This window comes from Oreochromis aureus, linkage group 3, assembly GCF_013358895.1.
Source record: "Oreochromis aureus strain Israel breed Guangdong linkage group 3, ZZ_aureus, whole genome shotgun sequence".
Taxonomy (NCBI): domain Eukaryota; kingdom Metazoa; phylum Chordata; class Actinopteri; order Cichliformes; family Cichlidae; genus Oreochromis; species Oreochromis aureus.
Genome location: NC_052944.1, coordinates 62,101,439 through 62,173,527, shown reverse-complemented (window position 1 = coordinate 62,173,527; position 72,089 = coordinate 62,101,439). Strand labels below are relative to the sequence as shown.

The 72,089-nt window shown below is 41.6% G+C and overlaps 1 protein-coding gene across 1 annotated transcript; it reads left to right on the top strand.

The window, feature by feature from the left end:
• Positions 1-32,016: 32,016 nt before the first annotated feature.
• LOC116325650 (phospholipid transfer protein-like) lies at positions 32,017-46,939 on the top strand. The gene is made up of 15 exons (XM_031746608.2): positions 32,017-32,042; positions 32,184-32,297; positions 35,771-35,852; positions 35,988-36,131; positions 36,447-36,608; positions 37,141-37,192; positions 37,766-37,915; positions 38,235-38,408; positions 44,936-44,983; positions 45,109-45,225; positions 45,790-45,857; positions 45,960-45,999; positions 46,119-46,155; positions 46,258-46,334; positions 46,689-46,939. Exons 2-15 carry the CDS (start codon positions 32,198-32,200, stop codon positions 46,755-46,757), a joined length of 1,320 nt encoding a protein of 439 aa, XP_031602468.2. The 5' UTR covers positions 32,017-32,042; positions 32,184-32,197; the 3' UTR covers positions 46,758-46,939.
• The last annotated feature ends 25,150 nt before the right edge of the window (positions 46,940-72,089 follow it).

Below are 72,089 nucleotides of genomic sequence, written 5' to 3'. Positions count from 1 at the left end.
GCGAGAATTCCCGGGGCAGGTAGTATGGACGCATGCTAACGGCTAACAGCTCAATGTCTCTGCTGCAGAGTTGTTCTTTTACAGTGATGTGCCCAGGGTTACACCATCTGTCATTCACAAACACTGCCAGTCCCCCTCCTTTCCTCTTACCGCTCTCTCTTGTCCTGTCCGCTCGCAGCATCTGGAATCCCGGTAGTGTCACGCTCGTGTCCGGAGTTAGCGGTGTTAGCCACGACTCCGTTAGCATCATGATGCTACATTGCCGGTACTCCCTCTGTGACCAGGTTAGCGACGTTAGCTCATCCATCTTATTGGGCAAAGATCGTACATTTCCAATAATTACAGAAGGAAGAGATGGTCGATAACGTCTCCTTCTCGGGCGACGGCGCTCCTTCCCAGCACGACACCCCCGTCTTTTCTTCCTCAGTTCACTGGGAATGTCGAGTCTGTCCGCCGGCAGTACCGCTGCGGGACGCAGCGCTAACAGCTGATTATATATTATAAGATTGTGCCACTTGGTGTGTAAGATTTAATAATTAGGATTAATGTGTGATGTTTGACCGTGTCATGACCTACTGTGATAAGCCAAAGCCAAAGGGTAGCCAGAGTCCTGACTGGCCTTTGGACCTACTCGACCCCTGCAGCTGTGTTTGGATGGGTGGGAAAGTTACCCAGCAGCAGGGGGCGGGGATACTGGTTCCTATATATCAGGGGACCAGAGGACACCCCCAGCACTTTTTTCCCCTCTGCTGTTTCTCTCTGTCCATCTCTGTGTTGCACTACTATCTGTGCTTAAGGCTGTACACCCCGGGGTTTTGCTTTGTTTGCTTTCTGCTTTGTAATTCTCTTGCTAAATGTCTGTATGTATTTTTCCTGCTGTTCATATGATTCAGTGTATTAAACTCTGTTCCAAGAATTCTACTCTTTTCCAGAGCATCTTTTTGAGTGTCTTGATTTTAATTGGATCTAAAGAGGTTGGATCTCCACATCGCTGGTGGGAGAAGATTATCAGGATGGCTTCAAAATTTGCGACCACAAGGCAATAACAGACGGTCCATGTGAAAAGACCGCGGATGTCTTGGAGCAGAGAAACACGCTGTATTGTTGCTTTTCTCTTATGCACAAGCAACCCCCGGCTGTCAGGAACACTCTGTGTGGGTAGCAAAGTCTGCTTCAATACACCTTCAGGCATCAACCAGTCTTTCCACCGGCTGGCTGGACCCTCAGCTTTCATGCTGGGGAGGGGCTCCTCCCTTACTGCGCTGCACAAAAGACCAGCAGAACTGCTCGCACATGCCGTTAGCCTGCAGGTGGTACGCAGTGGTGCGGTGGACCTTGACCCCCAGGTCATCAGCCATGGCAGACCAAAGCTCCAAAACGAACTAGGGGCCCCTGTCCGAGGTAATGTCAGGGGGGGGACCAAAACGTGAAAACCACGTCGACACGAAAGCCCTGGCCACCGCCTCCACCATCGTGGAGGCCAGGGGGATCGCCTCCGGCCACCTGGTTGTGTGATCCACCACAGTCAAAAGGTGTGTGAAACCCTGCGACTGCGGAAGACGGCCAACCAGATCAACATCCACATGGTCGAAACGCCGACCAGGGACGTGGAAGGGTTCGAGGGGCGCCTGCATGTGTCTGTGGATCTTAGAACGTTGGCATGGAACACACGCTGCAGCCCAGTCTTTCACGGAGTTCAGCAGGCCTGGCCAAATGAACCTGGTGCTGACCAGCTTGACTGAAGCACGTACGCCCACATGAGGCCCATCTGCGCAGAACGAAGTGCAAGGACGTCCGGGTCGGCACGCTGCTCAGCAGCCATGGCGGCGTAGTTGACGCCAATGTACACAGGAGAAACCAACACGCAGGACAGACAATCAGCGACCCGGTTGGACTTACCAGCCACGTGCTGAATGTCCATCATAAACTCCGAAATGGCTGCTAACTGGCGCTACTGGTGCACGCTCCAAGGGTTGGAAACCTTGGACATAGCGAAGGTCAAAGGCTTGTGGTTGACGTGCGCAGTGAAACTGTGACCCTCGCGTGTCGCGAGGTGCAGAGCCAACAACTTTCTATCAAAAATGCTGTACTTGCGTTCGGCGTCACGGAGTGTGGGACTGAAAAAGGCGAGCGGCTGCCTGACACCGGAGACACGCTGTTCCAACACGGCGCCCACCGCGACATCCGACGCGTCAGTGGTCAATGCAATCTCCGCTGACGGAAACGGGTGGGCCAGCAGGGTGGCACTTGCCAGCGCTGACTTCGCCGCAGAAAACGCTTGGACACGTTCTGGGGACCACTCAACAGGATCTTTAGCCGTCTTACCTTTTAAAGCTGCGTAGAGCGGCTGCAAAAGGTGGGCAGCTCTGGGGAGAAAACAATTATAAAAATTGATCATTCCCAAGAACTCCTGCAACGCCTTAACCGAGATGGGACGTGGAAAAGTTGCGACAGCCTGGACCCTGTCCGGCAACGGAACCACACCGTCAGCGGAAATGCGGTGCCCCAGGAAATCCAGGACTGGTAATCCGAACTGACATTTAGACGGATTGATGATCAGCCTGTGCTCCCCCAAACGCTGGAAAACCTGGCGCAGATGAGACTCATGCTGGCTCATCGAACAGCTGGCCACCAGTATATCGTCCAGGTAGATGAAAACGAAAGGCAGGCTGCGCAAAACAGAGTCCATCAGGCGCTGAAAAGTCTGCACTGCACCTTTCAGCCCGAACGGCATGCGTAGAAACTCAAACAAATCGAAGGGAGTGATGACGGCAGTCTTAGGAACATCCTCTGTGCACACCGGAACCTAGTGATACTGTTGCCTCTAAACAGTTTCACCCGAGTTTGCGGATTCCTCAGGCCTCCAGAGACAACACCGCGACTCAGTAGTCAATTCACAACACTTTTATTCATCCACACTTATTGATACAGCTTCTAGAAGGGAGAGGTACAGGACCCCGGAATTCCTCTGCAGATCTCAACTCCTTTGTCCGTTACACACAGTTTTATAGAAGTGACCCCCATTCTAAACCCTATACGATGTGCCATAAAACTAAGCACTGTGTTTGTATGTTTGTGTGTGTGCGAGCACGTGAGTGCCCGCGTGTGCGTGTTCCTGTGTGTAAGTGCATGTGTATATACGTGTATGTACCTCTGCATACGTGACTTCCTGTGGGTCATAAAATTCCATCTCCCTTCCAGACCAAAGTTATCCAGTTACAAACACTGAGACCCCCACCCAGGTATCCCCTGGGGAATTTCCACTGAGCTGGGGCTTCTCTCTGTTTTACCTTCACAGCTGAAGGTGGAGGAGGTCTACTCGAAGTCTACTCCTAAGTTTATGACATGTTTAGGCCTTTATTACATCCAGGGCAGTGTCAGTGTCTGTACAATAGTTCTATATCCTATCTAACACATTTCTAAATTCTAAAATAAGATACACATATCTTCAAGTTCCCCCTTTGATCTGCTTTTACCATAATGTCTTCATACTGAGTCTCCCCATTTCCCAAAAGTGGCATCATGGTGTCTGCCTTTGTCAAGAGATGTATTCTAAAGACACTTCTTCAGCTGAGAATCAGAGAGGAGAAACACATAGTTTTACTTGCAGCAAGGGCAGTCACAGAGCACTCGCACGAGAGTGAGGGCTCAGGGACTCGTACTCTGCCACTGCCCTGGTCTTTATTTATATACAACGGTAATACAATAGTGAATACCTCTATTCATAGACAGAGGAATGTTGGTGCGTATGTATGTGTATGTGTGTGGGATTCTGAAGTACGCGGCCCCTCTTCTTGTTAGGAAGTGAAGATAAGGGTGTTCCGCTCTCCTCTTCTTGTTAGGGAGTGAAGATAAGAGTATTCAGCTCTTATTATTGCTGTGGGAAGAAACCAATAAAAGAGAACAGAACAAGTCTTGTAGTGAACAACAGTCTAAGTCATCAAAAGGTCAACATGCAGTGTGCTATCATATGTAAAGTTATATCATTAAAAGTTTATACTGACTACTAAGTACAATTTTCTATTGACAGCCTTTGTATCAGATTCTCCCACAGCGCGGTCGATGAGTCTTACAAGCAAAGTTCTGATACAAGGTACGCAACAGCACCTAACATGTTGCTAATATAGCAGTGAAACAGACAAAGAAACCATAATTGACATAATAAAACCTTTCCATTGCCCAAAGACAGAGGTCATCCATGCTTCCAGCGGGTCATCCACTCCCGAATGCTCATGCATTGTGGTGGACAGCGTCTCAGGCACTTCCAGAGCTCGGGTCACAGAGCCATCGGGTGCTGTGTTATTTGGAATAAAGGTACAACCCAAACATCAAACAAACATCGCGCAAAGGCCCCTTTTTTTCTCCCAGCAACATGTCTAACGCCTTCCGATTTTGTACTGCCATTAAAGATGTTGGACCCAACTGTTCAGCAAGCCCTTCAACTGCGTCTCTGGTAAGGTTCGCCAGTCTCAGGACATTATAGTGCACATAATTGATACGATCCACATTCTTGGTAGGAGTTACTGGAAAAAATGCAGAAATTGGGAGATTTTCAAATCCTCCAGCAATTTGGTCAGCCAACTTATATTCATTGGGCACAACCCTAGGGACTCCTATGGCATCTATTTATGTTGGTGATCCTATTGTAAGGTCAAACGATCCTGGTGACCGTTTGGCCACCACATGGGGTCTGCGCCTGGCTGTCAGTTGAGCGGTGCCGAGCTTACCCAGCCCCACCCCCTTTTCACCTACTAAAACAAGAGGCACACCTAAACGTACCATGGCACAAAGACCAGAAGTCCCAGGATTCTGACATACAATCTATATCCCCCACAATAGTAATACAAACCAGCACGTGCCCACAGGCCTATGTCGATGCCGGTGTCCCTTGATACCTTTCCTCTGGCCAGGTCCGTCACAGTGCACCAATCGGCATTAATCTCCCCAGCCTCATGCTCATGTCTGTCAAGCAAAGACACAGTAAAATTAAAACACGTGTAGTTAGCTTTTCTTGGCGTGAAGGGACCAAGTACAGTATTATTATCAATTGGTGGAAACAAACTAGCTAAGGTGGTCTGTCTCTGCTTCACAGAGACAGACTGGGACATATTTGAACACCAGGACCTAGAAACTTTCACAGGATCAGTACTGGACTACATCAAGTTCTGTACTGCAAATGTGACTGTGGACAAAAGTATTCGGGTTTTCCCAAACCAAAAACCCTGGATGACCAGCGAGGTCCGCTCACTCCTCAAAGCCCGTGATGCCGCCTTCAGGTCAGGTGACAGAGCTCTGTACAAGGCTGCTCGAGCTGACCTGAAAAGGGGGATTAAAAAAGCCAAGTGAGACCACAAAAGAAACATTGAGTCCCACCTGTCCAGCAACAACACACGGGAGGTGTGGCAGGGAATGCAAGACATCATCAACCACAGAGGCAGCACTGCGAAAACAGAAAACCTGAGTGTGCAGCTGGCAGAGGAAATAAATAGCTTCTTCGCCCGCTTTGAAACACCACAACAGCAGCACTCATCTGCCTCAGCCCTGCGCCCATCATCATCACCCTCACCTGGTTCCTGCACCGCTCCACTCACTGTAACGGAGCACGATGTCAGACGTGTGCTCCTAGCAGTGAACCCCAGGAAGGCAGCCGGTCCAGACGGAGTACCTGGCAAGGTACTAAGAGCATGCACACACCAGCTCACCCTCATCTTCACCAGACTCTTCAACCTCTCACTGGATCAGGCAGCCATCCCATCCTGTCTAAAATCAGCCACAATCATCCCAGTGCCGAAGAAGTCTCCCATCTCCAGCCTGAATGATTACCGCCCTGTGGCCCTCACACTGGTAATCATGAAATGCTTTGAGAGACTAGTCCTTCAGCACATCAAGGATTACCTCCCCCCAGAATTCGACCCTCACCAGTTTGCATACCGCGCAAACAGATCTACAGAAGACGCCATCGCCACAGCCCTCCACGCTGTGCTGAGTCACCTAGAGCAGCGGCAGAGCTACGTCCGAATGCTCTTCGTGGACTACAGCTCAGCCTTTAATACAATCATCCCGGACATCCTCATCACCAAACTGGTCACTCTTGGCCTCCCTCCTCTCACATGTGCCTGGATAAAGGACTTTCTCACAAACCGGCCCCAGACTGTAAAACTCGGCCCTCATCTCCCCTCCACTCGCACACTGAGCACTGGCTCCCCACAGGGCTGTGTGCTGAGCCTCCTCCTGTATTCTCTCTACACCCACGACTGCAGTTCGACCCACAACAACACTCTCATCATCAAGTTTGCTGATGACACCACGGTAGTTGGACTCATCTCAAAGGGAGACGAGGCAGACTACAGAGAGGAAGTCCTGAAGCTGGCAGCATGGTGTTCAGAAAACAACCTGACACTGAACACTAAGAAAACCAAAGAGCTCATTGTTGACTTCAGGAGACACAGCACTGAGTTAGCCCCCCTTTACATCAACGGGGAGTGTGTGGAGAGGGTCCACACCTTCCGGTTCCTTGGTGTCCTCATCTCTGCTGACATCTCCTGGACAGACAACATCTCAGCGGTCGTCAAGAAGGCCCAACAGCGGCTGCACTTCCTGAGAGTCCTCAGGCAGTACAAGCTGAACTCCAACCTGCTGCTGACCTTCTACCGCTCGTCCATTGAGAGCCTGCTAACCTACCTACTGCGTCACGGTATGGTACGGCAGCTGCACCAAGGTGGATAGAGTGAGGCTTCAGAGTGTGGTCAAGACAGCACAAAAGATCATCGGCTGCCCTCTCCCCTCCCTGATGGACATTTAGAATAGAATAGAATAGAATTAGAATAGAATTCAACTTTATTGTCATTGCACATGCACAGGTACAGGGCAACGAAATGCAGTTTGCATCCTTCCAGAAGTGCTTTAGCCGTGATATAGATATATTACAATATATATTAGCAATAATATAGATATGTAAGTATATTACAGAAATGGGTCTATTATGGTATGTTATAATGTACACGGTATGTAGTATGTTATAAATATTCTATAACTATAAGTATGTACAGGCTGTAGTGAGTACAAGCTATGTACAGGCTATGAACAGGATATAAATATGAAATAAAAAACTATACAGAAATATGAGATATACAGCTATACAGAAATGTGAACTATGCAAGTTATAAACAGTTAGTTAAAAAATTATTGTATGTACAGAATGATTATTTACACAGAACTATACAGTAGTGCAGTTAAGATAAGTGAGATATGTGGATAATTTCTACAGAGGCTATATAAAGTGCTAGTGGTTGTGAGTGGTGGTTCAGTCCATGTTATTATTGTGTGTTTGAGGGTACGGTTGTCCATTGTGTGTGTGTGTAGGTGGTTGTGGGTGTGTGTATGTTCAGTCCATGAGTTTAACGTGGGTCAGATGTCAGGAGGCAGAGTTCAGGAGTCTGACAGCTGTAGGAAAGAAGCTGTTCCGGTACCTGGTGGTCTTAGTCCGGAGGCTCCTGTAGCGCCTCCCAGAGGGCAGGAGGGTGAAGAGTCTATGTGATGGGTGACTGGGGTCTTTGATGATTTTCCCAGCCCTTTTCAGGGCTGTAGATGTCCTTTATGGCAGGAAGTGGTGCTCCGGCGATGCGCTGGGCAGTTTTCACGACCCTCTGCAACACCTTCCGGTCCGAGGCAGAGGAGTTCCCGTACCAGACTGTTATACAGTTGGTCAGGATGCTCTCGATGGTGCAGCGGTAGAAGTTCACCAGGATGTCTGAGGACAGGTGGTTCTTCCTCAGAGTCCTCAAGAAGAAGAGTCGCTGGTGAGCCTTCTTGACCAGCTTGGAGCAGTTGGTCGTCCAGATGAGATCCTCGGAGATGTGGACACCCAGGAACTTGAAGCTGCTCACACGCCCACAGCCGTCCCTTAATGTGGATGGGTGGATGTGGGTCAGCATTCCTCCTGTAGTCCACGATGAGCTCCTTGGTCTTCTCAGTGTTAAGCAGCAGGTTGTTTCTGTTGCACCACTCAGCCAGACGATCCACCTCCTCCCTGTAGGCAGTCTCATCGTTGTCACTGATGAGGCCAATCACCGTGGTGTCATCTGCAAACTTTATGATGGTGTTGGAACCATCAGCAGGTCTGCAGTCATGGGTGAAGAGGGAATAGAGGAAAGGGCTCATCACACAGCCTTGTGGTACACCGGTGTTCATTGTGATTGTTGATGAGCAGCGGTTATCCAGCCGGACATGCTGGGGGCGGTTGGTCAGGAAGTCCAGTAACCATTTGCAGATGAGGGAACTGATGCCCAGGTCTGTCAGTTTCCTGATGAGTTGTGAGGGGTGGATTGTATTGAATGCTGAACTGAAGTCTATAAACAGCATTCTGGCGTAGGTGTTGTTGTTGTCCAGGTGTGAGAGGACAGAGTGCAGTGCGATGGAGACTGCATCCTCTGTGCTCCTTTTCTGCCGGTATGCACATTGGTGGGGGTATTCCTCCCGCTGCCTCAGCAGAGCAGCAAACATTATCAAGGACAGCTCCCACCCTGGTTTCAACATGTTCAGCCTGCTTCCCTCAGGGAAGCGCTACAGGTGCATCAGCACAAAAACCCACAGACTCAAAAACAGTTTCTTCCCCAAAGTGATAACCACCCTGAACTCACACATGCACCGATAACACAGCCCCCTCCCCCCAATTTTTTTTTCTTCCCACTTCCTCTATGGACCACCACTGTGCAATACCAATTCTATGTGCAATAACCAGTGTTGGGACTAACGCGTTATTAAGTAACGCGTTACAGTAACTACGTTATTATTGTGGTAACGAGCACGGTAACTAGTTATTATGCCAAAACCAGGAACGTGTTACTCGTTACTGGGATTTAGATAGGCTCGTTACTCGTTACTTAGTGTGGTGGATATCGCGGAGCTTCCACAGATTCAATAACATTAGCAAGTGGTGGAAGCCAGCAGGTGGATGAAGGAAAAGGGAGGCAAGAGGAGAGACCCGAAGCGGCCGCCGGTCCGCGTGTCAGGTGAACTGAACTTCAGGTAAGAAGTTATGACCTGCAGTCTATCTGGGTCAGATATAAACCAAGTTTAGGTGGAGTTTATTTTCGGTATGCTGACATTTTCGTACTGCGTGCTAGCTAGCATGACGGAGTTTCTACTGTATACAGCTGTGTGGGTGCTATGTTACTGATGTTGAACTTTATTTTGTTCATACGGTTAATTATTAGAGTTGCCAACCGTCCCGTAAAAAACAGAATCGTCTCGTATTCAGAGAAAATATTACGCGTTTCGTACTGAGGTGAAAAGGAACACAGTTTGTCCCGGACTTCAGCTACAATGAAAAAGACACAAAGCTGAAGCTGCACAGCTGCCTCTTCTTCTCTCATTCTCTCCTCTCCTGTTTCTACTTCAATCACGAAACTGATCAATAATCAGCTGATCGGCTTTTCTCTCTTGTTTATTTATCGCCCACTTTGCGCCAGAAAGAGGAAACCAGCGGATGTCGCGTTAAACAACAGCAGCACGTTTAAGCTTGATCAGCTGTTGTTAGAATTTATTTAATATTAATTTCTAGTATCAGCTGATGTTTGTTGGAGCCACAGCTGTAAAGCTGCTGGTCATGATATCGGTTTGGTTATCTGGTGAGAGGAAACATGCAGATGAAACCAGGAGATGTCCTTACTGAATCATCAGAGCTGAACAGGTGATGGAGAAGCAGGTTTACCTTTTAGGTGACATGAATGAGTTGAAGGGAAGTTATGAGCTGTTTCTGAGAGACAAATAACACCAGCATCCTTTTCTACGTAGCTGACAGCTGGTAACTGTGCAGGGGCGGATCTAGGAAATTTTTGCCAGGGGTCCATGTAGGGCATTAACAGGGAAAGGGGGGGGGGGACAAGGAAATAGTTTTCTTTATTATTCTCATTTAAAATGTCTCGCTTTTAAAAAAATAATTATCTGAGTCTTACAACAAACAATTGATAGATTGATACATATATACCATCAGAGCAGTGTACATCACTGTCACAACAGTGTTTATTTTCATTCAAAGGCTTTATGATTTTTCCTATAATGGTGGGCCGGTCTCTAGTCAAAATGCCCGGGACGATTTCTTTGTCCCAGTCCAGCTCTGTATGCAGCTCATCTGCAGTCTGGTGTTACCTACATCTTCCTATTCAGAAGGCAGAATTTTGTGTTGGATGTAAAAAGCAGGCTAGAATCATGGCGGCGGTCAACGACGGTCCAGGCGTGGGATTTCTCTCGTGGAAATGTGCACATTATTTTTTCCTTTCTATTGGTAGGTGGCACAGTGCACTTGTGGCAAGTAAGCAAGCTAGAAGACTGGCAATTTTGCTGGGTATCCAGTTACAGAAGCAACACATTAACAAGAGAATTCTGAGTAAAACCAAAGTTACTTTCCCTAGTAACTAGTTACTTTGAAAGTAACGAGTAACTTGAAGTAACTGAGTTACTTTTTTAGAGAAGTAACTAGTAATGTAACTAAGTTACTAATTTAAAGTAACTTACCCAACACTGGCAATAACCCAACTGTATATACACAACACAATTTATTACATATTACTTTTTTTTAAAACCGGCTTGTATATTTGTACATTTTATATATATATATCTTTTTCCCTCTGTTAATACTGTCCATATGTATATAGCGCTGCAGAAGTGTACCCAAGCAACTGCTGTTTGAATGGTCATGTCGCATTAAATCCATCTTTTATGTCATTGACACAAAACATATGCCAATTATCAGCGCTGGAGTAGCGCCCGAGAAGACAGTGAGAACACATGAGCGCTTCGTGTCCATCCCGTGTAGATGTTAGTGAAACTGTTGGGAAGACAACGTGAACATTTTATTTATACTGTAAAATCTGCAGATTCTGACAGAAATCTGCAACTATCCTTTGAAGCACCGCTAGTCTCTAAAACGGCAATAAGGATAATTATTAGGCCATATGTAAATAACAAAATAACTTAAAGCAAAATTGGGGAACGTAAAGTCTGAAACAAGTCTTTATATTAAGGGCCATCAGTCAAACAATACTGTTTGGTCTGGGTCTGAACAGAGCGTGTTGTGTGTGACGTCTGCTTTTGCGCATGCGGGCCACTTTGAGGGTTTACAAAGGAGCGCGTTTGCTGTCACATTTTATTTGTAGTGTGAACAAGCAGACAAAACATCAGATTTAAATAAAAAAATCAGAATTGAGCATTAAGACCTGCAGTGTGAACGTAGCCATAGTGAGTTCAGTGCATTGATGTGACATTGTCCTGAAGGATTTAGTTATTCTCAGTGGTTAAAGAAATTGCAATTATTTATTCATATTTATTATAAATAATCCTAATTATATATCTTGCTTCCATGTGTGTGTCCTGTGTCACAAAAAATACATTTTTACTATAATACATTGATTAATGACCTGCAGAATCTCCTTATCATATTACATGTCCATAATTGTCACCTAAAGTCAAACTTTATGCTTTCTCCATCTTGAAAGTGATTACATCCTTGCATTACATACTTTAGGTTCATTTTCTGAAGGCAGGTTTCTGAAAGAGAACAGGCAGATTTGGAATATAACATGCAGCGTTCTATAGATGGATGCATAAAAAAATGAAAAATTACATGTATGTGCTAACTTTCTAAACACTTTGTTACATTTATGATAAATGGATTTGAAAGTAGATAAAACATTTATGTCGGCCTTGGCTCATTAGAGTACTTGTCTTTAAATTAACTTAGTATGTTTCAGGTACTGCACTCTCAAAGACTGAATGAACCAGCATTGCAGCCATGGGTGATGGTGAGCATCACAGGGAAGGTTGAAGACGCCCACTGCACCTGCATGGCCGGAGTCATGGAGACCTGCATCTATGTCGCTGCTCTTCTTTTTAAAGTAGAAGCAACAGTGCAGATCCGTTGCACAAGGACTGTTACAGATGAACCTGTATACTGGGTTTTGCCTGGTAATATGACCAAGATACAGCCAGAGGTTGGCCATAAGATAGACTTCTCCTCTTCAGCTGCCCAAAAACGGCTCTGGATCCCAGTCATGATGTTTCATCCATTTCATAGGCTGGTTTACCTGCAATAATGCCAAATAATTAGCAAGTCTATAAATAGAACATAGTTCTGCAAAAATCACTCATTAGGATGTTTTTTTCTAATTTGCTATGACCTCAGAGTGCATCGAAAATAAAGCTAATAGGCTATCTGGTCTTTAAGTGATGGTGTGACGAATCCTGGTTCTGGGCCTAAAGTAGTCTGCGTTTAATATGGGTTTTGTGTTGTTATTAGTTTAATGTTTTGTATTGTCTTCTATTTAATCTCAAAAAACTCCTAAAAACAGTCAGTGATCACTGTTGGCCTACCTCGGCTTTTATCACCACTAATCATTTTAAAGCTGAGTTTTTAAAACCTCACGCTGTAGCTACAGCCCAGCCCATGCAGCAGTATATGAATGACTAATCCTATTCATCCTTGTGGATGAATTATCTCAGTTGTTCTCCTGGCTGAAGTTTGGTCCGTTTACAGCATCCTGCCATGAGATTACATTTGTTCCTGACCACCGAGAATCCTCACGATAACTTTTATCAAGTGGAAAAAAGTTAGCATGTTTATATTATGCTCACATAGCTGTGTCGCTAGTGGTCACGTAGCACATCATTATATACCAGCTAGCCAAACTTCAGTAACCCTACAAACGTCACTGCTGTTTAGTTTTCTGTCTTCATTTATGTTGGAAGTGATAGCAGAGCTGTACGTTTGAATTTGTTTCCAAAATCCCTCATTTAGATGGAAGCTAGCGAGCTAACTTCCTGCTAATTTCTAACTCCGTTAACTGTCATAAATTCCGTTTCATTTTCATGGATGCCTGGATGATAAACTCAACTGTTACACATGGTAGAGCAGAACACTAATCATTTTATTACAGATGAAAGACTTTAGATAGTTTTTCAACTCTCAGTGATGCCACAGTGATCGTGTGATTGATGGACCTGCAGCGGAGTTTGAGCCCAGACACATCAGAATTAAAGACCAGATAAAGAGTGATATGAACATATCTATAACTTACCGGAATGAAAATGTCTGGAGCACACCAACAGATATTTGGAGATGGAAGAGAACTGGATATCAGCTCGTCTCACAGCTGCTATCCAGACTAGACGCCTTCTTTTGGTAACATCTGATACATGAGCTGCCTCATGTTTAGGGATGGGTATCGTTTAGGGTTTATCCGATACCGGTGCCAAACCAGTACTTTTGAAACGGTGCCGGTGCTTAAATGGTGCTCAAACCGGTGCTTAAAGAATGGAGAACACAAAATTGGTCCAAAAACCTCTCATGTTTAGCTGTTTTTTTGTAAAAAGATAACAATGTTAGCCTTTTCTGCAGCTATAGGGCATATATGGTCTCACTCTTGGCTGGAAGCAGTGCTTAAACAATGGAAAAAACACAAACTTTGTCCAAAAACCTCTCATGTTTAACTGTTTTCCACTTTTTCTTTGGTCATTTTAGCCTTTTTGGCCAGGGTGAAGGGAGTATCTGCCATCAAACAAGAAGACAGCCGCATGTAACTACGACGGTGTTTGCTAGTTCACCTCACATGCATTAATGTAATAATGTGGTTAGCGTACTCAACGTAAATTACACACGAACAACATGAAGCTACTCACGCAGTGGAGAACGGCTGCTGCTGCCATCATCATCCGTCATCATTTCTGCTACGCTGGCAGGGCTAGGGGCCAGGACCCTCTTCGGGTTTTTGGGGGATGTTGCTAACTCCGGGTCCGATAACAGGCACACCCGCAGTAGATGTGGTCGGTGTGAGGTCTCACAGCAAGCTATCAAACATGGCGCATTTCTCGGCTTTAAAAAAAAACGCTATGCGTCGCTAGGTGTTTTATCAGATTTGAGGTGTTACCTCCTTTGACAGTATCACAGTATCAGCTTAAAGCACCTGTTGCAGGCTGCTGAGTTTGCATCTTTTGCTGTGAAGTACAGCCAGACTTTTGATCGCTTCGCCTTGGGCATTTTCAATCTGTAGCTCTGCTCTAAAAGAACGGATGTACCTGGCCCCGCCTACTATCCTCGGAAACGTAAAATGATTGGCTAGAATTGGCTCAGGAAAAAAAAAGCACCGAAATAAAGCACCGAAATGTGCGCTGCTTTTCGGTCTGGTTACTACCGTTTATGTCAGAACCGGTGCCATCATGGCACCGGACACCGGTACCCATCCCTACTCATGTTGCTTCCAGGTGGGGAAAGAATGAAAAGATAAACCATTTTCAACCTTATTCCCTTGCCGGTCGTGCGATCGAACTTTACAACCGACCGCACAGCAAGTACGAACCATAGCTGGTGTTACCCGTGTATTTTCGCTCCTCTTTCGCTAGCGCTTTGTTTGGCCCAGAAACTTGGCGCCTCAACCAAAAATCCTGGCCACGCCCCCTCTCGTGACATCACGCTTCAAAGCCCTATTAGGCTAATTGTTGTATCACTTCTGGTATTTCAGACAATCCCTTTCCGTCAAGGATTTTTAATTTGTTGCGTTTTTTTAATTTGTTGCGTTTCTTTAATTTGTTGCGGATTTTTAATTTGTTGTGGTTTTTTAATTTGTTGTGGATTTTTAATTTGTTGCGGATTTTTAATTTGTTGTGGTTTTTAATTTGTTGCGGTTTTGTAATTTGTTGTGGTTTTTTAATTTGCTGTGGTTTTTTAATTTGTTGCGGATTTTTAATTTGTTGCGTTTTTTTAATTTGTTGTGGATTTTAATTTGTTGCGGATTTTAATTTGTTGCGTTTTTTTAATTTGTTGCAGATTTTTAATTTGTCGCGTTTTTTTTAATTTGTTGCGGATTTTTAATTTCTTGCCCTTTGCACTTCCCAGCCACCGTATATTGCAGAGTATCCACACTGAAAAAATGGGAATTGGCAGGCTTTTGAATTTGCACAAATGAATTTAGTTAATGCTACACAAGCCTTTCATGTTTCTCTTATTTACATGATTGAATAAAGTACCATTTACTTGATTATAAACAATACTGAGGCTACTCATTTTTCTTGCATTGATTTAAAGTGACTAAATTAGAATACTAAAACCATTGTAATCATGTTTGACCACAACCGGAAATGATGCAATATATTCAAAGACAACAACTAAATATGATTGGATAATAAGACCTAGAGTCTTATCCAATAAGACAACAACATAATTTAAGGAGAGCGCAATTGACCGCCAGATTCTGGAAGACTGTTTAGCCACATGCAACCTTTGGCACTGAGTCAGGCATACTGAGAAGGTAAGTAATTTAAATACATTTGTTTTAGTTGGGTACGTTTTCACAGAATTGTTGTAGTTCATGCTATATGAAAAGTAATCTGTAATGCATCTACATGTTGTTTTTACAGTGCTAGCTAAAGTTGGTATTAGCTTTGTGGCTAAAGCTGAAAAATAGTAACAAAGCAGCTGTTGTCGGTCAGATATGGAATTTATGTATGTGACAGAGAGCACTGACGTTTTTGATGGCTTAGCAAGTTAAAACGTCACTGAGAGAGTGCAATAGTGTTTGTGTTACTCGTGCTAGTTATGGCTACAGTGGCTAATTAGTCTGGCTGTAACCGTCAGAGTTTAAGAAGCTGGGAGTGCCACAGTGCCATACCTTAATTCTTGCTGCTGACACGCACTCAAGTTATAGTAAGGATCCTGCCACCTTAGACGTGGGTTTAAGAACCTGTGCCCATAAATGCCAAATCATTTTTCCATTTAGTCATTGTTTTAGGTGAAGTGTCACTTATTGACTATTCTATTGGTCAAGCCCAAATAATACAGCAGATATCTACAAGGAGACAAGTTCGTTCAACAGAGTATGTCGTATTAAGTGATGTATTGTGAATTTTCCAACATTGTCCTAACAAAAATTAGGACCCTTTTCCCCCCTTTTTTTCTACTTTGTGTGGAACATATGCCAGCTGCTTCTCAAAACATTATGTATAAATGAGAGAAAGATCGGTACTTTAAAGAAACCATTAATGCTCTTCTGGACTGGAATACCTTTTTTTTCAATTAAAATTAATGTTTTTTGTGATGGTGGAATTTTTACCTTTATGATTACAGAAGTCAAAACATCAGATGATGATAGCTTACCATCTAAACTCCCCATCTCTTGGCAAGTCTGAATTAGAGGTCTCAGCTGTATCGGCCTTTCTAGTGGATTTGCTTAAAGAGGAGAAAGCTTAAGTCATTAGGTACATATTCCCTGACATTCTAGAGGTCAACCTTGCACAGTGTGTGACATTAAAGGGCATAACTTATAGAAAGGCAATGGTACTGTCCCAAAGGGCAGCAGGTGGATTGCCAGAATACTGAAAAACCATATCTGCATTGTACCACAGCATATTCTACATTGTCAGAGAGCTTGGTGGCTGGTACAAAGAGCAGGACAGAGCTTTTGAGCTCAGCCCAGTATCCACAAGAATATTCACTCTCGTTTCACTCTGTGAAATCCTTGATACTTATCCACTGGTTGACTATAAGATTGGATCAGTCCACATTGTGACTTTAAAAAGGCATATAGAACTAAAAGGTGTTCAGATAAGTGTAATAGGTTCAGTCGCATGTATTTCATTAGATAATTCTTCTTTTTTTTTTTTATCTCTGATCTTTATAACTTTGACTATTGGGTATGGATAGCTTTATGAAAACTAAACTGAAATGATTCTTTCTGAATGTCTGATATGTAATTCTTTTTTGCCTACAGAGTCCTAAAGACTGTCTTGGCTGACGGAACCTGTCGAAGGCTCACTCTCTAATGGAGCGCCTGAATCAACTGAGGATCTCATCGTTGAAGTCAAGAGACAGTGTGGTCTTCAGGGCAGTTTCAGACTTCAGTTTATGGATTCCTTGTTTGGGAATGAGTTTCTTAACCTTACCTCAGTTTCAGAAGTAGTAGACAAAGGGACTCTTAAAGCTATTGACATGTCAAAGCCGACTACATGGACATAAAAAAGAGTAACAGAGTTGGTGAAACTCAAGATGGAAAAGACTTTTTCATACAGAAGACATGAAGTTGTTTGTGATGCACCAATGGTGGAGGCTTTCATGGCAAGATGGCCTGCTCTATTTGACTTCCATGAGGTAAGGTTTGCCTCACACACGGTGTTCTTGCGGTATTAGCCTAAAATGGTTAAGGCACAGTTGTTATTTGACAGCCCATTTCTTCAGCATGAGTGATTGCAGCCTTCTTCCAGGTATTAAACCTTTGAAGCTCATTCCTCTGTGCTCATGTTTTCAGATCAACACTGAGTTTAAGAGAATTGCCACCATCCCCCCTCCAGCAAAGTTCCTGGCTCAGCTGGATCTCCACTTGGACAACCTGGTGAAGTTGGTCAACAGAAGAGGAGAGCTTGGACTAATACCAAAAAGAATTGTGGCACAAATGGATAATGTAAGTGATAAAGCCTCAACACTCACTTAACATGATCCTCTTTGGATGAAACTTTATAATTGTGGAAGATTTCAGATGTTTTCCCATGATAAATTCTCTCATTTTGTATTTTTACATCTGCTTGTTTTTTTAACCTTCACTTTGTCAACTTATTATTAATTGCCAGTAAACCTATTATTAATTTGTGTGCCTTTACTTTAAAAACATTCATGTAAAGTACACTATTAAAACTTAAATGAAGGACAGGGGATGAATGAAGATGCTAATTACATACATTTCATTTCAGTGTGAAGATGTTGATGCTGGACGCGAGTGTGTCAAGGGAGTGTGTATCTACATGGGTGAAGACCCTGGCATGCTTATCCGGGAGTATGTGGTATGTACTTGTCTTTTTTTTTTCTTTTTTTTCGGACTTTCCACAGTGTGTCATATTACTTACTTGGCATGAAATGACTAACATGGCTTCTTTTTTACAGGGCATGAAAGAACGTGCCATCAATGAGACTGTTGAAGACACCACTGTTCGAATTTGTCTTCAGCTTCAGCAGAAGAACACGAGTTGTCCTTGCAGGCATCAGGGTGGCGAAGAATTTGGATAATGTAGCATTTGCTGTGATAATGCTATTTGGACTCATGTATGCATTAAACCTTGCCTACCCTGCTGACCTCCGCTACACCTTTGACATTTTCCAGAAGGTTTTCATGGTACTGGATGGAGCTAAACTCTCTAAAGTTCTTGCTTTTAAAAACCATCTGTTTCATTGAGAAGTCAGAGACTGCACTTCTGCAATTCTTTGCAGTTTTTCATTTTGTGTTCAGTAACGTTATACTGCTTATGTTTTTATTGCTTTCCCCTCATGTGACTGCAATGCAGGAAGATTTTTCCTTTTGGTATCATGTTGTAAGAAATTTTTACTGACGATTTTTAGCAATATGTTCTGAGTCAACCTTAATATCCTGCTTACATGTTTAAAAGGAAGATAAAAATTCATGTAGGTGTTTGGTATTAGTTATGTAACAATGTCATTTAAGGCTCAACTTAGTTGAAATCTTGTACAGGTAAATACTTGTACAGAAGCTGAAACTGTTGTCAAATAATACACAAGTTATATTTGTGTAAATCTGTTTATTCATAAAAGTGTGTTGCTTTTTTCAGGTAGTCTTAATTTAGTTTAAATTTTCAATTGTGTAATTAATACAAATGTTATATGTAAGAGATGACAGGATCATCTATAAGCACTTTCTTTTATTTGCTGCTAAGGTCAGTTTTTTGTGAAATATTTGCAAATGTTTTAAATTTTTCTTTCAGTTATTTCTGCAGGCTATCTTTAAACATGTGTTAACATTTTTTTTATGGATGTGATTTTGGGGTTGTTCATGGCAGCTTGCTGCTTTCACTGCTGTTACACTTTAATAAAGGTGAATTGTTCAGTAGCACTCACAGTCTTTGCCTTTTCAATTGAAAAAATCAAGTAGGATTTAAAGCCATAATTTGTGTTGCAGGGACATAATTGCAATGTGTTTACATTACACAATATCATTGCGTACCACTGGCAATCAAAAATAAGTTGGTGTTAAACATTAAAATGTATTGACATTATGCAATACATTGATGTTATGGTAACAGATTAATATTAGTACATCGAACATGATTTTTTAAAGTAATCTGATGTAAATAAAATACTTTGATTTGACAAGCATTAATTACTTGAGGGAAAGTGGAAAATTAAGTCAGTCATACTTATTCATATTATGTGGGACCGATGTACACAATAAAATCAAGTAAATTGAAAGAACTTTTTTTTTCAGTGCACATTGTAATAAAAAAAAAAAATAACTGAACTCTTTGGGTCTCTTTCCCGCTTTCAGATTGAAAAATAAACACTTCTGTTCAGAATAAAACAAATAAACAGAATAAAATAAACACTTCTCTTAAATTATTGCACAATGTCCATATTATATCCAAACAAAGTAACAGTGAACTATTTGGCACTGTCTACAGCTTTCAGATTCACATAACATTAATGAACCACCTATTGCAGTGTCCACATTTTAATCAGACAAAAAAAACTTCAGTCAGCAAGCAATGGTGTGACCTCCAAACTAAACTGTTTTTGGGAAAGTGAGAGGCAGGTTCTTTTTGATGAAAAGAATCATCTCTGCATGATCAGCTGTGAGCCTGTTTCTGCTTTCATTCACAATGTATGACACTGAGCTGAACAGCCTTTCACTATCGACACTTGTGCACGGTGCTGAAAGGTATCTGCCTGCCACTTTAGCCAGGTTCGGGAACCGCACTTTATTAACCATCCAGTATTGTAGTGGTTTGTCTTCTCGTAAAATTGCGGCCTCCCCAAGATATGTCTCTAACTTTACACTAGAACCTACCACAGCTCTGCCCACCGATGCTGATGCCTGCTCATCTGCAATTTCATCAAACATGCTGTCCAGACTAGCTGTGGGCTGGTCACTGCGTGCTTTTCTTGAAGGTGGTTCATTCAGGTCATGATCCTCCTGCTTGTCTCCAGGCAACCTTAGCAGCTCAAGTTTTAGCATCTCTTTGGCATTTGCAGCAGTTGTGGTGCTGGAGAAAAAACGATTTTTATATCTAAAACAGAGAAAGAAAAAAGTTAGCTGACAATAGGTTTGCTTACCATTTTTTTGCAGTAACACAGTTACATACACAGTCATATTCACACACACAGTCACAGACACACACAGTTACATACACAATCACAGACACACACAGTTACATACACAGTCACATTCACACACAGTCAAACAGTTACACACACAGACACACACTCACCTGGGATCGAGTATCGTGGCAATGCTGTAGAGTGGGTTTTCCTCCACGTCAGTGAACCGCGTCCTGACAGCTGCAGCCAAGGTTCCCTTCATTGCTTTGATCCCAAGGTCCTCATCAGTCTCCCTTGTTAGAAATCTGTGGAGCACAGTGACGGCTGGAATGACGTCTGCAGTCATGGCATCTGACAAGCTGACTTTTCGAGTTAACTCCTCGAATGGACCCAGAACAGATATCACCTTCTCCAGCAGTGTCCACTGGTGAGCCGTGAGCGTATCAGGGAGTCCATATTCATACACGAATATTCCCAGAGCCCGTTTCTGCTCGATCAATGACTGTATCATATAAAAGGTGCTGTTCCAGCGGGTCTGAACGTCTTGCTGGAGCCGCTTCGCAGGCTGGTTGATCTGTAATTGAATGTCCTCGAGACGGGAGCTGGCCAGAGCAGAATGTTTAAAATGTCCAACTATTTTGCGGCCAGCTGCCACCGCATCAGCAACACTTCTGTGACAGAAGGCCCTCATGAACAACCAGCTGGAGAGTGTGAGCAGTACAAGGTAGGCTGGGCAGCTCAGCATCACTCATGGCCTTTATCATATTTCTTGCGTTGTCCTGGAGCACTACGTGGACGGACGTCTTCGGTATATCCCAGGTTTGAAGCATGCTATCGAAAGCAGCTGCGATGGTTTGGCTGGTGTGCGAGCCCCTGAACGACTTTGCATCTAGTATGACTTGATGACGAACAAACTCCTCATCAATCCACTGCGCCGTTAAACTGAGGAGTGGCATCGGGGACACATTGCTTGTCCAAATGTCTGTAGTGAAACTTAAGGCTGAAACCTCCTGCATGAGGTTATGCACGTGTTTTTTTACCTCTTCAAAAAGTTTTGGCACCATTACATCCGTGATGTATGGGCGGCTGGGAATCTCATATCGCGGCTCGAGTATCCTGAGAAGACTGCGAAATCCTACGTTTTCCACGACCAACAGTGGCTGGTCATCCAGAGCGATAAACTGAGTCAGAGCCTCTGTTATTTTAACTGCCTGTGGATTTTCTCTTGACATTTTTCATCGCTTTTCCAAAACCTGAGTTAAAGTGGGCTGTTCTGGTCTTGCGTTAGCCTTAGCAAAAACGGTGTACTCCAGAGCATGATGTGTCCTCAGGTGTTTTATTAAATTGCTTGTATTGAACGATGTACTCTCCTTCCCTCCCCTGGACACCTTACCGGTACACAGTTTGCACTCGGCCTTGCTTCTGTCATCTTCACAAATTTTGAAGTAAGTCCACACTGCTGAATAGGGATGGGTACCGCACTGGTTCTGACATAAATGGTAGTAACCAGACCGAAAAGCAGCGCACATTTCGGTGCTTTATTTTGGTGCTTTTTTTTTTCTTGAGATGTCATACACTTTGGATTCTAGCCAATCATTTTACCTTTACAAGGATAGTAGGCGGGCCCAGGTACGTACGTTCTTTTAGAGCAGAGCTACAGATTAAAAATGCCCAAGGCGAAGCGGTCAAAAGTCTGGCTGTACTTCACAGCAAAAGATGCAAACTCAGCAGCCTGCAACAAGTGCTTTAAGCCCCACGCCCCCGGTACCACGAGCAAAAAGGAGGAGATCACGTTTAATCGGTTATAACACGGGGTGAGAAATATAAGTCCAGACATGTGTGGTATCCACAGAAACCTCTGAATCTCAGCTAAAATGTCATATAAACCATTTCTACAACCACCAAACTCAACGAAAACAAGCCATGATTAAACGAGCAGTTATGTAAATGCGCACAAGTCTGCTAAACAAACAAGGCGAACCAGAAATTCTCCAGACTTCATGTAACCGGCTAAAGAAAAGCTGGGTATCTTCCAGAGCTATCACCAATTCCAAACACCAAGTTTCACCACACTCTGACCAAAATTCACTGAATGAGCGGCAAAAGAAGACCACAAAAACACACAGCGGTGCAAATGCGCTAAGACAGAAATTGGCTTACCGTCCAGATTTCCTCCGTTATTTTTGCCGGTAGCCATGTGATTATCAGCAGTTACCATGCCTACCTAGCCGCATCAGAGTCGTTTTCCGTCAACAACCTCCATTTTAGACCCACCTATAGACACGTGACTGGACAGACGTCACATGCAGTAAATTTGGGCCCATGTGGGTTTTGGCATTACAACGTCTGATTGGTTGACGTAACGTGAACGTGGCATCGTTACTGTGACTCTATTGGCTCAAACAATTAAAAAGAAGTGTCAATCATGCAAATTGACCAAAAGAAACCAAAGTTACAGCCCCTCAGAGTTTAAAGGGCCAGAGGCCAATTAAGCGCTCCATGGCAGAAAAGGCCCATTACTATGTAAATGTGTGGTTAATTCTTCAAAAACGCATTTAAAAAAAAAAAGCATTTTTAGGCATGTTAATAAAATTAATTAATGACTGCTCTTAAATACCTAAAAAACTCAACTGGCATGGTGTCCAATTGTGTGCAAGAATTGGACATTTTTGTACAACGTCTGGATATTCATGTATTGACAGTGCTGTAATTTTTCACTGTTTCACTTTAAAAACATAAATCTTTGCACAGATGATGTTTATATGTTGTTACGGTTCTCATCATTTTGCAGAAAAAAAGAGACTGCTAAAAATAAATATATGAGAGGTTTTTGGACGAAGTTTGTGTTCTCCATTCTTTAAGCACCGGTTCGAGCACCGTTTAAGCACCAGCACCGTTTCAAAAGTACCGATTTGGCATCGGTATCGGATAAAACCTAAACGATACCCATCCCTACTGCTGACATTTTGTTTGGCGTAGCTACAGGAGCCGCCAGTCTCACTCGCGTAACCCCCTAGCGACATATCCCTCTAGCGGCCAATCTAAAAAATTACAACAGAAAGTACAGGCCACCTTCTGATTCATGAAGTAAGTTGGTATCGGTTCATGGTATCGGTTAACTTTTACAAGTATGAGTATGCAAACATTTTATGGTATCAGCCCCGATACCCGATACCAGCATCGGTATCGGTGCATCCCTAACAATTACCTTCAGAAACCACTTCTCTGGTGAGTCTGAGTATGCACTTAAATCCCCACCGATCTTCTGGATATAAAGGAACTGGTTCTGTGAACAGATGTGGGCAGCTACGCACGCCACACAATCTGAAACATTCTGTTCCCTAGCATTTTGGATGAGCCAGTCTAACCACAGATTGCTATCGCGATAGCCAGTGGCCACTGAAATGAGCTGTTTAGGTTTAAGCCTAGTGTCGTCTACTTCAATTATTTGTGGGCCTGATTCTGAAAGTGGCAACGGTGGGGGAGGTGATGATACAGTTGTTTCAGCCACATCAGGCGCAAAATCTCTAAAATTGATTTTAACCAGACCATAGGGGTCCTTCCCTGACACGTCTGCCCCTATAAATAAGTACACCACAGATCGGGCGGTCCACACAGTGTCATACCAGCAGTTCAGTGACAGGGTCAACGGGTTCTCCCCGGTTGAGAAGTGTTGGAGTCAAATTGTTAAATGTTGTCATTGTGTTACTTAATTTTGTAAGTCTTAGTTCAAGCAGCATGATCAAAGACATTCCTTTGTCTCTGACCACCTCTCCAGCCAGTTTGTTGGTGGGGGAGGCTATAGTGTTTTATTATAGGGACGTCTATGTGAAGGTTCTGTTTTGTTGTTTAGTAAGCTTCCTGCTTTTATGACCGTTTTGGTAAGCAGGAGGTCACACAAACGCACCCCCAAATACAAACAGACACACACACACACACACACACACACATTCTCGCACATACATACATGCATACATACACGTGCTTACACGTGCACACACATACACACATAGTATGTAAAGCGCTTTGGGGTCCTTAGGGACAAGTAAAAGCGCTATATAAATACAGGCCATTTACCATTTACCTTATCTTTTGTGACCATAGAGGGGTTTTACAATGGGAGGTGCTTGTGTGTACTGTAACTGTTTTCAATAAAAGGCGGCAAGCGGAGGCCAGAGTCGAGGTCGTCTGTGGTTGGATTCAGAGTGCTTTTCTGAGACACCGACCGGGGCCTTCCTTGCGCAAGACCGGTTAAAGATGTTCGTCTTGTTTCCTTGCTTGTCGTTAACGAGAATACGTTTCTAAAGCAGCGGGGCCTGTGGAAGCGCAGACCCAACATTTTTTTGGTCCTTCCGAGCCGGATCCCAACACATCGCGTCCACCGAGGAGGGGGAGACGAATCGCCGAAGTCTGCTAGCAGCCAGACATCTGGGACGCCTGATGAAAGCCCTGGTGCTTAATTTTGTCGCCAGGCCGGTGAGTTAGCGTCTGAACTCCCCTCGGGTTGGATGGCGATTGACGGGATCCAGAGACTCTTCCCGTGAACGAGAAGCAACACAACAGTAAGGCCTTATGCATCACTGTGACTGCGCATGTAGACTCGAATCCGGGGGAGCGCTGGTTGTGCGGGTGCGCGCAGACCTAAAACAATAGAGAGCAGCTACGTGACTGTGCGTTAAACGCGGGTCCGGGAGCGCGCTACCCGCGTGAGAGACAGACTTCTCTGCCATTTGGGGCGTTGGAGAGTGTCCGATGGTTGAATTCTCCACCATATGGGGCGTTTGAGAGCTTTCAACAAAGAGCGCTAGCTGTGCGTGCAGACGCAAGCGATAGCCTATTTTGTGTGTGAGTGAGTGCGGGCCAGACGTGGTCTGTGTGAGTGTGGCTGCTTGTTGTTTTGTATGCAGTCACTTCTAAACTGATGAGCAAGCTATACATTTTCAGAGCAGGAGCTGGCTAAGAAAGCATCAGAGGGAGAGAAACAGAGCTATGATAACTTGAGCATGCAGCTATCTGTGAGTTCAGTTTCTTCCTCACACCTCAGATGGGCAACAGCTTTTCTTGCATCCTGATTCATGTGTGTAAGGCGTTTATAGCATCAGCATCATGTTTTTTGTTTTGTCGAAAAGCCGGTGAATGTGTCTGACGTCACTGTGTGTGCGTTCCGGAGGAGTGTGAAAGTGTGTGTGAAGCGGTCTCGAACTGGGGCAGAGATGATTCTGCAGGTCACCTTCTGTCCTCGTGGACACAAAAGAAATAAAATAGTTGTGTTATTGAAAAAAAAAGCAATGATAATATGAAGTGTGTTTGGTGTTTCTCAGCCTGAAACAACTGCAATCCCACTTTCTGTTTTTAAGAAAGGAGAGTTCAAGAAACAGAGAGAGAGATGTGTGTTGTTTAAGCAGTGATGAGAATAATGACAATGTCTCAGTATGTCACTTTCAGGTGAAGAGCAGACCTGGATCAGTTTTCCATGTGCAGCAGTTAGAGGAAAATTATAGGTTAAACATCATTAGGAAACACTCAGGCCGAGTTTTTGGCTGAGTGGTGTTGACAGCTTAACTCCTATGCGTTCCTCATCCTGAGAAAGCAAGCTCCACGGAAGCTAACCTCTGCCTGAAGACAAGGAGTGCAGTTCCAGAAGCACAGGCATGAACATCAACAGTTGACAGCAGCCCAAGAGACTACAGCAGAGTCTTGAGCAGAGAGGTCCAGCAGCAAATGGATGGAGATGCGTTTCCAGCAAGCTGCAACTTCACTGTGTGTGAAGATGACTTTTGAGGAGACTGTCTGAGTGACATTTGCCACTTTTGGAGTGGAATGGCAAGATGAGACAGTGGGAAAACACAGGACAAAGCTGAAGAGAACTGTTTGCCATTGGACTGCAAAGTGGGAGAGGAGAACGGAGTGAGAGGAGCGGTGAGAACACAGAGGAAAGCATTGTTTAGTGTGGGAAATCAAAATTTGGGTTCCTGGGAAAAAGGAAACTGGCTGCTTTGGGGGGGGGATTGAGAAGGAGTCTGGACCACAAAATGAGAAAGGTACACAAAAACACACAAACAGAAAATGCATTAACCCTACTAACATGCATATTGTTGGGAAGTCAGTTTTACCCCGGTTCTTTTTTATTCCTCGGGCCTCCAGAGATGGCACCGGACCCAGTAGTCATTTTTACAAAATCTTTATTCATCTTTATTCATCTTCATTTAAGCATGCACTTCTAGAAGGGAAGACGAGGCCGGTGTCCCTCTGCAACAATCTTCCCCCCTTTGTTAGTCACAGCCAGCTTTATAGAGGCGACCCCATCATAAATCCCCCATGGTGTGCTGGAAACTCTGTATGTCTGTGTGTGTATGTGCACAAGCACGTGAGTGCCTGTGTGTGCGCGTACCCGCGTGTCTATGTGAGTGCACGTGAGTGAGTGTGCATGTGGATGTGTGAGTGTAACAGTTAAAACACTGTGGGTGTGTGTCTCTTCCTAGGGGCCATAAAAACCATCTCCGCTCCAGACCACAGTTATCAAATTATAATGTTGAGACCCCCACACAGGTATCCTCTGGGGAATTTCCACTCAGCATTAACTCCTCTTTGTCTTACTTTCACAGTTCAACTGGGGGAGGGTCTCCTAAGATCTATTCCTAAGTTCATGACACAGTCAGGCCCGTTATTTATATCCAGGGCAGTGTCAGTGTCTCTACCATAATTCTACATTCTATCTTAACACATTTCTAAACTCTAAAACAAACTAAACATTCCTACATGTCTAAACTCTAAAATAAGCTAAACATTTCTACAATATACATACAATGAAACTCATGAAGACCAGACAGCGTCTAAGCATACAATTCTGTTTGTCATCTTGTCCAAGTCACTAGTAAGATGAAAGTGATACATGGACTAGTGGACTGAATATTATAGGAGGACAGATGACTGCATCACAGAGGAGAAAACAGAATGCTGATGAGGGGTCTTGAATGAGTGAGCTGAGTGAGCTGATTGTTGAGTTTCTGGTGTGTGAAGAAGTTTTAACATGGCACACATTTGATTACATGAGAAGAAATTCATTGTGATAAGACAACAGGGTTATGTTGTGTGTTGTGTGGTGTATGTGCTGTGTGGCTGATGGATGAATGTTTGAGATTAATCTGGCTGATGATTTGTCTTTTGTTGCAAAGTTGAGCCTGCCAATTAGGTTTGGTATGATTTACCCTCCTGAGATGAAGAACACGTGTCATGACTTAACAAGGCCTTTCTTTTGTTTTTTCCTTTTTATTTTGTTACTTTCACAGTGCACTGGAAGTTTTGTTTAATATTCTCTGTCATTTAAGCAGATCGGAACAATTTGAATTGAAAGAGTTACATAGCATTGTCGGGAATGGTTGCAAAGTGAGTTTCTCCAAAATTAAAATGGGCTCGGGAGAAAGCCACTTATTGGGACAATCAGAAAGCGAGTCCCTGTCCAAAAGGATTCAGCAAGGTAATCCAGTCTAAATTCTTTTTCTTTTTGAAATGGCGTCATATTGCTGAGGGTAGAAACTTAATGCGACGAGAGATTCTACTATCAGCAATGAATGAATGAATAAATGAATGAATGAATAATAAAAAATGGGGAACTGACTGGACTGATAAAAGCTGACAAGACTTGACTGATTTAACACTACTATGCAAGGTTAACCCTTTAAAGCCGGTCGGAGCGGCACGCTCCGTTTTGCGTAACTATTTTTAAATCCCCGTAGAACCGGAACCACTTAAGCTAGCGCAATATTTTTTTTTGCATATGAAACCGGAGGAGTTGTACTTACATCTTATGCCATTAGCTTGTCCTAAGTCACGGTTTCCTTCCACATATAGCTTTGCAAAAATTGCATAAAAACCACTTGCAGCAACAAAAACATAATATTCCAGAAACACGCTTTGCCAATCCGACACTTCCTACATTGGAATAGACGTCAGCGCGAACTATCGCATGTCCACCATTACCTGCCCGAACCGGAAGTGACGTCATTTCGCAGAAAATGTGTTTTTCTGCCTTCGGGGCCTTATAAGCCTGTACTGGTCTTTTTAAAAGTCATGTTTGACTTCATGCTTTTCTCTGTAGTTTCTGGGATGCTTAGAACTCAAATTGCACTGCTGGAAATAGTTTATCATGCACATTCTTTATTTTTTGCAAATTTGCATTATAATATTTATTTCTGTTTTTCCTGCAGTATATAAAAATTGGTGTATCTCAAAAATACAACTATGAAGACACTCAAAATACATTTCCTCTTGTTGGAAACTTTTTTGTGCAACTTTTTGGTATTTACAGTTTTGCGGGATAAACCTAGACTAGATAGACTAGAAATATATGTAAAAAAAAAAAAAAACGATTTTCAATTTTATTGTAGTTTATTGCACTTTTTTGCAATTTATGTAGTTATTATGGACTTAATGCATATATATTATTAACATTTGGGATATAATGGTTGTATTGATGTATAGCAACTTGAAATGCTCCCAAAAATGGCACTACAGCATGTAAAAATATAAGGATAAGCTCTGGCGGACTTGGTACTATGGTAGGTCTTAAAGGGTTAAGCTCAACTGGGGAGAAGCGAGACAGAAGGTAAATGAAAAAAAGAAAGAGAACAAATCAACTGGTTCACCGAAGGTGATGGTAGCTCAAGGCTGCCCACCTGAGCCTAATTGGCCTGAGTTAAACCCAAATATTTATCCAATGAACCCCTGGACACATTATGATAGCTTGCAGAGTGCACCCATGACCAGCTGGGGAGGCAATGTGTGGCCCGGTAGAGGAAGGGCAAGAGGCCGTGGTGGCCCGGTGGGTGTGAGAGGCGCCCCGGGGTATGGAAGGGGTGTGCCTGGAGCGGGTCGTGTGCCTACAGGTGTCTGTTGGATGTGTTATCAGCCTGGGCACTTGGCGAAAGTGTCCACAGAAGCCACAAATAAAGCAGCATATGGCATATAGCCAGTGTTGGGAAGGTTACTTTTAAAATGTATTCCACTACAGAATACTGAATACATGCCCCAAAATGTATTCTGTAACGTATTCCGTTACGTTACTCAATGAGAGTAACGTATTCTGAATACTTTGGATTACTTAATATATTATCATGCTGTTTACAACTACGTGAATGTACTATTGCTGTGATTTATTACTGATACTGAAGGTCCGCGGCTTCGAACAGTAGTAAAGGGACCTCTGGCTAATACGGTGGGTTCCATGTCGGGCTGATAGCCGAAAACTAGCTTTACTTTGTTGTCTGGGTCAGCTTTGCTTGCGGGAGACAGAGAGAGGTGTGGAAAGGCTGCTCTATACGGAACTTATTTTTTCCGGAGGAAAACACGAACACAGTGTACAGTTGAGTCTTAATAGCTTACTTACAGCTGGGCTCGTCAGGCACTCTTCTTGGCTGCAGTGGTTATTATTATATTTACATGCTTCCAGCTCCCGTTTTTGCTCCGTGACAGCTCGGACTTCCTTTCTCTCCCTCCCTCGCTCACAGACACATAACGGGTACGGTAGTCCATTCTCTCTGCAGCACGGACTACACTGCCTATGAAGCTACATTCTTTAGAGCTATGCCTGTAGCATTCTGCCTATTAGCTTAGCACAACAACAACAACAACAAAAAGGCGCTCTCTCACCCAGGAAACACGCAGAGAGAGAGCGCGTCACCCTGTAACCATGGCAACCGTAACGCTGCCGCCTGGAACAACAGAACATAGCTGTCAAACAAACCCAAACAATCCTGACCCGCCACTAGGGATGGGTATCGTTTAGGTTTTATCCGATACCGGTGCCAAACCGGTACTTTTGAAACGGTGCCGGTGCTTAAACGGTGCTCAAACCGGTGCTTAAAGAATGGAGAACACAAAATTGGTCCAAAAACCTCTCATGTTTAGCTGTTTTTTTGTAAAAAGATAACAATGTTAGCCTTTTCTGCAGCTATAGGGCATATATGGTATCACTCTTGGCTGGAAGCAGTGCTTAAACAATGGAAAAAAACACAAACTTTGTCCAAAAACCTCTCATGTTTAGCTGTTTTCCACTTTTTCTTTGGTCATTTTAGCCTTTTTGGCCAGGGTGAAGGGAGTATCTGCCATCAAACAAGAAGACAGCCGCATGTAACTATGACGGTGTTTGCTAGTTCACCTTACATGCATTAATGTAATAATGTGGTTAGCGTACTCAACGTTAATTACACACGAACACCATTAAGCTACTCACGCAGAGGAGAACGGCTGCTGCTGCCATCATCATCCGTCATCATTTCTGCTACACTGACAGGGCTAGGGGCCAGGACTCTCCTCTTCGGGTTTTTGGGGGATGTTGCTAACTTCGGTGTACCGGGTCTGAGAACAGGCACCACACCCGCAGTAGATGTGCTCGGTGTGAGGTCTCGCAGCAAGCTATCAAACACGGCGCATTTCTCGGCTTTAAAAAAAAGCGCTATGCGTCGCCAGGTGTTTCATCAGATTTGAGATGTTACCTCCTTTGACAGTATCACAGTATCAGCTTAAAGCACTTGTTGCAGGCTGCTGAGTTTGCATCTTTTGCTGTGAAGTACAGCCAGACTTTTGATCGCTTCGCCTTGGGCATTTTTAATCTGTAGCTCTGCTCTAAAAGAACGTACGTACCTGGCCCCGCCTACTATCCTCGGAAACGTAAAATGATTGGCTAGAATTGGCTCAGGAAAAAAAAAAGCACCGAAATAAAGCACCGAAATGTGCGCTGCTTTTCGGTCTGGTTACTACCGTTTATGTCAGAACCGGTGCCATCATGGCACCGGACACCGGTACCCATCCCTACCCGCCACAATATGAAACAGGGAAGTACCGCAGTGTAATCCATTTATTTCAACAAAGTAACTGTATTCTGAATACCACCTTTTTAAACGGTAACTGTAACGGAATACAGTTACTCATATTTTGTATTCTGAATACGTAACGGCGGTACATGTATTCCGTTACTCCCCAACACTGCATATAGCATATAGCACCCCTCCTCCCGACCTGGGTGTGAGTGGAGCCCTCTGGTGGGCCACCACACATCTATGTTTTAAGGATGGCATCGAAAGTCAATGCATATTTTATCTAAACAATTTGAAATTTAGACGGTGAAACTACACAAACTAACAAACATGTTCGTAGGTGTCAGGCTTAACCCCAAGGAAAGAGTTCACAATCCCTTATCACCTCTATGCCTCTTCCCCCATCCTCAAAGACACACAAAAACACTTCATCTCCCCCATTTCTCGAGATACAGGGTGTGATAAAGTCTGAAACAGGCATCAAACCACTGTTGTTAAGACATTAAAGGCATTGCAGCACAGACCTGTGACCACGTGTTGGAAAGCCGTCAATTCGGCTTAACAAAATAAAAACTAACCCAACAAAATCTGCTTCAAAACACACACACACACACACACACACACACACACACACACACACACACACACTTTACCGTTTCAGGTCAACTGTCTACAAACAAAGTCTTTCTATAGTGTTAGGATAAAAAGATAAAGTAATGCCATGCTTGTATAAAAATTCACACTGAAATATCACTTTATCAAACAGATAAACCTAATTAAGATGTGCCCCCACTAGGAGACAGAGTGTTCGTGGTGCGGCCGGAGGATGGGCATCCACCCCCCTCCCCTAAAAGGTGTCAGTTATATTCTTCTTATGTGCAGAGAGGGAAACAACAGGTGCAGGATCATAAAAGGAGAGATAAATTCATATGTAAGACCTTAAAAGGAAAAAACAAGAATGTTAAATGAGGAAGGAGTTATTTTGACTGAAACGGAATTAATGTTGCACAAACGCAGAGTACTAAGAAATATGAAGAGCAGGGGCTCAATGAGGAACCTTAAAAAAGTATAAATGTAACAGTCTGAGGAAGTTCCCCTCGGATCTGCAGAAGGCTTCACGCTATGCACATCCCCCTTGTACATTGGTGAATAAAGAAGCTGTTGAATTGAGAAGTCTGTCTCAAGTCTCATGTTTTTTACCAGTTCACAATCCACAATACTTTAGCTTACTTTAGCACATCAGTCTGTCAGAATAACCCGACCCTCGTTTTCTTCTGATGAATCAGGTTTTTGGCTGAGGATGAAGTCCTGTGTGGTTATCTTTTTCTTCTTGGTGTCTCTGATTTCCTCTGACAAAGCTGCCCCTCCTCCCGGCATCAAAGTGCGAATCACTGAAAAAGGTAAGGATGTCTGTAAGAGCTGCACTAAAACACATTAAACCCTTATGTCTTCTAACCCTTTAAAGCCTGAACTGTCAAATAAATGACAGAAAAATTACATTTAAAAAAAATAAAAAAAATAAAAATAGAGTTTATCAAACATTTTAACATTTACAAAAAAATTAAATGTTATTTTGTATATATGAATTTTAATTTGTATCATATCTGTTACCTCTGGCATTAAAAATACAATTCATTACTAAATTTATTGCTAAAAAATGTATTGTGCAATTTTTTTTGGTTTCTGTGAGTTATACTGATAGACGTTTAAAAAACTCACAAAAACTCATATATCAGATGTGATACACTTGGCTTTAATGATCAACTATCTGTTAAAGTCTTGGTTTAATGAACACTTGTCCTAACGAGTAACCTCTAAACTGAACTGTGTTTAGAAAGAATAATAATTCCTACTTTAAACATGATACTTATGTAACACCAAAGCCTAATTTCAACACACATTTATATACCATATTCTCCGCACTATAAGGCGCACTTAAAATCCTTTAGTTTTCTCTAAAATCGACAGTGCGCCTTATAATCCGGTGCGCCTCATGTATCGATGGTTGTGCTTACTGACCTCAAACCGATTTTATATGGTACATGGCACTCAAAAATCGGTCAAAATCTGCGACTTTGGTAAGCTACGAAGCAGCACTGCTTGATGGATTGTTGGAGCATTACGGCTACTGTAGTCAGGAGCCTTGTGCAGTAATCTGGGTCCAAAACTCTGTCCGCATCATCTTTAATAAAATCATCAGTGTTGCTGCTTTACCAGGTGCAACAATTAAGTTTAACCCTTTAAAACCGGTCGGAGCGGGCACGCTCCGTTTTGCGTAACTATTTTTAAATCCCTGTAGAACTGGAACCACGTAAGCTAGCGCAATAATTTTTTTTTGCATATGAAACCAGAGGAGTAGTACTTACATGTTATGCCTTTAGCTTGTCCTAGGTCACGGTTTCCTTCCACATATAGCTTTGCAAAAATGGCATAAAAAGCACTTGCAGCAACAAAAACATAATATTCCAGAAACAGGCTTTGTCGATCCGATCAGCTGTTCGTAACACTTCCTACGTTGGAATAGACATCAGCGCGAACTATGGTATGTCTGCCATTACCTGGTCGAAACAGGAAGTGACGTCATTTTCGCGGAAAATGTAGTTTTTTCCCTTCAGGGCCTTATAAGCCTATACTGGTGTTTTTAAAAGTCATGTTTGACTCTATGCTTTTCTCTATAGTTTCTGGGATGCTTAGAACTCAAAATGCACTGCTGGAAATAGTTTACTTTGATGCACATGCTGTTTTTTTATGATGTTATAATATTTATTTTCGTTTTTCCTGCAGTATATAAAAATTGGTGTATCTCAAAAATAAAACTATGAAGACACTCAAAATACATTTCCTGTGGTGGGAAACTATTTTGTGCAACTTTTTTGTATTTGCAGTTTTAAGGGATAAACCTCTTAAATTTCTCTAACTAGAAATATATGTAAAAACAAAACAAAACAAAAAAAACGATTTTCAAGTTTTTTGTGGTTTATTGCACTTTTTTGCAATATATGTAGTTACTATGGACCGAAAATAAATATTATAATGCAAATTTGCAAAAAAACAGCATGTGCATCAAAATAAACTTTTTCCAGCAGTGCAATTTGAGTTCTAAGCATGCCAGAAACTATACAGAAAAGCATAAAGTCAAACATGACTTTTAAAAACACCAGTATAGGCGATAGTTCGCACTCACGTCTGTTCCAACACAGGAAGTGTTGTGAACAGCTAATAGGCAGAGCCTGTTTCTGGAATATTATGTTTTTGTTGCTGCAAATGCTTTTTACAAAATTTTTGCAAGGCCATATGTGGAAGGAAACTGTGACTTAGGACAAGCTGATGGCATCAAATGTAAGTACAACTCCTCCGGTTTCATATGCAAAACAAATTATTGCTTATGTGGTTGCAGTTCTACAAGGATTTAAAAATAGTTACGCAAAACGGAGCATGCCTACGTCGACCGGTCTTAAAGGGTTATTCACTCCACATAAAATGTAAAAAAGAAATTATAAAATACAAAAAACAATTATTTACATTCCAACTTTTAACTATTAAAATTTTCAGCTTTTTCCTTTTAAACAAATTTAAAGTGAAACAACACAAAACACTGCAAACCAGAACACAATAAAATATAAATTAAAATATGCAAAACAAAAAGAAGATGCACATTCTCTGTCATATAGGCCTAGGATGATTTTTTGGAGTGTTTTCCTGCTTGGAATTGCATACAAAGGATTCACTGCATGAATAGACTTCCTGAATCCTTTATCTTCCACAACTGAAAATAGTTGTGGATGATACAGGGAGTTGTGGATGATTACTATACCTTTCTAATGTGATGATGTTGTCTCTTGTTGTTGCCCCTAGCTCTCTTTCTCTCTCTCTCTTCCTCCCACTCTGTTCCTGTGCTACTGGGAGTATAATTGCCCCGCCCCACTCTGTTCAGCACAAACACAAGGCTCACATGCGGCGTGAAGCAAAAAAAACTTGTGAGAGAGAGAGGGTGAGAGAAAGAAAAACAACAAAAAAAAAACACGGCTCCCAATAAGGAGGCGGCTCCCTTCGTTCACTTCAAAGAGTCAACTCTAAGAGCCGTTTTGTTCGCAACCCACACATCACTAATAAATGAAGACAGAAAACTAAACAGCGACGTTTGTAGGGTTACTGAAGTTGGACTAGCTGGTATATAAAGATATGCTATGCAATCGCTAGCGACACAGCTATGTTAGCATAATATTAGCACAGTGAAGCTGGAGGATGAGCGCTAACTTTTTCCCACTCGATAAAACTTAATGTGAGGGTTTCTGTTGGTTAGGGACAAATGCAGTTGCTTGGCAGGATGCTGTAAACATCCAAACTTCAGTCAGGAGAACAACTGAGATAATCCATCCACAATACAAGGTTAGTTAATAATATACTGCAACAACATGCTGCAAGTGTATTCAACATTAATGAATCAATGGTAAAGAAGTGGAGGAAGCAAGAAGAATGACTTGAGTAAAGTTTGACGTATCTGACTGTTTTGTTTCGCTTAATGCGACTTATATATGAAAACAGACCCGTTCATCAACAGTGCGCCTTATAAAATACAGTAGTGCTTTCTCTATACCTAAGTAGTTTTATCTAACATTGGATGGATGGTTCAGTATCTTAATCAAGGATACTTCGGCTTATGGATAGGGGGAGCTAGGGATAGAGCCACCATGTTTAGCACTTTAATTTATGGTGTTAGATTCATCAGGTTCTGGCCCTTCAACTTTTGGTAGGTTTCCTTTATAATTTCTGCATCATAATTTTTTAACACGTAGAAAAGACATTCTATTTTACTGTGTTGTCTTTGCAGTATCCCCAGCATATGTTGTTGTACATGTACTGTGTTTTGCAGTGAAGGATCTTGGTCTGATGTACTTAAAGGGGCTGGTTAACAAGCAGTTCCCCATAGAAAAAAGATTTTTGCCAATCAAAAGGTAAAAATAAGTTACAGTTTTTATGGTTCATGTTTATTTTTGTTTGCTCATTTTAATTTGAAAATGTAAATGTGTTTTTTATGGTTTTACATGTTAAGTATTTTACAGTACAATATATTTTTATCCTCCTCACAGCGTGACTCTTACTAAACTACAAGCTGATCCTGCCCAGGTGGATTTTAGATTTCAGGAGAAAATTGGTCTCCAGTTTAAAATCAAGGACCTGAAATTTTCTCTAGAACTTCAGCGAGAACTAAATGTGCCTTTCACTCAGGTCAAGTATGTACAACAACAACATTATAAATGGTCTCAAACCTCTTTATGGCTAATGTGTGCAAACAATGTAGAGCAAATCACAATCAATCACACTGCCTGCAGAAAAGCTTCAGCATTGTTAATGCTCAAGAAAATTATGGTCTTTGAAAGTCTCTAAATATGACAACAAAAAACAAACCACAACAATCAAGTGATCTACAGTGTCTTTAATGTTTGCCCATTCAAACTGTGCAGACCCCCCCCCCCCCCAAACAAAAATAAAATAAAATAAACTAAACTAAACAAAAAACAGCACTTTCTTTGTCTTTTCCTATGCAGCATTATCAAAGGCACGACAACCTTAACTGGAGAAGGCGTGACTGCCACAATCATAGTGAGAATGAACAAAAACCTTCAAGGACACCTGAATGTTGAGATACCAAGAGATAACTGCAAAATCAATGCCGATACCATCAGAACAACGTCCACTGGCTTTACGGGGTAAGAGCAGGGCTTCCTGCTTCTATCCAACTCTAACTGGACAATCATTTCAAAATTGACTTGTTTTATTTGTTCAGAATACTGAACTGGGAAGGAGGCTCATTGTCTCATAGACCTTTATGCAATCAGACCAGAGTAGTCGCCCCCTGCTGTACATTAGAGAAAATTCAGGTTTAAGATACTTTTCAGTACTGGAAGACACATGCACAGTGACAGCCCCACACCATCCAGCCGTTGCAGCTGGGGCTGAGTGGAATTTTAGCTATGTAACCAGTAAACTGTTATCTCAGAAATGTATAGTTGGCCACCGGCTGAGTTCATCTTTTTAATTAGTTCAGAGTAGTAATGGTCCTGCTGGAGCATCCACAGAGCCAAAATGGAATTTCAGCTATTTGTCCAACATAAAGATGTCTTAGGATCAGTTTCTCCACTTCATCCTCAGAGAAACATGAACCATCAGCTGGTAGATCAACAGTCTGTCACACCAGTCCTGCTGAATGATAGGATTTCTGAATTTTGTTTGTTTTTTTAGGCCTGCTTGGGACTTCCTCAGACCATTGTACCAGTATCTCTTCAACAATCAGGTCAGTTTCAACTGAAACACAGCTGAAGCCAGTCTGAATGATGACTGACGCCATATACCAAGAACAGAATAAATTAATGCGGCAAAAGCAAACACCACGTTAAGAGAAGTAATCTACTGAACAAAGTAATGCAGCATAAGCACAGATTTTATTTTGTGTCTTCAGACAAAATTTTTCATAACTTCAATTAAATTAGAATTTCTTTATATAGCACCAAATCACAAAAACAGACACCTCAACATGCTTGGTATTGTAAGGTAAACGTTCTACAACAATACAAAGGAAACCCCAACAATCAGATGACCCAAAAGTACTAAATAAAGTGCCAACAGATTTGATACTTTGTTCACAATTGTGAAACAAATAATTTACTCACTTAAACAGCAACTGTCATTTTATGTCAAAAAGCTTGGGTTCTCACACAGCACTTCTCTAATCAAGCACTTAAAGTGCTCTGTACAACGTGCTTCATTCACCCATATTCATGTTTTTTTTAATTCTTTTATGGTATTAATCTGCCTTTTGCAGATCGTATGACATCTGTGTGGCTCAGAAGTGTTTGTGTGTCTGCAGATCTGTCCTGCTCTTCAGCCTATGATAAATAATAAGCTGAAGGACTTGCCCATGATGAGGACAGTCTATGAAGACCACCAATTAGACTTGGACTACTCCTTGACCAGTGATATTGCAGTGACATCGAGGAGCCTTGATATATCTTTCAAGGTAATAAAGAAAAAAAACCCACTGAATTATCCTGACCCTGAATATAACCTTACAAACATTACCGCCTGGTTAAAGGTCAGAGCTGTTTGTTGTGTTTTCTTGATGCCAGCTGTTGTCCCTGCTGAACAACATTAGCATCTGGGTTAATAGTAATCTGATCTAATGAAATCATGTTTTTACCATGAAATACACACCAGTGCATGCATTGAGATTCTTGGGCATGTCTCTTTCATGATTTTATGACTTGGAGGTTTTATTTTACTGCCCTTGTTGCTATTTCTACTCCGTAAATAAAATCATAATTCTGTGTGTGCTTCAGGGCTTAATGTCTGTACACGGGCAGGCTGTGGACACTGATTCAATAAGGCCAGGCAAAGAACCAGTTTTCACAGAGACTAACAAGATGGTCTATGTGGGCATCTCTGAGTTCTTCTTCAATGGGGCCGCCATGGCAATCTACAAATCAGGACCATTTAAATTTAACGTTCCAGAGGTGAGAAAAGCTAATGAACACCTGGTAGAACCTTTCTGTTCCCTGACATTTTTCTAGACCAGCGGCATGTAATGAGTTTTACAGACAGACATTTCAGTGAGCTGCTCTCACTGAAAGAAAACACCAGATCTTCCATCATTGCTTAACACAATAAAGAAATAAATTGGACCAGACTAAAGGATAGCATTTCAAAATTCAGTGCCACTCCTGCATCTTACTGCTGCATTCCTTCCTAGCTGAAGAACTCTCATTATTGCTTCTATGGTGATCATCAAAGCAGACTGTATTGGCAAAAGTATTTGCTTATCTGCCTTCACATGCATATGAATTTAAGTGTGTGGTTTTAAGGTCAGACGTTGTATAAGAAGGCCTGGCTCGCAGTCTCCACTCCAATTCATCCCAAAGTTGTTCTGTCAGGTTGAGGTCAGGACTCTGTGCAGGCAAGTCAGGTTTTTCCACAACAAACTTTCTCATCCATGTCTTTATGGACCTCGCTTTTTGCACTAGTGCATAACCATGTTGGAACAGGAAGGGGCCGTTGTTCAACTATTCCTACAAAGTTGGGAGCATGAAATTGTCCAAAATGTCTTGCTATGCTTAAGTATTAAGAGTTCCTTTCACTGGAACTCAGGGGCTAAGCCCAACCCCCCAAAAAACAACCCCACACCATAACCCTCCTTCCACCAAACTTTACATTTGGCACAATGCACTCAGACAAGTGCCATTGTCATGGCAACCACCAAACCCCAGGTTGTAAGATGAAGAAGCATAATTAAAATAACAATCTAACACGCTCTCCACTAACTCAACTTAGGCAGTTATCCCATATACTCCAGGGAACAGAAGCCCAGGGAAGGTCTGCACACAAGAAGAAGGATGATGATGATGATGATGAAGGAAAACAGACTAGGCACATTGGCTGTGTCCCAATTCAGGGTATGCACGCTTGAAGTACGCACACTACGCGTACTACGTACTACAAGTACGGGAAGTGCGGAAGTGAGAGGCTTGTGAAATGGGACGGTCTAGCCTTTGTCGTGCTGTTCAGGTTGCCTAGCAACCATGATACTAACCGCGAGAAATGTTTTATACAGCTTTGTGTGACAGAAATGAAGGAGAAAAAATGTTTTGTTGGTCATTCATTTTTGTCATGACATCACTTTGATTAGTTGAGACCACAGGACTGTAAAACATGATAGTTGGGCTTCATTTCTGTACTGAACAGTCATTTCAAGATTAGTTAGTAAATAATAATTAGCTAATGTTATTCATGAGACTAAAGTCATCTCACTGTGGTAATGTTAATATAATATGGACAATATTATATGTATTGTCAGATATATATATATATGTATGTGTATATATATATGAGCTTGAACTCTGGGTCAAAGATGCAAGTAGCAGTTATTTATATTTCCTATCACCTTAAATCTTCACTCAAAGACAAGTATCTCTGACAGTGTATATACAGATGTATTATATATAAGAGACAAACATTGTTCTTTCAATATGTTGGCATTACTAAATTTGGCTCAATGCTTATATATATATATATATATATATATATATATATATATATATATATATATATATATATATGTGTAAAAAAAGAAAATGTACGAGCTGTGATAACCGTTTCTGATAGAATGAAGATCAGACTGATATATGAAATATTCCTTTATTGGGTGAGAAAATCAGAGCATGTCATAACTGCTTTAAGTCATACAGAATAGATATCAGAGCCTTAAACAGGCTGACTTCTGCTAAATGGGTCAAACTGGGCAGAAAGTGTACAAACACATAACATCCTTATAGAATATGATGTAACACTATAGATCAACTTACCTCAGAATATATAAAGCATATAAACAATTACAGCAATATGATGCAACAAACACAGCAGTGCTACTAATCCAAAATACTCAAAGCTTCATAGAACTGAAACAAACATTTATTTTTAGCTCCGTTCTGCTGCTGATACATACTTTAGGTTTCTGAACATTAAACTTGTTTCTGCCTTTCATAGTGTGTAACTTGAAGGCCCTGAGTACTTTCTCCCACACTGAAAACACTGGGATGATAAAATTATTTGAACATTACCTAATAAGACTGATTCAGGACAGACAATTAGTTATTTTAAACTTTCCTAGCAGTCCTTCACAAACAGGGAACAGTCTGTCTATTCTCTCCATCTGTCAGCTGCTGCTGGCTCTTCCTCCTCCTCTTCCTCACACACTGCTGAGTTTGTCCTGGTGGATCATCAGGGTGCAAAGCCTCACAGATGATGTGCAGCAGTGGGTCCCTCAGTCTGTCCTCACTCTGGACACTTGCAGTTGTCACACATGGAAATCAAATGTGTGATAAGCTGCAGGATTCAAACACAAGTGTAACTTATAAATACATGTTCATACTTTTATTCCACAATCAGAGAGAAAGAAACAGAGAGAGAGTGCAGGACAGACAGACAGGTGACAGTCTCAGGTGTATACACTGCTACAAAACAGCACAAGAGAAGGAGGATTTAGTGTTTGTGTTATTACGAGTGCTAAACAAGAAGAGTTCCCAGATGGTCCAGTGGACACATGTGTGACTCCTGTGATTAAAGCATCTTTCTCTCAGCTTAACGAGTGAACCGTCAGCTCGTTCAAACACACGTTAAAGTCCGTTTGGCTCGACACCACCGAACAGAGGCAGCAATATAACATAGCTAACATTAACAGTGCAGTGAATCCTGCTTGTGCCGTGATATTCAGGACTGCAAACCGAGCAGCATCACTGACTTTCAGCTTGTTGTGTTTGTGGATATATGACTGACTTTAATTATCCATAAAATCATCACATTCTCTGTAAGATTAAGGTCAACTATATATATATATTTATAAGTAGAGGCTTTAAAACCAAGTTACCGCTGAAAGTACAAACATCGCTAATGTCACATAACTTTGCCGACATGTGGCCAACAGTAATGTTTTAATGTTCTTAAACATTCGCACATAAATAAGTGACATCATATTCAGTACTTACTTTTGACAGTTCACTCTTCAGCCCCTCCCTTCTGCCGTATTTTGCGGCAAAATTATCCACACCCACCGCGGCGCTATGGATTGTGGGATATATAGAGCCACTGAAGCGTGCACGGACCACGCTTGATATTTGGGGAAATCGACGGCGCATTTGGAGTATGCATTTGAAGTGCACTTTGAATTGGGACAGCCGTCGTCGCGTGGCGGTGACGTAATCGCACTTGAAATGCGTACTTCAAGCGTGCAGACTGAGGGGTCTGACAAAATGCTTTTGCCATTATGTAATCTGTAACTTCCACATAGTATGCTGATCAGGGTAATTTTCAATGATCAAACTATAATAGAGACGAGCAAACATATTAGCAGATCGGAGAAGGAAAACCTGTGTTATGAAAATGATTTTAATCTTTTATACATGATTGCATTTGAGCTTATTAAAGAGCTGTGGCTCCTGGTCAAGTGAAGGTCAGAAACTCTTGGCGGGCGTTAATGATCAGCCAATACAAGGTGAGAAGAACGGGAGCTGTGAAAGGAATTGCAACACATGCTTACATGACAGATGTATCTAGTTATTTTTATTATCCTTTATTCCTTACATCCTTTTTGAGTTAAGTTTGAAGTTCTGAGTTTTAAGATTGAAACAGTCTCATAATGTTTTGAATAGTACCGTGTTAGGGTGACATTTAGGCCAAAAGTCACTCATAGTTTAGCTGGGTAGGAGCTCAGGCCTTATGTCTGGCTATGACAGAGGTGTGAGGTGAAGCTGGGGTGCAGGAGAGGTCATGACACAGACATAGCCTACACACTCACACACACACACGTACACACCATAGTAGATTGACTTGAGTAGGTGAAAAGTCAAGACGTATTTTTGCTGCAAGTGCAAGTTCTGCCGGCATATTGTCAGAGGCTCACAGGAAGTGCACCTGATGTTCTAAGAGATAAGAATGTGTGCATGGGGCGACACCGGGATGGAGATGAGACGTAATGTTCTTAAACTATGGTAAAAGGTAACGGAACATTTTGTGGTTTGGGCTGACGTAAGCTGTACTATTGTCTGTTTTGCAAAAGAGGGGGGGCTTTGTTGTCCAACCCCTATAAAACCTTTGTCTAATTGTTGTAAGTTAGTTCAATTGCTGACTTTGCCCAGCTTGAACTCCGCGCCTGTAATCAATAAATCTTCGCTTTGATCACATCCTCTGGACCAGAGTTGTTATTTTGCTTGTGAGCCCTCCGTACTCCTTTTCTCCAATTTTTGAACCTTAACATTTGGGGGCTCGTTCCGGTGGTTGGAGAAGGAGAGAGACCTGAGGAGGTGCTGGACAGGGTCCGAGGTGGTCGGGCGGACAGACGGTAATCAGTGGTCTGAAGTGAGAGACAAGCCGGCTTAAATAAAGGTAAGGCACATACCTGTTGGATTTTCCAAAATGTGCTAAATTGGATATGTCAAATTAAAGTCTACTCACTGAAAATTACTGGTGAATGTCTGTTTTGAGTTTGCTGAAATTTTTATGAGGTTTACTGGTTGAAGTAATGATAATGAAGTATAAGTGACAGTACTGAGTAATGAGAATGAAAGAATGAAAAGAGAATCAAAGCAGTTGGACTGCTAAGTGAAGCTTAGAGTGATAGGGAATTTGGTCATTTTGTGGGTTGGAGCCCAATTGGTTATGCAACCTTTAAGAAGTTTCTCGGAGGTGACGCTCCCTGCTGGATAGAGAAATTTATCCTTCACCTAGCGGCGACTAGGGATAGTTTCGGGCAACATTCGAAGAGAACTGGGGAACCTCCAAAACTGTTGAGGGTTGTCCTTAATCTTAATCCTGTTTTGGGTTTAGATTGTTGTTTCAAATTACTCTAAATTATCTTAGGACGGGAGCGGGGCTCCTAGGACTGCATCAAGTTCAGGGGTGGGAACCCCCTCCCTTTTCCAGACGTGGGAAAGGGTCCTCCGGCGTGAGGGTATCCCAGGTGGCCACTGCCAATGACTTGGGACCATTGGTTTAAAATAGCCCCTGGTAGTTGACCAGGTTGTCGTCGGGGACGGCATTGTGCAGTTTTTGGTCAGTAGAAACCCGGTTTCGGGCGTGTAACTTTAACTTAAAACTTCGGGGAAGCCTGGGATGTGTAATGCCCAAAAATAGAGCTTCAGGCAGAGTCTGGGTTGGTTCACGCTTTTAAATTCTGTTAGGGCACTAGCAATCGGGCCACCGTCGGGGACGGGACAATGGCTAAATTGGTCGCAAAAAACTCAGGGAGTTTTCCGCAGGGCGGTTATTATTAAATTTGTCGAAATTCGGTAGGTGTTTTAAAGGCCTAAAAATCTGTGCAGTGTAAATATAAAGACGTCTTGTGTAATATAAAATATGAGATCTATGTGGGAGATATTTTTGCTGCAAGTGCAAGTTCTGCCGGCATATTGTCAGAGGCTCACAGGAAGTGCACCTGATGTTCTAAGAGATAAGAATGTGTGCATGGGGTGACACCGGGATGGAGATGAGACGTAATGTTCTTAAACTATGGTAAAAGGTAACGGAACATTTTGTGGTTTGGGCTGACGTAAGCTGTACTATTGTCTGTTTTGCAAAAGAGGGGGGGCTTTGTTGTCCAACCCCTATAAAACCTTTGTCTAATTGTTGTAAGTTAGTTCAATTGCTGACTTTGCCCAGCTTGAACTCCGCGCGTGTAATCAATAAATCTTCGCTTTGATCACATCCTCTGGACCAGAGTTGTTATTTTGCTTGTGAGCCCTCCGTACTCCTTTTCTCCAATTTTTGAACCTTAACAAGACCCTGAATTGGGACACAGCCAGAGACTAAATACACATAAGGGATGATCAAGGGAAGTGGAAACACATGAGGGGGAACAGCTGATACACATGAACCTAATGACAGGACAGGGAAAGTGAAACTACATGCACTGACATTAGACACAGACTTTCAAAGTAAAACAGGAAACATGGGGATTAGACGTGACCTGAACTGAACATAACCACACAGACATGACGCATGACAGGTAGACGCACGGACCAGGGAGACTGAGTACAGGAGATGACGTAAACAACTAAGAAACAAAGGACTAAACAGCAACCTCAGAATTAACTAGATGAACTAAACTAGGGCAGAAATGAATACCAAAATATATAAAAACTCAAACACTGGGTCACAGACCCAGCCCATGACACAATCATTTAAGAGGGTTTAAAGAGTTGGATGTGATATAAGTAAACACCAGGGGGTGGCAGTAATGCAACGTTTATGGATGCAAGCTGCTGTTAAAATGGAAGAAGGAGAAGAAGGGTCCCGCCCATAGACAGACACACATGCAGAAGAGAGCGCAATAGGGAGAAAAACAAAACTTGGAACAGGGGACCATGACAGACAATATCACATTCTCATTGTGGAGGATTTCTTTTTCTTTTTTGTTAGTCAAAGTAGTAATACAATGCAAATATGTTAACAAAGGTCCAAACTCTCTTCTCATCACCTGTCTTCTTCTCTACAGATGGAAGGCGCCAAGAAAGCTGGCCAGAACATTGTGGGAATTAAACCGGTAGCAAACTCTACAAAGAGTTTATGTTAGAGAGTCAAATAAGCTTCACCTTAAACTTCATTCATCATCAAACATCATTACATGAGAATAAACTGTTAACAAGGCTTTTTTAATAATATTCATAGGGTCCATGGACAGCGGAGCTGACTGAGGCTCCAATCATTGAAATCAGTAAGGCTGGACTCTCTGCCACTGTGAATTTCAAAGCACAAAATGAAGCTCACCAAAAAAGTTTTCTTAAGGTATGCACATGTGCAGATGCAGTTTTAACAAATGAGCAAACTCTGTGCTGGTATTTACTCCACATCAGACTTTATTTGCAAGTTTACTGTAAGAGCTGGGTACAATAAAGTATGTATGTTAGCTATTCTTGACACAACTTTATCACTCACTGCAGCCCGATGTTACTGCACATTATATTAAGAAAAAGACGTACTTTCAGCGTACGTGTTGTGTAATGAGAACACACATAAATCACAAACTAATTGATAGGCTGCCTGAGAAATGGACTTCAAGCTTTCTTCAGTTTGACTCTGTGACATGTTTATGAACATCCATGATGTTCTGCAGAATAGAGCAGCTCAAAGAGAGTTCAGATGCTTTTATTGTGAAATTTTGGCTAAATGTAAAAAATATAGAAAATAAAAAACTCACAACTGTAACAGCTGACTGTGGGAGTCTTTCTGTTGTGAATATCTATATGGACACTCCTGTCTGAGCTGTGTGAAACTACCAGAATTTGAATGCAAGATACATGGAAGTGACTAACCACATATGTAGAAATTATCAAACTTTCTTTCCTGTAGATCTGCAAAGTTAAGATGAATGTCGACTTCAAAGAACGGCTCCTCATTACGAACATTCAAAAACTAAAGTAAGTAAGAACAAAAATTCCCACTGATATGCTGTGTAGTACACTCTGTGTATAGATTAGCACTCTAGTATTGTATATTGTGAGAATTTGCAACTTTTTCAGATGTAAGGACGAAACTGGAAAGTTCATAGAAAAATTTAAGGTAAGAAGACAGTGCTCTAATAGATTTACATCCATTTCTCTATACCAGCAGATTTTTATGATAATAATAATAATACTAACAATAATAATAATAACAAGTGTGTGTCTCTATTTGTGCAGACTGGTGTTGTTAATGTCCTTCTTAAAGTCATAACCAGTAAGCACTACCATACAGAATGACACAACCTCACCTGACTCTCATGATATTTTATTACACTTTGAACTGGATTATAATCTATGTGTATGTGTGTGTGTTTAGAGTGGCTTGTTAAAGAAATACCCATCCCTCTTCCTGCTGAGCTGAGCATTATTGATGCAAAGACCCAGTATGAGGAAGTGAGTGACCTCGATTTCCTTCTGTCTGAACACGAATGTGCTAAACATTCAACAGTCCTCTACACCACACTGATAATTTTTAAAACTATCACAGTAAAAACATGCCGAGTCATCATTTCTTCATCTGCTGTTCCATGATGAATATCAGTTTCATAAACTATGATCTTGATCCATGCTCAATCATCTAGGTCAGGAAATCCCAGAAAAACTTGATTCTGTTCATCTGGACAAAATCTGAAAAAATCTGAAAATTCAACATCCAGGAATTTCTGGGATTAATGAATAAGCTGCTGCCACTCAGTCACATGTACCCTGTTTCTACCTAATACTACCTGTTACTGCCTTTTATTGCAGGGCTATCTGGTGGTGGGAGGAGGCCTGAACTTTATCCCTCTGCAGAGCAGCAGCAATGCTGGCGGATAAGCAACAAAGGCTGAAATATGGAGTTTTCCTCTGAATGTCTGGTTCTTTATGCTAAATATAAAATATATGTTTGAATAGCTTAGAAAGTTAAATCTATCAGATGAAAATACTGGATATACTGAATGTACTGCATATACTGCCTGTTTCTATGGGGGTTTTTTTCTTCAATAAAAGCTTCAGCATCAGAGCAAAGAGAAAGTACTTCACCAACCTGTTCATGTCTCTAATCTGTGTTTTACATTAAGTCTGTCTAATCATGATACAGTATACATATGTAGCGAAACACACAACACAGAAACACACAACACATCCTACTGATCCTGAGGACCATGACATGTAGTCAGTTATAGCCACTCACCTTTGATTACTGAATTGCATTCACTTCATCAATGAATTAGATTGAGCATTTGTCCTAGATTAACACTGTAGGGCAGGGGTCTCAAACTCAAATGAGCCGCGGGCCACTTCTGGCACCGTCATCTCATTGGAGGGACACTTTAGTGTTCAAGTAATACAAAAAAACAAACGAGAAAACGCCAACTAATATTTCCTGTAATGTAGTGTTTTGTTTGTTTTATTTAATTTCAAATATTGTATAACAAGAAAAAACTGCAAACATGAACACAATTTTTAACTACCTGAAGCCTTTCATTGAACTACCAAATAAACAAATTGGTCACTCTTTCTGGTCAGACACGTGGCAGCACTTTTGCTATAATTTTGTTTGTATTTAACAAAATAAAAATGCAGACATAAGCATACACTTTAGTTTTTGACTGCAAGTGAAAATTGTTTTCTTTCCAAATAAATGTCTCACTGAACTAACACAGCCAATCCCTCAACATGTTTGTACTCTCTTGTTACCTCGGCCAGGTCCGCGGCTCCGAACCGTAGTAAAGGGACCTCTGGCTAACATGTCGGGTTCCGTGTCGGGCTGGTAGCCGAAACTAGCTTTACTGTCTGGGTCAACTTTGCTAGCAAGAGACAGAGAGAGGCATTGAAAGGCTGCTCAACAGAACTTTATTGTGTTGGAGAAAAACACTAACACAGTGTACAGTCGAGTATTTACAGCTTACTTACAACTGGGCTCGTCAGGCACGCTTTTTGGCTGCAGTGGTTATTTTTATATTTACATGTTCCCAGCTCCCGTTTCTGCTCGGTAGCAGCTCCTGGCGCTCACACACCTACAGCGGGAGGGGCAGTCCCACACGGTCTCCCTGCAGCAACAACACCGCCCATGGGGCTACAGTCTTAAAGGACCATGCCTGTAACACTCTGGTCATATTGCCTTTATATTAAATAATTTTTCGAATAATAATTTTTAAAAATATTTCTTCATATCAATATCAAGTAGAGGTGACGTGGGCCGCAAATGGCCCGCGGGCCACGAGTTTGAGACCCCTGCTGTAGGGTCTTTACCTTACAATATAAAGTGACTTTAGTCAAGATTTGCTGACTCTTAACTGGTGCTTTATGAATAAAAATGAACAGATCTAAAGGTGTTCCTGAAATGTGGGTTTATTAGAACAGGACAGATGGATGACCCTCTCAACACAGGACTGGCGGCACTTTTCCCCATTTAATAAATAAAAAACAAAATATTTTAAGACAGATTACTACACCAAACTTAAAGATGAAAGTGAATTTACTGGATTTGTTTTATCAGCTCTTGCTTTTCAAAGACGATAATGAGCAAAGTACAATTAGAAATGCTTGTTCTGATGAATACTTTTAAACTGTAAACAGCAGCTAAGTGAATAAATTCTCAGCAGTGACAATATATAAACACAATATTTCATAATCCTCAGTGCACACCTTCTTCTCTCCTGTGCTCAAAATGCTCTTAGCTGTTTAACTTTAAGTAGAGAAGAAAAGCTTGACATATTTCACGACCATTAAAAGTTAGAGAAGCCTCTGAAAATGAGGTCATGGTTACAAGCAAAACCCTCTGCTTGTACTCACAGACAACAAATAAGACAATAACAATGAAAGTGACTACAAAGTTACATCAGAGGCTAGGAAAAGAGCAAGCATGAAGTGAGTCATTGCTTGCTCTTGGTACCTATCTTCATGTACCAGTGTGATAAAGTGTCAGTGAACCAGGGTTTAGGTTTTGGACTGTGTTACTGGTTTAAAATTATGTTCTAAGTTAGGTTAGAGTCTCTGTTTGGTTTGCTTGTACTTTTGTTTTCTTATTAGATCATATAGTTTAGTTTAGTTTCTAGCTCTTAGTGATCATAGTTCTCTCTCCCTCAGAGTCTGATCTCCTCCTGTAGTTAGTCAGTCTTGTATCTTTGTTTATTCTCACCTATCAACATGTCAAGCTTGCATGTCTTGAGTCTGACTTTCTGAGTTGAGTTATTGCATGTAATTTTGATAGTCCGCTGTCCTGTGTCAGTGTATCCAGTTTTGCTTCCTCTCTGTCTCGTCATGTCGCATTAGCCCCAGCTGTGCTCCGACCTGTTTCCCATCCTCTTGTCATTTTGTAGGTGTATTGTAGTGTTTAGTCTTCTTCCGTTTGTCGTTGTGTGCTCCACATTAGCTGTGTGTTTAATGAGTGTTGATGTTCTCTCGTTTACATATAGCCATGTGTTTCTTGGGGCTACGTTCACACTGCAGGTCTTAATGCTTAATTCCGATTTTTTGATCAAATCCGATTTTTTTGTCTGCTTGTTCACACTACAAATAAAATGTGACAGCAAACACGCTCTAGTGCAGAGGTCCCCAACCTCCGTGGTACCGGGCCGTGAGTCGTTTGGTACAGGGCCGCGAGAGTTGAGGCTCGTACCGCACAGAAAAAATAAATAACTTACATTAATTTCATTTTATTTATTATCCGACTCTGAACAGTGTTTTATTTTGAAAAAGACGGAATTCTCTCATTTACTTCCGTCTATGACTGACTCTTGACGCATGTCAAGATACATTAGTAGCTAATATTAAACCTACAAGCTAGCAAAATGAGTAAAAAACAGATGTCTTTGGAGGGTTTCTTTGCGAAGGGAAAAAGGCCCAGTGAGGAGAAAGAAGAAGAGTGTATGACAACCACTAAGAAAAAGAAAGCTGCATTTAACAGACAATAGCAAAAGACCTACTTGAAATATGGATTTATCGCGACAGGCGATTCCCACGCACCAAGCCCGCTCTGCATAATATGCGGCCAACCGCTCTCCAATGAGGCAATGAAGCCTTCAAAACTGCTTCGTCACTTGGAGACCAAGCACCCAACATTAAAAAACAAGCCTTTGGAGTATTTTGAAAGAAAAAAGTGGGAACAACAGGGACAGAAGCAATTACTGAGGGCCTCCACAACAACAAATACAGGTGCACTGAGAGCATCATACTTGGTGGCTAACCGTATTGCTAAGGCTAAAAAGTCATTCACTATTGGTGAAGAATTGATCCTTCATTCCACTAAAGACATTTGCTGTGAACTTTTCGGGGAGGTGGCGGCTGAAAAGATAGCACAGGTGCCTCTGTCGGCTAGCACCGTTACTCGTCGCATTGAGGAAATAGCAGAGGACATTGAGACACAGTTGTTGGAGAGAATTAATACATCACCGTGGTACGCTTTGCAGGTTGACGAGTCTACAGATGTGGACAATAAGGCAATACTACTTGTTTATGTGCGATACCTTTATCAGGAGGATGTGCATGAGGATATGTTGTGTGCACTATCGTTGACAACCAAAACCACAGCTGCAGAACTATTCAGGTCACTGGATGATTATGTATCAGGAAAACTTAAATGGTCTTTTTGTGTCGGCATATGCACAGACGGAGCTGCTGCCATGACCGGACGGCTGTCTGGTTTGACTACTCGGATTAAGGAGGTTGCACCTGAATGTGAATCTACAGATTGTGTCATTCACAGAGAAATGCTGGCAAGCCGAAAAATGCCACCAGAACTTAACAGCGTATTGAATGATGTTGTTGGCGTTATTAACCACATCAAAGCACACGCCCTCAACTCACGCCCGTTCGAGCAACTTTGTGAGGAGATGAACGCGGAGCACAGGCGCCTTCTCTTGCACACAGAAATAAGGTGGTTGTCCTGAGGGAGATCACTCGCCAGAGTTTTTGAATTACGAGAGCTGCTGCAGAGACTTTTCTCAGAAAAGAAGTCACCGCTGGCAGCACATTTCAGTGACAAGGAGTGGGTCGCAAAACTCGCTTACATATGCGACGTATTCGGCCTACTAAATGACCTCAATCTGTCCCTTCAGGGGAAAATGACAGCTGTCTTCAAGTTGGCAGATAAGGTAGCTGCATTTAAAGCCAAACTGGACTTGTGGAGACGACGCGTAAACAGAGGCATATTTGACATGTTTCATACATTGGCTGGATTTTTGGAAGAGACTCTGCCTGAGCAATCATTCTCCCAGCTAGTGCACGATCACCTGTCTTTGCTTTTAAAAGAGTTCGAGCGCTACTTCCCAATCACAAAAGACCCACGAACTGACAAGGAAAGGATCCGCGACCCATTTGTCAATAAACCGGGTGAATCCAGCTTGTCTTTGCAAGAAGAAGATCAACTGTTGGAAATCACAAATGACGGCGGCCTTAAAAGTATGTTCGAGACATCAGCTTTGCCGGTATTCTGGATAAAAGTCATGGCGGAATACCCCGAGATTGCCACAAAAGCACTAAAAACCCTGTTGCCGTTTCCAACATCATATCTGTGTGAAGCGGGGTTTTCTGCAGTAACAGCGACTAAAACAAAATTGAGGAGCAGACTGAACATAAGCAACACACTTCGGGTGTCATTGTCCCCCATTTCGCCCAGGTGGGACCGTCTCGTTGCAGAGAAACAAGCACAGGGCTCTCACTGATTGAGCGTTATGGTGAGTTATATATTTTCTTGTACTTTTATATTTGTTTTGTAGTTGTGTGTCCTATTTTGAAAGAAATGTTTACGCATTACCATAGCGACCAGAGTATTAAGGGGGAGAAAGGCGGATGTTACTCACAATGTTGTTGGCGCATTTCAGGAGGATGCTGCTAATAAAGTTACATGATTACACAGTGAATTCACATGTAATATTATATTTACAAAATACCACAGTTTTTGTCTTGGACATATCATTTTTGTTGTATTTATCCGTGACACCTGCCGGTCCGTGAAAATATTGTCTGACATTAAACCGGTCCGTGGCCCAAAAAATGGTTGGGGACCGCTGCTCTAGTGTGAACCCTCAAAGCGGCCCGCATGCGCAAAAGAAGACGTCACACACACAGTGCGCTCTGTTTAGACCCAGAGCAAACACTATTGTTTGACTGATGGCCCTTAATATAAAGACTTGTTTGGGACTTTACGTTTCCCAATTTTGCTTTAAGTTGCTTTATGTTATTTACATATGGCCTAGGAGCGGTGCTTCAAAGGATAGTTGGAGATTTCTGTCAGAATCTGCAGATTATACAGTACAAATAAAATGTTCATGTTTCTCCAATGCTGTCTTCCCAACAGTTTCACTAACATCTACACTGGATGGCCAGGAAGCGTTCACGATGTCTTCTCCAGCGCTTCTCCGGCGCTGATAATTGGCGTCTGTCTTGTGTCAGTGACGTAAAAGACGGATCTAATGCGACATGACCATTCAAACAGCAGTCGCTTTCTAAAACATCAGATATTTATCGGATTCAGTACCACATACGAAAGTGACCCAGGTCGGATTTTAAAAGATCGGATTTGTGCTGTTCACTCTGTCATACCATGATCAGATATGGATCGGATATAGAGATGGGTATCGATTAGGTTTTATCCGATACCAAACCAGTACTTTTGAAACGGTGCCGGTGCTTAAATGATGCTCGAACCGGTGCTTAAAGAATGGAAAAAACACAAACTTTGTCCAAAAACCTCTCATGTTCAGCTGTTTTCCACTTTCTTTGGTCATTTTAGCCTTTTTGGCCAGGGTGAAGGGAGTATCTGCCATCAAACAAGAAGACAGCCGCATGTAACTACAACGGTGTTTGCTAGTTCACCTTACATGCATTAATGTAATAATGTGGTTAGCGTACTCAGCGTAAATTACACACGAACAACATTAGGCTACTCGCCCAGAGAAGAACGGCTGCTGCTGCCATCATCATCCGTCATCATTTCTGCTATGCTAACAGGGCTAGGGGCCAGGACTCTACTCTTCGGGTTCTTGGGGGATGTTGCTAACTCCGGGTCCGATAACAGGCACCACACCCGCAGTAGATGTGCACGGTGTGAGGTCTCGCAGCAAGCTATCAAATACGGTGCATTTCTCGGCTTTAAAAAAAAACGCTATGCGTCGCCAGGTGTTTCATCAGATTTGAGGTGTTACCTCCTTTGCACAGTATCAGCTTAAAGCACTTCTTGCAGGCTGCTGAGTTTGCATCTTTTGCTGTGAAGTACAGCCAGACTTTTGACCGCTTCGCCTTGGGCATTTTTAATCTGTAGCTCTGCTCTAAAAGAACGTACGTACCTGGGCCCGCCTACTATCCTTGGAAAGGTAAAATGATTGGCTAGAACCCAAAGTTTATGACATCTCATGGAAAAAAAAGCACAGAAATAAAGCACTGAAATGTGCGCTGCTTTTCGATCTGGTTACTACCGTTTATGTCCCTAGTTGGATAGGGTCAAAAAAGTTGGATTTGATGCGCTTTCGCCTGCAGTGTGAATGTAGCCATAGTCACCAGTCTTTGCTTCTAGTTCTTCTTTTGTTTGCTTCTTTAGTGTTTTGTTGTACTTTATTTTTGAATGTAAGTTCACAGCCGATGAAGCTGCCTCTTTAAGTTGATTCTTGGTCTCGAAGTCCTTCGCTAGGGTCCTACGCTTGCCTGCCACACTGCTCACCCTGACATAAGGTCCTTAATGCAGCCTTCAGTTTGGATGTTAGTCCATTAAGTTCAATCTGTACTTTAAAGAATATAAACTCAGCTTTTCCTCGGCTTTTCAGTGTTGTTTTGTTCGGGAACTTCAGCAGTCAAAGTTAGCGTGTCACTGTTTTGCTCCTCCATCTCTGCCAATGAGCCTGGTCAGAATTTCTTCTGAGAAAAAAATACAATTTTAAAGTTTGTTTTTTGTTGCTGTTGTTTATAGTTCAGCTAAAATTAAAAGGAAAAAAAAATACAAAGTTTAATATTGAGAAAGATAAGATGGGAAATGTCTTGAAAAAAAAATGGATATCTATACTTCACCCATGAGAGCCAGCAAGAAAAAACGGTTTTGGTTTTGATCAGATCTGCTGTGGATTGACATTATTAATTTTCTTATAATATATGTTTAGTTGCATACACATAATAGCATTGAGTTGCAATACAAGCAGATCATAAATAAAGTAACATGAATACCTCAAAAAACTAAATCAATCATAACATTAAACTCACCTTGTTTTTATAGAGAAGGTGATCAGACTGTCTTCATCTCTTGAGCCCAGCACTGGATTATCACACAAATATCTCTGCTTATTATTAAGCTAAAAGCTTGATATTGACATAACAACGTAACAACTGTAACTCTGTGTGGCATTTATCTGGACTCTAATCTGAGGTGCTGTTAACTTGCGAATTCTGAGGCTGGTGACTCGGATGGATTTTTTAAAAAATAAAAGCAATGTTGTTCAAAGAATGCTTATAGAGCCTGGTGTGAGTGCCACTGTAAAGTGCTTTGTCAGGATATCACCAGCAGGTGGAAGCCCAGGAGATTCAGTCAGACCAACAACACACAAGGCCTTCACTGTGACCTCTGACCTTTAATAACGGAAAAAAGAAAATAAGAATAATTATAAATATGAGCTGATAGGGAGCAAATAGTTAACAATTACAGTAGATCAATACACATCAGAGAAGTAAAACAATCACTGAATATTTAAAAAAAGAGCTGTGTTCTTTCTCGAAAGCCAGCAGACACTAAATGTCAAAAACAGTCAAACAAATTAAAAACAAAATTGAGGTCCATAAATAAATATGTTTTGTTCATTTGAGCAGCCTCACAGTGTTAAATCAGACCTCCCAAGCTCTAACTCGTTCATTTGTAATGAGGTCATTTGTTTTAAGTGATTCACTTTTGACTTCATATTGTTCAGAATGCGGCTGCTCGTCTTCATACTGGTACTGGGTGGCGTGTTTCTATTACCCCCGTCCTTGCCGACCTGCATTGGCTCCCCGTTAAGTATCGTATTCAATTCAAAATCCTGCTGCTCGCCTTAAGAATTATTGACAATATAGCGCCAAGTTACCTCACTGAGCTACTTAGATTATTCACCCCTGCTAGAGTACTAAGATCATCTTCCCAGTTACTTTTGGTACAGCCGAGATTCCAGCTGGAGACTAGAGGCGACCGCCCGTTTGCGTTGGCTGCACCTGATCTGTGGAATAACCTCCCCATTGCTATCCGTGAGTCTGATTCTATTCAATCCTTCAAATCTCAATTAAAAATCTATTATATAACCTCACCTTTTCTACCAGTTAATGCTTGTTTGTTAGTTAGTTTAATGCTTGTTACTACTTTCGTTCTGTTTTTAACTATTTTTAATTATTTTTTACATATATTTTACATATATACATTTCTTGACTCTCTGATCTTTTACACATATTGTTCTATTATGCTTTTATATGTATTTCTTTTGTCTCTGTGTTCTTAATGCCATCAACCTGCTAGCATGTTTGGTACTTTGACATGTCCTTCATCTTTCTCTACTACTTACGTTTGACCCTCTCCTATGTTAAGCACTTTGGTATACCACTGGTTTTTAAATGTGCTATATAAATAAAGTTTGCTGTTGTCATTGCATATTAGAGAGAAAAACCTGCAGCGAAGCTTCTTTAAATCTATCTGAGTTATGCACAGTGATTGTTATGTCATTAAAATGTCTCTAATGGGTAAAATCACAGAATAAATGTTGAAAACTTTCCACTCATAAACAAACTGCTGTTGGGTGTTGTCTTCTATCCTTCTCTCTATCTCTCTCTCTTGTCAAGTCTCGGAGTAGTCGAAACATTTAAATAACTTCTTTTGAGAGCAACAGCAGATTTCCCCATCATTGATTTTCTGGCTCTGTTACTTCTCTGTTCTGCTGAATGACAGAAACAAATGGTTTAAAACTCTGTCTTTGGCTCATCATGTTTCCTTGTCTTTGAAGGAAAACATCAGCAGGTACTAAAATGTGACATCGTCAGACTGCATGCCACCGATTGGCTGGTCAGTAGCATCAATCGATGAGTCATGAGAGCATAGCATTCACAAAAATCCAAACCGCCATTTTTGAAATCCGGTGTTGTGCCAAAAAGTGATCATCTACCAAAAACAGATTTTCAGTATGTGCCAAAAAGTGATTGTCCATATTTAAACTAATGTAAATGACCTATAATATATGAAACATATTACAGTGTGATATAAATGTATTCCTCATGAGTGATATCAAGTCATCTTGAGCCACAAACAGCATTCCTGTCAGAAGGTAGATGCTGCAATCAGCTTTTGGCAAAGTGACGCATCCTTTATTTGTCCAGTTAATTGGTCTCATTTAAATAGAAAATGTATTTTTAAGAGTAATTTGGCCAAGCGGACATCAAAAATTCCCCCCCAAAATATAACATTACCTCTATAATGATATTTTAAAAGGTCAAAAAGGACCGTATTGGTTATAATGCAGGTAACACAGAGTCGTTAAGATACTTGAAAAACAAGGAATTTTTAAATTTGTAAATCCTGTTAACTAAAGTCTATTTAAAAAAAAAGACATTACACATAAAAAAACTACATTAAATATTGGAAATCAATTTTTGGCAGATGATCGCTTTTGGCATAACTGTTAACGAGGGAAATGGCTACAAAAAACAACACCATGGTCCCAGAGTCTGACGAAAAGCAACAGACCGAGCAGCAGCATAAGGCAATACTGCAGTACCTTAAGGCTGGTTTTGTTGTGATTTGGTCACATTGAACTGACATCAAATAACAGAAGTTCAATATCAAAATATCAGAACGTTGTTATGAAGTAAATCATAAATCTCATCTTAATGTGTTTTGTGTCTTGTGTCACCAACTTGTCCTGCTGGGCTGAGCAGAAAAATAAGTGATGCATGAGCTGAGACTCTTTTAACAGATGAACTCTGAGTTGAGGAAAAGATGGAGACGTCTGTGTGGGTCTGTGCACTTTCTTAGCCCTCCAGTTGTGTTCACAGTCAAAATTGACAGGTCTGTTTTAACAGCCCTTAAATTAGTATAAAAAAATTAGCAGAACAAACATTTCTCACCACCAGAGTCAGTTCGGTGGGTTGTTCAATTGGGTCATTAATTGTTCTTTGAGTGGGCTATTCAGTGGGTTGTTCAGTGGATCATTCAGTCAATGGGGAGGGGGGTGTGGATTCCCATTCATTTCCTATGGCGGTCACTTTTGACCGGGAACACCACAGATGTAACAAGGTTCAGTAATACAGTCAAAATTCATGACAGAGGTGATCATCATTTTCATAGTCCATAGTGTGGAGGATATCATAAGGCTGCGAGGCAATCAGATGTAAAACACAATTAGATGTAAAACACAATATTTATGAATTTTTGTTGTAAAGTTGTAAATCGGTCAGATTTGACCAGAACACAACATAATATAGTTCGACATTTATAATCAACAGTGATGTGAAACAACTACAACTCTGAATCTGATTCAGTTTGTAGTTTGCAAGCTTGAAATCATATCGTGGATCAACTTCAACTACTAACACTGTACTCTCCTCTCCTCCGTCTCTCAGGGAAAAGGCCTGAAGGGCATTGAGTCAAACACATTTCAATTTGGATTCTTACATAGTGAAAACGGGATTTACTATTTTTATTTTCCAATTAATTAAATTAATTAATTTTACCATTTGATCTGAGTTTGTTTTACTGATTTTTTCAACATTTATGTTTCATCCTTCACAGTTATAGAGTGACTAACCAGAAACATCAGTGCCAGACAGCAGGCACATGTGGGTCTAACCTGGCCCACTTTGAGACCTTATAGCTCAGTGATGACTCTGGAAATGAGCTGAGGTTGGTTTAAAATGATTGTTGTTTGTGACACAAATGTCACAACACAACATCAGTCACCTCATTTGGTGCTGTATAAATAAAATTGAATTGAACTGTAAAACACTAAGAGCAAAGCTATAGGAAAAGAAAAAAAGACCCAACAAAAAAACAGGTTCAAGCTGACAACGCACCACTGATTAAACTGATCTGATCACATTTTTAACATCCAGAGTTTGCAGACTTTAGATGTTCTGTAGGCTGTTAAAGATTAGAATGATAAACTTGTTTTCAAGGAATAAAATGATCCTGCAGTTATTTTCGACAGAACTAGGACGTTGTCTGTTCTGTGTAAAAAACACTCTCTTTTGAACTGTGCAGCAGTGGGGGAGGTGACATTGAAGAACAATGTGCCCATTTTGACCTCTGTTTACAGTCACAGGCTCACTGGGAGCTGTGCAGGTTACATTTTAATTTCAGTTTATTTTGTTGCATACTGTAGTTAAAAACGTCAATGATCAGGTTAGGTGTCAGCCTCTGCAACAAGAAATACCAAAGAAATATGTTTAATTATTATTAAGTGCTGTATTTGCTCTCTGAGTGTTTGTCCCCTGGTGATGCCTGAAGCTGATCTCAGGTGGTATGTTTGTCTCTCTGGAACTGGATCAGCAGGTTTCCAGTAAAACTAGACCTGCATGAACAGAACCACTTCCAACACTGTTCAAATACACCCCTTTTAAAATAAAGAATTTAAAATACCCAATGTATCATGAGGGTCGTTCACTTTTTAGTGGGGTTCCTGGTTAATCTAAAGAAAAATATTTAGTCAGGCACCAGTAGTGCAAGTTTTCCCACTTAAAAAGAAGAGAGAGGCCTGTAATTTTCATCATAGGTATATGTCAAATATGAGAGACAAAATGAGAAAAAAAATCCAGAAAATCACATTGTCTGATTTTTAAAGAATTCATTAGCACATTATGGTGGAAAATAAGTATTTGGTTACCTACAAACAAGCAAGATTTCTGGCTCTCACAGACCTTTAACTTCTTCTGTAAGAGACTCCTTTGTCCTCCACTTGTTACCTGTGTTAATGGCACCTGTTTGAACTTCAATTCCATTCAATTCAACTTTATTTATATAGCGCCAAATCACAACAGCAGTTGTCTCAAGGTGCTTTATAATGTACAGTAGATCGTACAATAATAGAAACAGAGAAAAACCCAACAATCATATCACCCTTTGTGTCTGTGAAGGTTCTCAGTCATCCAGGTCAGGATGACTGAGCCTCTCATCCAAGAAGCTTCTTCAGTTCTAAGGTCAAATTTGACCTTAGAACTGAAGAACTGAAGAAGCTTCTCGGATGAGAGGTGAAACGTCTTCAAGCAACTCAAAGAAGTCCAGACGCTTTTCTTTGCAAATTCCTTTGACCACCCTTTGAGCAAGCACATTGGCGACAGTGGGAACTTGTAATCAGTCCAGCTATCCACAACCTCAAACAGTGACACTCCAAACTCCACTATGGCCAAGACCAAAGAGCTGTCAAAGGACACCAGAAAGAAAATTGTAGACATTCACCAGGCTGGGAAGACTGAATCTACAATAGGTAAGCCGCTTGGTGTGAAGAAATCAACTGTGGGAGCAATTATTCGAAAATGGAAGACATACAAGATCTTCTTGTCATGTTCAGGTCACATCTGACCGATTTACAATAAAAACAATCATAAATACTGTGTTTTACATCTGCCTCAAGGCCTAATGATATCCTGCACAGCATGAATTTAAACATATGAAAGTGATGATCATCTCTTTCATTGAACTTTGAGTGTTTTAATCAATCGTGTTACATCTGTGGTGTTCCCCGTCAAAAGTGAGCGCCATAGGAAATGAATGGGAATCCCTCCACTCACTGACTGAACGACCCACTGAATGACACCCAGTGAATGATCCACTGAACTACACCCACTGAATGGCCCACTGAATGACCTACTGAACAACACCCATTGAACGACCCTAGTGAACGACCCATTGAACGATACACTTAACGACCCCCACTGAATGAACAAACACTGGTAAAAATCTCTTTATGTGCCTATCCTCTATGTGAACCACACCTTGCAGACTAATCAGTGTATCATCTTCTCACAGACCCCAGATATATAGCTTGATGTTTGCCTTGCACTCATTTTACTCCGAGCACAATGAGGAGGCGACTGACCAAGCAGTTCTCTGTCAAAGAGGTTCTGGTCCAGGTTTCTGGATGTGAAATTAAACAGGAGATAGACGAGGATGTCTCGGAAGTGGAAGACAACACAGATTTTGATCCAGACTTAGAGGAGACTGACCAGTCAACAGCTGGAGAGGGAGAGGCTCCCAAAGAAAGGGCGCCTGAGGAAACATTCCAGTCCAAGAGTGGATACTTGCTCTGGTCTTCATCCCTCCAGGACAGAGGAGGTAGCCCAGGACCAACACAGTATGCCATATCTCATGTGGATGACATCAAATCCAGCTTCCAACTCTTTTTACCAGAGTCCATTGAGGGAATTATACTGGAGATGACAAACCTGGAGGGGAAGCGTGTGTTTGGAGACACCTGGAGAGAAATCGACCTGGTAGACCTCCAAGCCTACATAGGTCTGTTGATTTTAGCAGGAGTATATCGCTCAAACAATGAGGCTACAAAAGGTCTGTGGGATGCAGAGTCTGGCAGGCCTATATTCCGAGCAACCATGTCCTTAGAACAATTTTGTGTCCTTTCAAGAATTATTCGATTTGACAACAGAGATACACGGCAAAATGACAAGCTGGCTGCCATCAGGAACATTTGGGACAGGTGGGTGGAGCGCCTACCGCTTATGTACAATCCAGGCCCTGAGGTGACGGTTGATGAGTGCCTGGTTCCTTTCAGAGGTCGCTGTCCCTTCAAGGTGTACCTTTCAAGCAATCCAGGGAAATGTGGAATAAAGGTTTGGGTAGCATGTGATGCCAGGAGCAGCTATGCCTGGAATATGCAAGTATACACGGGGAACCCCAGTAGTGGAGGGGCCGAAGAAAACCAGGGTGTGCGTGTTGACAAGACAACCAGTCTCCAACGGCATAATACCACATGTGACAACAAGCCTGAACTTTCCCCTGCACAAGTATCAACCAGAGGAAGAGAGGCACTCTCATCAACATGTGCTTTCACTGACACACACACACGTGTGTTGAATGTTCCCACGGAGAATAGAAATGTCATCCCGATGAGCACGCTACACAAAGACGCCGCGGTCAGCACCACAGAGGACAGGAAGCCCCTTATAATCCAGGACTACAAGAAGAACAAAGGAGGTGTTGACTGCCTTGATAAGGTAATGTAACGTTTCATCGATCCTGCATGTATTTAATTTTCATTTATGTGAATCATAGCATTTTGTGTACGACAGATTCAATATGTTCCCAATCTCTTATTTATTGTGCCTTTTATTGCAGCTTACTGGCACATACACCTGCAAGCTAATGACAGCCCGCTGGCCTGTGGCACTGTTCCACAAGATCCTTGATGTGTCTGCTTTCAACGCGTATGTGGTGTGGACAGCCATCGACCCAACCTGGAATCAGGGGAAGAGTTTCATGAGGAGACTTTTCCTAGCAGAGCTGGGGAAAGCTTTGGTGACTCCTCTTATTCAACGGCGCCAACACATTCCCCGCACACCAGCCTCTGCCAGTCTGGTGAAGAGTGTGCAAGCCCCAGCCCCAGCCGCTGCCCTGGCTGCTCTCCCCCAACAAAGACACGGGCAGAAAAGGAAGCGCTGCGAGCTCTGTGCCCCGAGAGACAACAAAACAAGCCTGAGATGCTGCAAATGTGATGCCTATGTTTGCAAGGCCCACTCTCACCTGACTGTCACATGCCACTCATGTGCATGATACACACACACACACAAGGCTTCATGTTGAGTTTGGTCTTTGGTTTTCCATGTATTTTTTACATTACATGTTCATTTTGTAATACATTTTTTAGTGCTTATTTGTGTATTCACTGCAGTTATTTTATGTCTAATTCTGTTAATTCATGTTAAACACTACTTTGAGACATTGTTCACAGCTAAAGAATGTTGAATAAAAAATTTGTTGGTGAAAAAACTGTTTTTTGTGCTAATTTAAGAGCAGTTAAAACCAGTGATGGGGAATAACGGCGTTACAAGTAACGGAGCTTTTTTGCTGTGGGTAATGGGTAATTCACTTTGCTGAAGGATAATGTTAAAGTATGCCAGTAAATACCATTTGAGTTACACAATGAAGCTGAGCTGGATCTTAGGCCAACGTTAACAGTGCGAGCACAGGAAGTGGTGTGAAACTCTAAAATCTCAGGAAGGAGACCAGAGTTCACTTACCTCCTTGTTTTTCACTCTTTGGTCTGTCTGAATTTTTTTTTTTTTTTTTGCTATTATTGATGTAACATTTCAAGATTTTTGAGCTGCCCAGTTGAAAGTATTTTCAAAAATTTTTTCTATTTAATTTCTTGGAGTTTGCATTGAACAGCCAGTGAATAAATTACTCAGAAATGTTAATATGTTCCCTTTTGAATCCTTAAATTGTATGTGTATGCTCAGAGTCACAGACCCAGCACAGATGAGACTTTTCTGCTAAAACTTTCAAACTGAGCACTTCCTGGTCGGTCTCCTTCACATTAAAAGCTTATTTGTGACAGTTTGGTTGCAAGACTTTTAATGTGAAACAAATGGAGGAAGTCTAAGTGTTGTGACGCAGATGATGTAGATTTAGATTTAGTTGTAGTGAATTGGTGCATTATTTTAACTGTGACTGGTCCCATGCTGTTTGAACTTCATGAATCTGATCTGTATATATGGTCTTTAATCTTGTCATTAAATTCAATTACACACCTGCTGAGCGACTAAAAACTCAAAGAGTGAGGATGTTTTTTTGGTAAAAAAAAAAAAAGCTGTGTGTTTAATGAGTTTTGATTTAAGGAAATGAAATATATAAAACTTTAGATGCTGTTTAAACTAAAGACATCTCCATCAGTAGATAAGAGTTTGCGCATGTGCTTCTTAGTTACTGTGTTGTTGATATCTGTGGTTGTGCTTGAACAGGACACATAGTGAGGACATCTGTGCTGTCTATCCTCAAGCAGTCTGTGGTAGTTTGTGGAAATTTACTAGCAAAGCCTGCAGACCACGTGAGTTATTACAAGAGATGGGCTTTTTAAAGCGAAAAATACCAATAATTTCCGAGCAAGCACCGAGTGCGCTGCCATGGGAATGTGAAACTGCTGTATCCTTCCACTGACCGCTATGACACACCTGCACCAGGGCAAACCTCAGCCTGCCCCACTCCTGCTATATAGGTGAAAATAGAGCTATAGGACCGCTGAGCCTCGATTTTATTTATTTTCTGCTGTGTTTCACTTGCATTTATTTGAAAGAGTGAGTGTAAATAGGGGTGGGATTTGATTATCGATTTATCGATTAAAATCGATTCTAGCTTGGATAACGTGATATCCATCCATTAAAATCCTGAATCGATTTTTTAATATAAATTTATTTTGACCGAAACGCCAGAATCTCAGGTTAAACCTCACAAAATTTCAACAACCACCAAACAGCTAAAACAGTAAATGAGAGCAGGAACACGGATTCCTCAGAAAGACGTAAACACAAAGCGCGGACCCGCCGACGCATCAGAAGCAGTGAGATGTCGCCTTTCTCTCCCAACGGCACGGACACGGTCGGGGCTGAAAGCAGACAGCTCGCTGATTCTGATGTTTTGGCGGGTCTGCGCTTTGTGTTTACGCCCTTTTTGTCCTGATTCTGAAGCTGCAGGTTTTATCTCTCTCCAAACAATATTGACTGAACCAGCAGCAAAAGAAGCAGCAAACTATGCTTCACATAAACATCGTCATAAATTCCCTCTTACTGTTTTGCTGCCACCACGATAAAATCACACTACATGCACAGTTGTGTCTCTAATAAAACCTCTATAACTTTGCTCTGCTTCACTTCAGCAGCATCAGGTAATGTTCATATGTTCATTAATGTTTTTCTTTCGTTTTGATCTACTGCAGAATATTTTTATAAAATCCCAGGCCAGGAAAATCACCTTCATGTTTTTTCTGTGTTTTATCCTCAGTTACTTCGACACAAAGGTATCTGCTGTGACGCTTATACACCTTTGATAAAGTCTCACAAGTGTCAGCTTTGTTTTTATAGATATAAAATTATAGAAATGTACTGATGCATGATCTGAATTATAATATTTCTGACTGTCTGAGGCTAAATTTCCCCGATTCAAATTGAATCAAATCGTGGATCGAATCGATTCGGGACCTTGTGGATTGGAATCGAATCGATTCTAGAAATGAGTGCCGATACCCAGCCCTAAGTGTAAACACAAAAAATATTTTATTTTATGTGCTGGAATGTGCAGAAAATAGGTTTAAATGTTAAACAAATTTCTTCAAGTCAGAGAATTTTGCACATAATTTAATGTTTGCCTCATGCGCAAAGTTAAAAGATTAAAACTAATAAAACAAGTTTTTAAAAAAGACTTTTCCATTTGATTACAGTTTATATGATGGATTATGCAGAAAAAATGGAATTGGGCTGAAAGATCTATCGCTTTATTACCTATTCAGGTTCTAAATCATTTTTTAAAAAAGTAATTAAGTAACTGATTACTTTTGAAAATCAGTAATCAGTAAAGTAACGGGATTACTTTTGGGGGGAAGTAATCAGTAATTAGTTACTGATTAATTTTTTCAAGTAACGTGACCAACACTGGTTGTAACAAAGCCTTTATTGCTTCAATCTCATGCATGAGGAGTAACGTCAGTCTGGGACAGGATGGAAATGGTTCTGTGGAGAAAGACAAAGAAGCATTTGACCTTTGACCTCTGACTGAATGTAATTCATGAAAGAATTTGTTAGATTTAAGATGGTAAAGTAAGCATGCTTATTGGGACAATATTAAAAGTTCAATTTGAGTGACTGTGATTGTCTTAGGCAGGGTTTTGGTTTGATGTTGACCTTTGACCTGCAGTGGCACGTCTCTCAGTCTCCAGTCTCCTCTAAATGATATGATGGAGCAGGTGTAGGTGGCGCTGTCAGATATTTGGAGGTTGGTTAGGTTCAGGCTGAGGTCTCCAGTTTCCAGAGCGTCAGTCATGGATGTTCGGCCGCTGTAACGCTGGGTTTGATCTTTCAGTTGGTCTCCTTGAAGCTGATGCTGGTCGGAGCATCTCCACACCACCGTGTGCCTGTCCAGTTCAAAAGTGGGAAACTCACAAGGCAGCAGGACAAACAGCTCTCCCTCATACAGCTCCACAGCTGAGGCATGCTGGGAAACTGAGGACACAGAGAGAGTCCATGTGTCACTTTCAGGTAAAGATCAAACCTGGATACAGTTTCAGTTACAGAATACAAAATATCCACATACAGAAATAAAATCACTGTTATACCTGAAGAAACTGTATGAAGGTAAAACAAATAAATACAGTAAAGGAAGAAATAAGACATGGTATAAGTGAAAAAAGAGTTCAGCTCAGCTACTCACAAAAACACAGATCTGCTTTTATTAATGAGGCGGCTGTGGGAACAGTTAGGAGGCTCCTGATTGGTTCATAAGGTGTGAATAAATCTGCCATGTAGCTGGAAGCAAAGCCACATCAGGTCTACCTGGCTCGGATTTAAGTTAGTTTGACTATCATTTGGCTGGCTTCTAAGTTTGTCTTGTCTTGTCTTGCTGTTGGTAAATCTGTCTTATTTTATTTTGTTCCTAATTTGTGGAGCACTTTGATCGACATTGCTGTTTTTAAATGTGATATAAAAATACATTTTGATTTGATTTGATTTGATAGAAGTAATTAATTAAAGTCTGAAATCAATTCTGTATTCAGTGCAGTGGAGCGATCTCCTTTCTTTGAATTTAAGTTAGAAGTTTAGAGGAAGCAGATGGGCGTCAGGGAGCACAAATGTGATGAGGTGAAGGCGTGGAGCACTGTTTCAGACTCTGCTGTGGAAAGAAATGAACTTTCACAATATTTTTAACTGGAAAAAGGGGCAGGGTATGAACATTGTAGCTCAAAACAAAGCTCAAGGTAAAGGGTCAAAGGTCAAAGGCTGTGAGCAGAATCATTAATGCTGGAAAACAACTTTCCTGGATTTTCCCCCAAATTCCAGGTCGGATTTCTTTCATCAGACAAAAGAACCTCAAATTTTAGATCCAGCACTCATGTCACGATGCTGACGTCCTGACTGCTGATCAGCTGATCAGTCTTTCATTGTTTATCAGAGGACGAGGAAACGTTATCACTGAGTTTAGTTTGGACAGTCCACCAATCACAGAGCTCCATCAGGGACCATACAGTAACTCTATTCACCAGCAGAGCTTTGGTCGCATTTCTCTAAACGACCACTAGGTGTCTTCACACTCTATGCTGACTCCAGTGAAGATCAGAGCTGCTGAGCCTAAACCTTTTTCCTCGGTTGGAGGCGGCTGCTGTGGGCTCACCCTGACACACACAAAGCTCCACCTTCAGTCCTGACACTGAAACATCCACTGTAGCTACGATGATACAGATGTGACTCTCAGCAGGTGGAGTTCCTCTCCATAGATGTGTTTCCATGCAGATCACAAAAAAGTGACAACTCAGACAGATCATTAGGTACAGCAGTTTTAACTGTAAGAATGTAATTATAGGGTCTTTACAATATGAAGTGCATGAACTGTTGATTAGATTTGATGCTATGTGAATAAAACTGAACGAATAAGTGCTGATGTTTATTCAGACTGTCTCTCTGATTGATCTCTATGACCCAACCTCAGTAATTACTTCCAGCCAGCAGCTCCGTCCCTGCAGGTGTGCTCACACACAGCTCCCCATCCATCAGTCCTCCAGCTTTAATCATGAGTTTAAACTTTCTCTATTAACTCTCTTTCATGGTGCCTCAGATTTAAAGCCTTTATTTCACCCAGCTCTTAGCTGTTTAACTGATTCATACTTTTATTTAAAATATTCAATCATTTAAAAGAATTACTAATATATATAAATAGATTTTTAACAAGGACTATAAAGAAAGAGGACATTTATCCCATATTAGCTCCTCTTAACTGGACACATAACATAACAGTAGGTCCCTGCAGATTTTTATTCATGTTTTACATCCTTTTTTTCATATTTGATGTCATGTTATTCTGAAAGCTGAACCCTCCCTCTGCCATAGCAATGTATTTATTTTATAGTGGCTGGAAGATTTCTGAAAGTCACCAAAAACAACAAAAGTGGAACTTCCTGCTTCTCAGCGGACTTCCTGCTCCTCACAAAGGACTTCCTGCCAGTTCAGACAGTGAAAAATAACAAAAGTGTGAACAGGATTTCTTCATTTACGTGACCTTTGGTCAAACTATTTAGTACTGCACGCAAAGACACACACATCAAACATCACAGTTCACAGTCATGCCAGCTCTGCCCTTGTGATGTCTCAGCTTCTCTTTTATACCCCAACACACCTCTGTATTTTTTAGTTACAACAGGTTTCTGTCCCACGGACTGTGGCTGGGGAGAGAGCATTTCTCACTTTCTTTTCCCAGGAAGCTCCTGGCACTGGTCATCTTGGGAGTTTTGTACTTCTAGAAAACTAGCAGATAACATAGGGAAACATCGTCAAGCAAAGCTCAGCAGTTTTCACAAGGTCATGCTGACACATACACATACTTCATCTAAGCACGCAAAGGTTATACAAAAATCCTCTACATCTAAATGTATGACAAGGTGAAAACTAGAATTTTTCCCATTACAAAACGCTCCGTCCTTTGCTGTGAGCGACAGAGTATCTCCTCCATCTGTGTTTAGAGTTTCCTGTGATGTGAAGGCTTACGAGGTGTGAAACTATGAGGAAACTAAACCCCTCTTCTGTGGCAGTCTGCTGTGATGTTTGGCTGCACACACTAAACTGAACTGAAAGAGAGTGTGTGTTTTAGTATGCAATAATAAGTGAATAACACACACACGTCCACAGCAGCTGCTTTCAGCACGCACACTCACTTTGTTCACATGAGGACAAAAAGCTTGTGTGACAAGAAGACATGAGAGTGTGAGTTTAAAGATCTGCACAGATAAATCACACAAGCTTGGCAGGTATGGCAGGAAACAGTCACACAGCGCTCATCTCGCTGCTGCACACACGGCTCCGTCTAACTCTTCTTCTTTATTTCTCCCCCATCTGCTCTGGAGCAGGTTGAGGTCCAGATTAGAGCTCAACAGGCATGAAGTCATCACCTGTGCATTTCCCCTCTTTGATTTATGGACATTGGGCCTTATTTAATAATGTTTGTATGGAAAAGTTCAAACTTCTTAGAGTTTTGACACAAAATTACCATCAGATTTATTGAACGTGCCTATTTTGTTCTCACCACTCCTTTTCTTTGCAAACTCCTTTGACCACTCTGTGTATGTTGGAACAAACGTATGCGTATGTTTGTATCTTGAAACACTGGGGCCCAAGCCCAGCCCTGAGGCTCTGGAGTTTCACTGGATAACAGCACCTCTTAAAACTTATTTATTGTATTTCACAGTAAAAGTAATATAAATATAAATCATTAAACCGAAAGCTGAACAGAACCATCTGAGGTCCTGTTTGTTAGTATTGGTATTATTTTGATAAGCTCTTATTGAGCCATGATGGTGCATTTGAAACTCTGCGTCTGCTCTGTTCCATCTACTCCATCCAGATCTTTGCATCACCCTATTTTACACACTGACTCCATCAGGTTACAGAGAGCTAAATGATGAATGCACCGTTTCACGCCATCAGGCTGCAGATCAGTCGGCGTTCTGATGGCGCTGATCTTTCCACCCAATGACATCTGTCGTCACAGTCACATGACTTCCCCTTGTGTGAATTAATGTTTTCTATTTTGTTCTGCAGTATTTTATTTTTACAGTACTGCCTGTATTTTATTCATTTCACACAAACTATTTATGTAATGTCATCAAATGTCCACTAGTTGTCACTAGTCATCAGTGGACAGAGTACATCAACATTCATGGCTCTGAATACACAAATGTGCGCTTAAATGAGCTCACATTATTCATCTGGACTGATGGATCGCCTTTGTTTTTATAAGTCAGTGTTACCATGGAAATGACAGTAAAACACTATGTAAACAGACAGTGGATTTATTTGACTTCAGTCTTGATTCTGCATGGAAACAAAAACATGACATATTTGACTGGAATCATCAGTTTCAGAGCGTCGCCTGAAACCATGGTTACTGACCTGCAGCCTGACATCACTCTGAGCAGCTGCATGTATGTACACATGCATGCAGCTGCTCAGCTGGGTGGATGTGCTGGTGGAAACAGTGAGTGTGGCAGTGAGGGCCAGACGCAACATGAGCACATGACTGCTGTCAGCACACTCAAGTGTATAAAGGTCTGTACCCTTGCAGTCCTCTTGCAATGAGCGCTCACATTCCCCAAACCCAAGAGGACGAAGGAGCTCTGAGCATTGCACCTCCACTGCTGAGAATACAAGCATGTCCAGGAAAGCTGTGCTGGCTTTGATTCTTCTCTGCCTGTTTACAACATCTGTAGGTGAGTTTTTGCATGAGAAAGATGGAAATCGTGTGTTTTTTCTGCACAGCAGTGTTCATGCACAGGTATATGTGTCTGTTTTTACACGTGCGCATCATGTTAGACTCTTCTAATGTTGGAAGGAAAATGAAAACAGAATTTTCTTCACTTCTCTGACTAAAAATCTACTGTTTTGTTTTCTATTCTACGTGTTTATTTTTGCATCTGTCAAGATTCAGACACGGGCACTGATTATCTTTTACATGTTAAGTGTTTTTAGTACCGTGTGCTCAAATATGAGATTTGGAATGACCGCTTGATTGTTTTGTACTAGTGTTTGAAGTCTCTGTGCTAAATGTTAGACCCTGATTCATGCACATGAAAAGAAAAAGCAGTGATTCAAGGCTCTTGTGTTTATAGGTGTTGACAGACTCATGTTTAAGCATTGCCTCAGGTTTCATTGTGCAGGAAAAGGACATGAAAATGAGTGGAAGGGGCATTTTTATGTACAAAATTTGATACATGAAGATGAAGTTTAACAGCAGTGGCAGTTCCACACCAGATTTGCCAGGTTGGGCTCAGGGTGTTTTTTCATGGGGGCATTGAACCAAACCAAGAGGACAAAACTGAACCGCTTCATCTATGAAGGGAATTTATTTGGAGCACAAACAAAGTGAATGAACATTTAACAATGAAACAGAAGATTTCACATCCCGCACATGTGCACAGTTAATGTTTAAAAAGCACTGGCTGAAATGTCTATGGACTGAAACGTCTGCACGCATGACAACAGGCAGAGTCCATAGTTACAGAGAAGTCCACCCACGGAGGACTTTCCCACCAGCTGGGCTGGAAGCTGCGCCTCCTGTCCCCCATTCATGTGGCGGGGAACGTCCTCAGACTTGGGGGGGGGGGTCGTCCTCGATCCTGCTGATGTCTGAAAAGAGATGAATATGGAGTAAACATGAGGCTGTAACTGAGAACTATAGTAACTCATTACTTTATCTTTTCATTATTATTCATTAGTGTTAATGAAACTGAGTGTATGGAGTGTAATCACAGGGCAGTGTGAGACAGTGTGATGTCTGAGAGCTGGTCCACTGTGTGTCCCTCACAGCCCGTGTCCTCCTCCTCATCCTCTCTGTAGCTTCCTCACGCTCTCCATCTTCATCTTGTTAACAGGGAACGAATGTCTGTTTTTCTTTCACGTCAGCTGATGTTGTTCCCAGCTGTGACACTGAAAGCTGTGCTCCTGTCTCATTATGAGTGAAAGCTTCATTTTTCACGAGTGCTTAAAATGAAACGATGAAGTCTGTCCCTGACCCTGCACGGACTGGATTTTTAACGATTCGCGCTTCTTGCTTCTTGTTCCGAAACCCGCGGGCTGAGAGAGCGAGCGTGCAGCGCTATAAAGAGTCCGCGTTGAACACAAACTAGAACACTAGTTCCAGTTTCCGTAACAGCTCAAATCAGCATAAGAAATTAATTCATCATCGTCTCTTCGGCTTCACGGGACCGCGGGACAGTGAGCCGTCATTGTGAGCCGCGGTGGAAACAGCCACATCTCGTCCGCCGCACAAATTTCTTGCGCTTCTACACTACGCTTTACGGCAGCGCCTTTTCTCCTGCGCTGATCACAAAAGTGGACGCGCGCTCACGTACCAAACATACCCTCGCGCGCACACATACAAGCAGCCTGATTGCATATTTAAAAAATCATTAAAAATCATCTTTGATAGTTGACGTGAAACTTTCAACACATACTTTCTCTGCTCCAGCTACTCTACACCTGTACCGAGTTTCATCTCAACCTGCTTTCATACTACCGAGAAATTAAAGGACGAAGCAAACTTTAAACTTAAAAACAACTTAAGAACTTTAAAGGAATGTGATAATGTTATGTTAAACATTTAATAAAAATAATCTGTGATAGTTGACGTGAATTTCTCAACAGACTCCTCTTCTGGGACACCCACACCACATGTGCTCAGTTTCATTTCAATCCACAGTATAATTCTGGAGATTTTCGGGGCTTTTCTGGTCAGATTCAACCTGCTCGATCGATTATAACATCATAGAAATTATTTTGGTCTTTCCTAGTAACCCAAGTTTACATGTCACATGGTTTACTTTCCACTCATATTATACAATATATACAATGTAGTTTAATGTTCATGATGATGTGCAATGTTCCCTCTAATTTTTCATGTGTCTGAGCGAACACACAAACTCCCTGAGCGATCCTTTGGACCACTGTGAGCAACAGCAGTGGTGCACTGTGGTCACGCCAGCATCGAATCTGTCCAAGTTACATGGTTAATTAAAATAATCAAATTACTGCATTTACGTTTATGTTAGACTACTTTTAATTAACTGCTTTAGCCCACTTACGATGAAAATTTAAAAAAAAACTTGTTAATGACCTGTGTTAACACTATTGGAAGTAAAAATAACTTGAACTGCAATTTTGAGAACACAGCATTTGTTTTATAAAGTTCTGACTTGTATTATGAGTATGAGTCTGTGGTCTGGGAGAGAGTCCTGTAACTCTCTGTCTGCAAAATACAGAATATAATGGCCAATATTGGGAAATTAATTATATAGTTACTTCTTCAAAAAAGTAACTGAGTTATGCAAACAAAGTTTTTTTTGCAGCTGTTTACCTAAAAATGCAGCCAAGGCATTTTTAAATAAACATTTCAAACTATTTACAGAACAATCAGCTGTTCTACATCAAATTTGATGCCACACAAATTATTTGTGCCACTCCAAAATATAATTT

What these genes read in the sequence shown, in the direction of transcription:
- LOC116325650 (XM_031746608.2), top strand. Translation starts at nt 32,198, where the DNA reads ATGAAGTCCTGTGTGGTTATCTTTTTCTTCTTGGTGTCTCTGATTTCC. An exon ending in AGTGCGAATCACTGAAAAAG is followed by an intron (nt 32,298 to 35,770) that starts GTAAGGATGTCT and finishes TGTGTTTTGCAG; the next exon opens with TGAAGGATCTTGGTCTGATG. An exon ending in TTAAATTTAACGTTCCAGAG is followed by an intron (nt 38,409 to 44,935) that starts GTGAGAAAAGCT and finishes TCTTCTCTACAG; the next exon opens with ATGGAAGGCGCCAAGAAAGC.